This window comes from Anser anser, assembly GCF_964211835.1.
Source record: "Anser anser genome assembly, chromosome: 4".
Lineage (NCBI taxonomy): Eukaryota > Metazoa > Chordata > Aves > Anseriformes > Anatidae > Anser > Anser anser.
The window spans coordinates 76842445-76907675 of record NC_139724.1 but is presented as its reverse complement, the minus strand read 5'-3'; the positions used below and the strand labels follow the sequence as shown (position 1 = coordinate 76907675).

At 53.1% G+C, this 65231-nt stretch overlaps 1 protein-coding gene across 2 annotated transcripts; it reads left to right on the top strand.

Annotated features, from left to right (window-relative positions):
- The first annotated feature begins 4546 nt into the window (after nt 1-4546).
- Nucleotides 4547-30315, top strand: ADAM33 (ADAM metallopeptidase domain 33). Of its 2 annotated transcripts, XM_083835006.1 has the most exons (24): nt 4548-4809; nt 7371-7453; nt 13306-13382; nt 15558-15633; nt 16271-16347; nt 16539-16725; nt 17059-17124; nt 17233-17304; nt 17790-17956; nt 18069-18153; nt 18734-18876; nt 20032-20209; nt 20412-20501; nt 20865-21060; nt 22129-22237; nt 22742-22946; nt 23684-23761; nt 24651-24759; nt 25180-25330; nt 25986-26076; nt 26838-27083; nt 27421-27584; nt 28126-28143; nt 29191-30315. In XM_083835006.1, exons 1-24 carry the CDS (start codon nt 4686-4688, stop codon nt 29240-29242), a joined length of 2844 nt encoding a protein of 947 aa, XP_083691132.1. In that variant the 5' UTR covers nt 4548-4685; the 3' UTR covers nt 29243-30315. The 2 variants fall into 2 exon arrangements, with proteins under 2 accessions (XP_083691133.1, XP_083691132.1); XM_083835007.1 differs by lacking the exon at nt 28126-28143 and having other exon boundaries at nt 4547-4809.
- The last annotated feature ends 34916 nt before the right edge of the window (nt 30316-65231 follow it).

Sequence of the window (65231 nt, the reverse complement as noted above, 5' to 3'; positions counted from 1 at the left end):
GGGAGGAGCTGCAGTTTCTCAGAACTTACAAAAATGAGGTCAGTGGACAGGTTTACAGGAGCAGCGGCAGGTCTCCTGCCCGGTCACGTCCTTGAACGGTGTGGTCATCCATCCTTCTCATGGTTTCTTCATGACGGATGCTAGCGAAGATGACTCACATCCATTCCACTTTACAATTCCTTGTCCTCGGGTCAGATAAAGCTCACGCTGGGTGAAAAGCATCTAGTGTTTACAGTTCTCTGGAAAGAGACTGTTGACGTTTGGAGTCATGGGTTTGAAAATGGGACAACTTCTTTCCAGAAACTCAGGAAATTATGCTTGTCTTGCCCTGATTCATCTCGTCTTAATCCACAACCAGACAGAGGCTTTTAGGGTAAGTTCTGCAAATCTGGTGGAGTTTAAAGAGGGTGGAACTGTATTTTTTTATTAATTTTTTTTAGGATGCTAGAGGTGCAAGCTTTTGTTCTTAGTTAACCAGAAATGTTCTTTGATCAGTGTTTGCCGTGCCCACCCCACACAACGGTTATTGTGTAGGTGCCAAACACATGTCTGAGTCTCACCGAAAGGCCTGCTGTCAGAGCTGCCGTCTCAAAGATGGAAGAAAAAGCGGTCTTTTGAGCTAAATCCAGAAACCGAAAGCAACTTTGATCTAATTCAGTTATCATCCAATTCTACCTTGTTTGTCACTGAGTTAATATAATGGCTGGCGTTTGGCTTTGCACTGCCTGTTGATGTACTCTCAGCAAGCTGAACTTGAGGTGGTTGGGGCAAGGAAGCAGTGGAGTGAGGGCTGTAGAAAGCAACCTTGTGCTTTGAAAGGTGCCTTTTTCAAGTAAGAGGCCCATTCGTGCTTCTGAAATGCTTTCCATTTCCTCTTGTGTGATCATTTCCACTAGTTCTACCTTTTGTGCTCTAAATACCATCCTTACAATATTTATATATATATATTAGTTATTTATATTTATATATATATATTACAGTTATTTATATTTATATTTATATCTATATTTATGTTAAATCCTCTGTTTTTTGGTGGGTGCTTTGGAGTCCTTCCTGCAGAGAACCACTTTCAGGTTAGATGTCTGCCTCGTCAGGCAGCTTCAAGGGAATGGGTGAGGAACTTGAGCTGATTCTCTTAGGGACACGTTCTCTCTCCTCACTGATAAACGGAAGGATTTACATCACCCTTACGATCGGTTCCCACGGCAAAGGAAAGTTGAAGTGTGTGACTTCTTCGGGAAGTCCTGCACCGAACGTGGTTGTGTTACCGTTCGCCTGTCTGGCTATGGCCGGGTCTGGAGTGCCCAGCTCCTGGAGGGAGGCTCCTGGCTTCCCAGAGGGGCTTCTGCTGCCTGCAGCCGGGGGTAAATTCAGTAGTGGTTGTGCCACGGGCTGCAGGACAATGCAACGGGAGGACCTGGAAGAGGAAGACGCCGAAGAGAGGTTTGCCCCGTGCAAGCAGGTAAGCTAACTGCTTCCGCCTGCCTGTTAAAGCGTCTGGCTTTATAATTCACTTTTCCTGAAATGAGATTCTAATTAAGAAGGAATAGTGCTTCCTGGCTGGCTGTACAATAGTCCAGATCAAACTATAATCCCGTAAAGGAGACTTTAATATAATTGCTTCCTTCATGCAGCATTTACTGGCTCGCCAGCTGGATGGCTGTGCTTGCAGACAGCCCAGACCCTACCACGAAGTCCTGGGGAGTGCTCGGCCCAGGCTTGAGGAACGAATTCAGCTGAGCTGCTGCAAATGGGATAGACGCGATGCTTTCACACAAGCAAAGCTTGAAAGTCAAGCTTTTATTAATATTTTTCTCCCTACATCAGCAGATAAACTGAATTCTCTGGGCCAAATTAGACCCTGTGGGACGGTGAATGACCTCCGCATGACAAATGAAAGCCCCGTTGATTAATACCCTTCTGGAAGGCACTCAAATTCCACGGTGATGAGGACAGTTGTGAGGGCTCTTGATAGGGAAGAGGGTTTTCTTCTTACACAGACTGACTTCATGCGTGTGCGCATCTGCTGCAACCCTGTTGTGGTCTAGCTACAGCAGAAGCTACTTCAAACTTGATGCAAACATAAAAGGAGAGACTCCGGCTAGTTTGCCAAGGTCTGTGCTGGGTCCTGTGCCCAGGTTCGATTCGATATGTCCCAGCCTTTCCCCTGGGAAGTCTCCGAGGCTCTGAGCCCCGCGGGATGGAGCTGGAGGACACAGCATGCCAGGTATGCTTCGTGGCCTGCATGCCTGCGCACGAGGAGGCGAGTTTCTGTGGTATCCTACAGTCTTATTAACAGGACGTTATGTGAAATTGGGTATAGGGAGCCCCTACAGTCTTATTAATGGGACATTATGTGAAATTGGGTACATGGAACCCTTTTTTTTTTTTTTTTGGCCTATCTATCAGGGCATCGTGTAGAGCCACTTTATGTAGAGCTGCTGAGCTACGGTGCAGCTGTCCTGGCCCTTTGCAGAAGGATCCGTGTCATGCTAACAGCGAGGCATTTGTGCTGACCGAGCAGCGGGGGAACACCAAAGCAGGGTGCCTGGGGTGTTCCTGAGCAGCTCCGTGCCCATGCACCTCGCCGGGCTGGCTGCCTCCTCTGAACCCTATAAATAATGAGAGCCGAGGAGGGCAGGAACGTGCTGAAAATAGATAGCGAGGGCTGTTGTCTGCCTCCAATGCCACGGCTGTGAGGGGTCCCCTGCCCCCACACAACACGTGCTGCTCTTGGCTAGGGCTGGGATACCAAAATTCCCCCCCTCGGCCTCAGCTGCTGGGCTGCGTGACCCAGCTGCGGCCTGGGCGGGTGCCCCTGCTTCTGCAGGCTTTTGGCAGCAGATATCGAGTGGTCGGGGCTGGAGGCAGGGGGAAGGAGGCCGGTTCTGCACAAAAAATCTCTTTACAAGCCCCTTGGGGTGGCCACCAGCCCCTGTGATCCCAAGGCCTGCGCAGGGCCATGGGCCGAGGCTCTCGGCCTGGTGGCAAGCGGAGGTGCTTCTGCTGGGTGAACGGCGGAATGAGGAGAAATGCCAACGTGGTAATGGTGAAGTCACATCCCTCACAGCATTTTGGGGGCAGATGCCTCAGCAGCGAGTCACTCTGGACGTGCCAATGCCCGTCGTATCTGCCAGCAGCAACCGGGGCCTCGTCTGCCATGCTCCAGCCTCACGCCGAGTGCTTCCTTCGGCCTACGGTCCCAGCTCCGTCCCCTCCGCCAGCCCTGGCCACCGGCTGCCCTTTCTTAGAAAGACATCTACAGCTCCACGCTGCCTCTGCCCTCCTGCCTGCGCCCCTGATGCCTTTCTGGTGGCTGAAAGCCTTGGAAAATCTCCTGGTCGCCTGCCAGGCTGCTGATGTACAGCTGCTCTGCCGGGCTGCCAGCGAGCTGCGGGCATGGGAGATGGCAGGGCAGTGCCTCTGGTTCTCAGGGCACTTGCACAGGTTTATTTTTCGGCGTGATTTTGTTTTCTGCGGTGCTTGCCATCCCTCCCGTCCTCCCTCAGAGGGGCTGGGATCTGCACAGCACCAGGGCGAGCTGCAGCAGGAGGTGTTCAGCCTCCAGGAAGCCTTCCCTGGTGCTTCGCAGAGCTCAACCCAGGCAGGGCAGGAGCTGCCTGGGGCAGCGGGTGGACAGAGCGAGGCGTTGCCAAAGGGCACCCACCTGAAAAATGCTGGCATTGGGCTTTTGGGGAGCTGGGGAGGTGCTGCTGAGCCGGGGCAGGCTCCCGGGCAGCGTCCAGCTGCCTGCATCTGCTGGGCGCCTGTGGACAGGACCTCAGCAGGGGCTGGAGTGCCAGGAGGGCTCGGACGGGGCTGCGCTATCTCGACTTGCTGTTTGTGCTGGGAAACCCCAGAAAAGTTCCCTGTCCCTGTTCCCTGTCCCCTCCTCCCCTGTGCTGTCACCTCTGGCAATCAAGCCCAGGGGCCCCGCAGTATTTCGGGTGAGCGTGCCTTGCAGCTGTCCCTGTTTTGCACAGGGAGTCAGCGCTTTAGCAAAGTTTATTAGGCTTAATCAGCATTATTATTAGGGTGTTAACTCTAATGAATCCTTGGCCTGGTTCCCCAGGGGAGGAACTGAAATGGGTGGGGGTGACGGAGGAGCGTTGCGGTTTCGGGGCAGGAAGGGAAGCGAGCAGCACCCGGTCCCGGTGCCGGCATCCCCTCTCGGTGCAAGAAGCAAAACCAACGGCCAGAAGCGTATCGAGGGGCCTCCCCTCCGCCTCGCCACGGGTGGAGGCACCGCTGGCCTGCTCGGGGCTCTTTGCTTTGGTTTTCCCCCCTTCCTCGAGGCTTCTCCTGGGGGAGCACTGGGGGGCTGCCGCCGTGGCTCCGGTGGGACGTCCCGTGCAGCGGGGGGGGGATAGAGTTTGGGATCAGCCTTCGCCGCCCGTCTGGTTTTCATTAGTCAGCCCGGCTCGGCCAAGAACCACAGCAATAAATAAAGGCGAACAATGCCAGCCCCCTCCCTGCAGCCGCCCCCATCTCGCCGCTCGGCCCCAGGATGCAGCCGGGTGTCTGGGAAAGGGGGCTCCGGCCACAGCCGAGCGGGACAGGCCGGGGAGAGTGAATGGGGCTGGCAGGGGGAAGCAGGACGGAGGGGAGGGGACCCGAGAGCATAAGAGGGAAGGCAGGGCCAGCGGCGGAGAGCAGAGGCAGTGACAGCCCCCGGCAGCGCGGGCATGGCGAGGCTGGCCCCCCGCAAGCCCCCTAGGCGCCGGGGCTTCGCCATCCTTTGGGGGGACCACGTCTTCCTCCTGGGGCTGCTGCTTTTCCCCGGGCAGGGGGGTGCTGCTGGGCCACGAGGTAAGGGGATGGGGACGGGGGGGGTGGTGGGTGGTGGGGAGGGAGCAGCGCACCCCAATTTGGGGGTTAGCGGGGTGGGGATGGGGGTACCCCACTTTGCATGGGGTCCGGCGGCGGTGGGCGTGCATGGGGTGGCACGGTTGGGGCTGCCACGGGGCAGCCCACGGGGGTGGCTGTGGGTTGCGATTCCTCCCCTTGACCCCGTAGCCTTGCTTTTGTGCGTATGTGGGGGTCCCCCCCCTGGAGACCCCCTTTCTGCGGGTCCCCCTGGCCCCCTCCCAGCGCCGCCCGGGCCGTGCCGATGCCTCTATATGGTCTGGTTGGGAGCGGAGGGCTGCGAGCAGCCGCGGCCCCCGCAAGAGGAGGGGAGACGACAACGCAGCCCCCCCGGGACACCCCCTCCTCCCCGTCCCAAACTGGGGACCCCTTGGGTCCCCGCAACTCTCCCAGCTCCGGATGGCTGCGACTTGAAGCAGAACCCGGCTTGTGCCGCTGAGGCGTGTTTTGGGGTAAAACTCGGCCTTTTCCGCTGTTGTGAGCAAATCCGTTATTTTCCCCCGAAGCTTTCTATCATTTTTTAAACGGGTGCTTGCTGAAAGCCTGTCTTTGCCGGTTTGGGTTCAGCCTCCTGTTGCCTCCATTCTCCATCCCTATTTTCTTCCACCCGCCCCCCCAGGAAGCAGGGGCTTTCCTCAACACCCGATTTTTACGATTATTTTTCTCGGTCGAGCTTTGCTGGATTCTGTAGTCCTGCAGCAAACAAGTTTTCCAGCAGCTCCGAGCGAGCCGTGCTGCCGGGAGAGGAGCGGGGCGGGCGGTGGGAGCCAGAAATCCCTGTTTTGGTAAACTTTGGGCAAATCCCCGCTCCGAGCAGCGGACGGCACCGTTCGGCTGCAGCCCAGGCTGTGCACCGAAAGCATCCCGAGCACCCATGCTCCCGACGTGGTGTTCCCAAAAGGGCCGGGAATGAGCGTGTTTTCCAGGAAAAAAAAAATAAAATAGCAGGGGGTGGGAACTCCCCCCCCCCTCTGTTCTTCGTTTGGCTTTCTTTGAATTTAGAGTTCTAAGGCCCTATCTCAGGCTCTGGGGCTCTGCTATTCCCGGCAAAATCCCTAGTCAAAACAGCGAGCGGCTGAAGTTAATAACCGAGGGGCTTTACGACGTGGCCCAGCCCCAAACCCCGCAGCACGGCCGCCCCTCGCCGCACGGATGCTCCCCCGACAGCGTGGGAGCAGGACGGGCCCTGCCTCAGCCCCTTGCCGGCGTCGGGACTTTTTTCAGATATTTTCCCAAGCAGCCAAAAAAACCTGAATTTGGCCTCCCGGCCCCATCGCCGGGGGCTCCCTCCTCTTTGCCCCAAGGAAACGTGGTTGTTTATTTTTATTTTTTCCTCTTTCATCGTAACGGGGAAGCAGCAGACTCGCACTGTGCCTCAGTTTCCCCATTTGCACGGCCACGGGGTTGGAGGCCCCGTTATCCTTTTTGGAGGAGGTGAGGAGAAGGGAGCTGGGAATGTGCCACCACCTTATCTGTAGTTATTCCTGGAATCTGATTAAATGCTATATACATAATGAGAGCCGATTAAATGCCACTGTGTGATATCTCCAGGCAAGTCCAGCCAGGCTGGGCAGCTTTAAGTGCTCGCTCTGCAGTTCCCAACCTACAACTTCATCTTTTCTTTCCCCCCTCTTTCTATTTTTTTTCTCCAATAACATCATCTTTCTTCAATCCAAATCTCCCCAGATAGTTGCAGGGGGAACCAAAACAAGCGTAGAAAATTATAAAGCCACGGGCCCTGTTATTCCACTCCCTTAGTAAATAACTTTGCCCTTGGCTGGGGAAGGTTACAAGATCCAAGCTTTCACTGACAACATTTGGCTTGGCAAGGTGGCCTGGTGCTTGACATTTTTGCTAGACCTCATCCCCTCTCAGCAGTGTCTTCAGCAGCAGATATTTTTTCTTTTTTCCCTTGTTGTTTTCCAGGCTTAAGCCATCAGTAGCTGCTCGTTCTGCTGCAATCAAATACAGCCACATTGTTTATGAAAAAAATAAATCTTAGAAAGCCTGCCTGGCTCCAGTCGAGCCAAGGAATGGCTCGTGCTGCTCTGCCCAGGGGAGCTGGGGTGGTTCGGGCAAACCCGTGCTCTGCTGCAGCTCCTTCAGCAGCTGTGGGATTGAGCAGAAGACAATGGCTCGATTTCTGGGTGACCGAACCAAATCTCCTCATCCGGATCAGTGGAGTAAAAGCACAAGGGGATGTTAAAAAAGAAAAATCCATTTGTGGGATTTTGGGAGCCGGGGGGGAGGCACCGGTTTGGGGCTGGGAGAGCGGGGATGCTCCAGGAGCCAGGCTGGGGCATCGGTGCGGGTGCTGGCGTGGGGACGGGGTGATGCTGCAGCCTTGTGCCGATGCCCAAGCCCCAGAAACCCCAAAGAGGCGTCCCTGGCTGTCCCCGCAGCCCCTCTTCTCTTTGTATGGCTGCTGAGAAGCTCCCGATGTGGGGACTTGCCGTGGGATCCCTCGCTCCATTCACGCGCTCACCAGCTCTTCTCTCCCCCAGGCCCGGCGTCCCATGGGGAGCGGGTGACCCCGCACTGGCTCCTGGGGGGCCGCACCCGGCGAGCTGTCAGCCTGGACGAGCAGGTGAGGACCGAGACGGCTCCTGTCCCCAGCACCGTGCTGTCGGAGCAGGATCGGGTCCTGTGGGGCTGGGGCTTCGTGGTGTGGGGACACCGAGTTGATAGGGCCCAGGGGCATGGTGGTTCTCCTGGGGGTTCTTCTGGTGATGGGCAGGGAAATCGGAGGGATTAATGGTGAATTAGTTAAGTGTGGTCTTAAATACGGGGAGGATGGATCCCAGGGTGTGGGGGCAGGCAGGAACCCTGTCCCCAAGGGTCCCCCGCTGCCCCAGCAGGGTGCCCAGCCCCACGTCCCGGCGGCTGCTGAAGCTCCCCCAGGAGGAGCCCCCCAAGCTCTGGGCAGCCTGTGCCAGGGCTCCGGCACCCGCCCGGCCCAGCAGTGCTGCCTGAGGGGCAGGGGGAGCCGCCGGGGCTCCGCGCTGGGCCCGCGGCCTCCGGGCCTGGCCCTGAAAATGGCACGGCTCTGGTGCCTTTGATGGCCGAGAGCTGTGTGGAGGAGAGGACATCTCTTCCTAGGGCTCACTGCTGGCCTCCGTGCCATCTCCTCTGTCCCCACCATGCCTAAATCCCTCTTAGGAGGTGCTTGTGGTGATCCTCACCCAGCAGCTGGCCGTACGGGGCCCTGCTCCGCGTCGGGAAGGATTTAATCCCTTCCCAGCACAGCGAGCACCCGCGGGGGTCACTGCAGGAAACCGCCGTGGTTTGGGGCCACGTGGCCTCGTTGCTGACGAGGTTCGGTGCCGGGAAGTGGCCTGGGGGCGCGGCGGTGAAGCCACCTGAGATGCCTCCACGTGAGACCTCCGGGCCAATGCCTTCTCTGTGGGGATTCGGCAGCACCGGCAGCAGCTGCCCAGAATCGTCTTTCTCCTGGAGCTGAAATAGCCTGCGGTGTGCCCGGCCCCGGCGCCTCGGGGACCTTGTGGTCACCCTGCGGAAACGTCCCCTCCCTCCCCGCTCCACAGCAGCCCCAGCCGTGGGGTTATATTTAGGCTGGACGGAGGGCACCCGGGAGGCGGGCAGTTTATTTATACTCTTCCTAGCATCCCCGCTGCCCAAAATCGCATCGGGCAGCAGGGTGCAGGCGCGTCCCGGTGGCCGTCGGGGTTGGGACGGCCACCGAAAGGCAAAGGGGTGGCTGGGAAGGTCCTGGAGCTTCCTGGCATCCGCTGTGCCTCCGCTGGCTCCAGACGGCCGAAACAAGGAGGCTGCTGTTCGGAGGGGCGGCGAGGAATGGGGGGGGGAGAACTGTGGGAAGCAGACAAAGGGCGAGCGGGCTCCTGCTTCCACATCGAGACCCGAAGCGTCGCGAAGGGTTCACTCCCATCCAACCCTTTGCCCCCCAGCCTGTTGCCGAGTGCTTATTTATAGGATAAATTTAATCCAGCCCCCTCCGTTCCCCACCCCGTGTCTCCTGCCCTCCAGCAAAGACGCTGGAAATGATCGCGGCCACGGCTTCCTGGCGCACAAAGGGGCTGTTTGTCCGCGGCACGCTCCTGCCTGGCCTGAGGCCGCGGGGAGGAAGAGGAGGAGGAGGAGATGCTGAGGGTAGCGTGCAGGAGCGAGGAGGGATTTTATGGCCAGGATCGTGGGCTGGGATGAGTTGCGTTGGGTGGATGTGGGTGGGAAAGCCCGGAGGTGTGAGCGCACGCGGGCTGTGCACACCCTTCAAAGTTGTCCCCAAGGTGTTGGGACGCTGGGCTCGGTCCCTCTGTTGCTCTGCCATTAACCGCATCCGCTGCTCAAGTGGGAAATGACGGCTTGGAGTGGGCAGGATTAGCGGGGTGACATGTGCCACGTCCCCGTGCCATCCCGGGAAGCGCCCTTCGGACACCGTGGTGTCTCCTTGTGGCATCGATGCTCCTCCCGGAGGAACCGGTGGTGAGCGGGGAGCTGCCGGTGGCCCTGGTGGCCCCATCGTGTGCTGGCTGGCACGGCGCTGGACCCAGCCTCCTATTGTTGGGGCTGAAATCCCCGCGGGCTCGCGGCTCCCGGCACACATGGAAGCGATTTCGGAGAGGCCAGGGAGGAGGTCGTGGGGACCCTGATTGCAAACAGCTCCCTCGTCGCCGGCTTGGGGTGGGATCCTGCTCCTCTGCCACCAGCTGTCCCCTGTACCCACTGTCTCACTGGCCAGCAGGACGGCATGTTGCGCTGCCTGGGTCGCTCCCTGCCTGATTTCTTCCCCTCTGCTGTTGCTTTTTGCCACGTGTGGATTTAGCTGCCCGCAGGAGCGGGGCGTCCTGGCGTCCCATGCCTCATTGAGATCTCGGGGTCACCCCCATCAGCAGGTTTTTGCTGCTGTAGCCAGGCTGGGGGTGAAACCACGAGGGCTGAGCTGCATCCAGGCAGACCCCCTGACCTTCCTCCATCTGTCTCCTGGCACCCTGGATAGGAAGACCTACAGAAGGGTGTGTTATGGAGCATCCTCCCACCCACCGCTGGGTCCCTGGAGCAGCCAGCGTCCCCCTGTCCTGCGGGTGGGATCTGTCTGTCCCCTTTTCCACGCTGTTCAGCATCCCAGCGGCTCAGGACCGTCCCCAGGAAGCATTGCCAGGGCCGGGCAGGAGCAGGAAGGGAGGAGCAGGGAGCACCCGAACCCGAACCCTGCCCCGCTGCAGGTGCTGTCACCCGGCTCCGCGGCACGGCTCCTGCAATCTGCTTCCTGCAGGGAAGCCCTTCCCTTTCCCAGCGTGTGGCAGGGCACAGACCGAGCCAGGACGTGGCTTCTGAGCAAAATTTGCTTTGAAACGACCAAAATCCTGCCTCTACATCCAGGGCCTGGATTCTCCTGGTTCCCCAGAACTGTTTGACCCCAGGGTGCTTTTCCAGTGAGCGGCCGGAGCCCGAGGCTCATCCTGGGGTTCTCAGATCTCGATGCTGGTGTGCATTTAGCTGAGGACAAGGTGGTGCGGTCCCTGTGCTCCCACACAGGTTTGGATGATGGGAAGCTCCTGGAACCCAAACTCTGCTGCTCGGCTCCAGCCCCTCCTGAGCCCGGGGAGGGCCTGGCTGGGCCACGATGCTCCAGCTGGGAGCTCAGCTGCAAAAGCCATCACCGCATCCTCTGCGGAGCAGCCGGGAGCGTCCATCCCCTGTGGCGGGGTGGGAAACCCATCTTCCTTCCCCCCTCCTTACGTCCAGGCTTGCATGGGACCTCGGGGCTCGTGGGACCTGCCCGAGCTGGCGGCTGGGCTGAGGTCTGATGTTTCCAGCAGCGCTGGAGGAGGGCGCCTGGCCGAGGACGCGTCCAGGAGCCCCGGGGAGACAAAGATCTTCTTTCCCCTTGAACAACAATGCAATCTCCTTGGCCTCAGCCCCTCTCCAAACACGACTGCGGTTTGTTCTGATCAGCAGATTGGAAAGGAAAACCGGAGCCGAGCTCTGCCCCGCGGGCTCCTCGCCAGGGCAGATTCATCCCGGCTGCTCTGCGCAGCCCCCGCTGGGACCGGCTTTGCTGCGATGTGCTGGAGAGGGGCCACGGCTGCCACGGCTCCTGCAGCCCCTGGAGGGTCCGGGGCATCCTTTGGGGCTGGTGGAGAAAGGCAGCGGCGTTTGGGTCAGGACGGAGCTGGGATGGTGATGGCGATTGGGACGGTACTGGAGCCAGGATGGTGCTGGAGCCAGGATGGTGCTGCAGCCCAGGGCAGCGCTGATCCTGCCCCTTGCCAGCCGCAGCCAGCAGGTCTCAGGGACCCAACTTCTGTCACTTATGCTCAGGGCAAAATTATCAACGCTTAATTAATGCAATTAACATCATAACCATTCCTGGCCTCAGAGCTGGGTTATCAGGCTCCTGCCTGCCGTGGGAGTTGCGCGCTCGCTCCTCTTCCATCCTTTCCATCCTGCTGTTTATTTCTGCAGGGTTTTGGGCCCCCCAGATTCAGCTCCTGCTGCCTCCCCACGTAATCCCCAACCCCGGGGGAAACTGAGGCACAGGGAGGGGAAGACCTTGGGATGCAGCCCCGTGTAGGGTCCAAGCACCGACCCCGTTAGGAGCAATTTATTTTCCAGCCTTCGGTGGTGCAACAAAGCGTGTACGGGGGGCTGCGAGCATCGGTGCGAGCCTGCTCGCCCTCGTGTCCCTTTAAGACTGTCTGGGAGCGAGCATTTTGCCAGCAGGGCCCCGAAGTCGATGCTGGGAGTAATTGCTGGGGAATTCAAACCGGGGAGGAAGGAGCAGGGCCTGGGGAGGAGGAGGAGGAGGAGGAGGAAGAGATGGGTGCAGGGAGAGGGATCGGGGTGGGAGCTTGAAATACGGGAGGGCCGGGGAGGCGGGGGGGAAAGCAGGGAAATCGCAAGAAAAATGTACAGACCATGTTTGGCCAGGGAGCGATGTTTGTATAAGATCATGTTCTAAAAATACAGCCCGTTCCCACCAGCGGCGGAGCGGAGAGAGGAGCCTTCGGCCCCGGCTTCCTCCTCCTCCTCCTCCTCCTCCCGCGCCGCGCAGGGCCCCTCGCCCACCAGGCCTGGCCTCGCCGCTCCTCGCTGGTTTTGTGCCTTTTTTTTTTTCCTCGAAGCCCTGCGTCTGGTCTCCTTTTTTGGAGCTGGGAAGACGCTGTGCGAGGCGTCGAGGTTGGGGCTTGGCCGTCGTGGGTCCGTCTACGCGTCCCCGTGCTGCCGTGGGATGGGATGGGGCGACCAGCCCCTCGTCGTCCTCGCTCAGTTTGGTGACACGAGCTCAGCCCTGTTTGGGGACAGGAGCACCCGATGGGAGCTGCTTATTCGGGGTGCTCAGCTTGGGGTGGGCCTGCAGGGAAAAAAACACATCCCTGCACCCCGAAATGCTCGGTGCTGTCCCCTAAGAGCATCCCCAGGGCTGCAGGTGTCCCCCTGGTGCCTGGGGAATGGGGTGCATGAGGAGCGATGCACCGCTGGATTTAGGGACAGGCCAGCAGGAGCTTTTCGGCTCCAGTTTATCCCAGTTTGGGAATCACCCAACTTCACCCCCACCCCTTCGCATTCCTGGTGACAAACCCGTGATGCTGCGAGCAGCCCAGGCACTGCCGGGACGGCTCCGTCCTCGCCCATTTGTCTCCCAAGCTGGGAAAACCTCAGCAGCAGCCCTGCTTGGGGAGCAGGAGGGACTGGCATGGGTCGGGAGGGACCCACACAGGTCGGGAGGGACCCAGGGGTCGGGGACAGACCCTGGGGGTGCTGGGTTTGGATGCTTTTAGGGGATGTCTGTGATTTGGGGAGGCGCATCTTGATGCCATCCTTCACCTGCGCCGCAGCTTTGCCCTCTCTCCTGTTTCCCCATAACCAAGTGCCACCCGCAACCGGTGTCACCCGCTGCCACCCCCCCGGTGGTGTGACATCCCAGCCCCACGGCCACCCAAAAAAAACAGGGCACAGAGACTTCGAGCTCTGCCAAGTGGCACCAGGGATGATTTTCACGTCCCTGGAGCTGGGGCAGGGATTTGGGGACAGGGGCGCAGAGCTGGGCTGCAGCGCGTCCCTGCACGTGCGAACCAGCCCCGCTGGTGTGGGTCCGTGCGCACGGTGATGAAACCAGTTCCCGTTTTCAAAGTAAGGGATTGAGTAAAACCTCTGGCATCCTGGGGAAGCTGAGTCAGACGCTTCCTCCTGCCGCCCCCGGGTGTCTGTAGGGCCACGGGTCCCCGTTCCCCGGGCTGTTCCTATTCATCTCCTTGGCACCACGGCGGTGCAGCTGCCAGCACCCCTGGGTCCCAGCTCGAGGACCTCTCATCCCTGCGTCCCTGCTGATGCCCACCCCAGTCCTGCTGCTCCCCGCTCCATTTTGCAGTAGGTCCTACAATAACACAGGCAGGTGCACACCCTCCTGGCAGCACCTAACCCCTTCCTAACCCCGTCCCTCCTTCGCTTTCCCTGCAGGAGCCGGCGCCGGCGCGGGCAGAGGTGGCCGTGATGGCCGAGGGCAGAGAGCTCGTCCTGGTGCTGGAGAGGAACGAGTAAGTGCCGGGGCTGTGGGGAAGGGGTGGTGGGCATCCCTGCCGTGGGACCACCCGGTTTGGGATTACCCGTGGCTTTTCTGCTTCATGGGAAGGGACAGGTCACAGTGGTTTCCTGCCGGCCACGGCCAACGCGGCGCTGCAGGATGCTGGGTTGGGGCTGAAATGCTTTTTTCCTGTGACTCACACCCGTGTCATGGCAGAAATGGGCTGGGCAGTGCCACGGTGCAGGGCGCAGGGTGGGCGAAGGATGGAGACGGTCCTACAGCCCTGCCTGGGGGGGGCTGCGGGGGCTTTGGTGGTAGCTCGGTGGCTGCTGGCATCGAGGGCGTTTGGGAAGCCCTGCTGCTCTTCTGCTGCTCCTGCCTCGGATCAGCCAAGCACGGAGAACCTCAGGGCGGTCCCTGGGGACCTCGTGTCGTTTGTGCTGTTGTGTTTTCGGGTCTCTCCTGGTGCTCGGTGGCTGCGAGGTGTCCGGCTTCTGCTTCTGCTTTTTGCCAGCTGGGGTTGCAAACTAGCTTGCAATGCCTAGCCTGGTTCCTAGCTGCTGCAGCGGGCCCAGAAATGCTTTTATTTATTTTCACGACCCTAATTCTAGCTCTGGAAGAGAGCAGGGAGAGCTGAGCCCCATCAGATGGAGGTGGCACCAAGTTTGCTGTCTTCTGCCAACCAACTGGGCTGCCTCAGCCCTGCCAGCCCGTGGGCCAGCCAGGCTTTGCTAGTCCCCAAATCTTTTTTCCTGCGGTGCTGGGAGAGGTGGTCGGCCTCCAAACCCATCCCTCGCGAATCTCTTTCAACAAGACCTTCCCTTGAGCAGGAGGAGGAGCCGCATCTCCCTGCCTTCCCTTCCCCAGGGCTCCCACCTTGCAGAGGACATCCTGGGGGATAAGACCCATGCTGGGACTTGCTGTGCTCCTGCTGGGGGTCTGCTCAACCCTTCCGGCTCCCCCTGTCCCCAGACACCTCACGGAGGCTTTCGCATCTCCAGCGTCCTCAGCTGACCCGTCCCTGTCCCCGTCCCTGTCCCCGTCGCACCCGTTCCAGGAACCAGTCCGAGTTCCCGTCTGGTTCCCCTGCTAGACTGGAGCTACTGGTGCCAGGCGCCTGCTCGCGGGGACGTGGGTGCCAGGAGCGTGCCCGCAGCAGCATTTTTGGAACCAGAGCGGATACAAAAAAGAATCCAAGAGACAGGGAAGGGGGGGGCCCGATGCCGCTCTGGGGCTGGCTGCTGGCTGCGTTTTCTCCTCCTGCAAGAGCAAAACCACGGGGAAGGGGCCCGGAAATCCAGCCCCAAAGGGTCAGCAGGTGAACCCAGCCCCTTGTGGTCCTCCTGCGGGCGGCAGGGTGCCCATCACCCCGGCGTCTGGGCCGGGTTTTGCTTCTCTGCCATCGGTCTTCCCGTGCGCAGGCGCGTGGGACGCGGGCTGAGCTCTGGCTCTTCTCGCCTGGCGGCAGGAAGCAATTTGTCAGCGCGGGGCCGGGGTGAGAGACGGCTGGCGGCCGCGGGGAGCGGGGCGAAGGCAGGGCCCTGCGGCAGCAGCCTGAGGTTTTTTTTCACCAGCATTTTTGGTTTTGGCGAGGTGCTGGCGCGGTGGCGCGTCGGGAGCAGCTCCCTCGTCGTGCCATGAGTGACGTGCCCGAGGCTGTGTTGGAGACCCCAAACCTGACATGCTCTGGGGCTGGACCCCAATTATGGGGCTGACCCCGTCTTTCCCAGGCTGGGCATTGCCCCTTGGGGAATTTGGCTTGGTGGGGACTTTGGATGCTGCTGCTTCAGTGGGGTGGGGGGCGAAGGGAGACTTAGCAGGGCCAAGGGGCTCTGTTGAAGTCCCACGGGGGGCTTGGTCCTTGTGGGGAAGCTGTCACCCCCCCCAGCTGCTCATCCTCAGGGAGCCAAGCCCCCTGACAGTGGGGGTGGGCAGCCGGGCTCCCTCCATGCCCAGGACCCCGAGCAGGATGGGCAGCCCCATCCTTGCTGAACCTGGGGACTTCAGAAAGGGGCCAGAGGCTGTGATTCGTCCCCCTGCACATCTCGTGGGGCTGGGCAGTGGTGGGAGCTCCCCGTCCCTTTGGTCCCCCTGTGCCAGGCTGTGTCCTTGCTGGCTGTGGGCCCCAAAAGGGCCGGCACATCCCCGGAGCATCGCGGGGTTCCTCATCACTCCTCTCTCCCCGCAGGCTGCTGGCACCGGGTTACACCGAGACACACTACACCACGGACGGGCGGCCGGTGACGGTGGCTCCCAACCACACGGTGGGTGCCAGGGATGGGTGTCACTCATCTCGGAAGAAGGGGGACGATGGTTTTGGGGTGTCCCAGAGCCTCAGCTTCCCCATGAAGAGCCCCGAGCATCCCCAAATGCTCCGGACCTGCACTCTCTGTGCCTCTTTCAAGTCACACAGAGAGCTCAAGCAGCAGCAAAGCCACCCAAAATGTCCCTGTCCCTGTCCCCGTGCAGGTCCCCTGTCCTCATGGCAGTGTTCAGGGACATCCACGTGTCCAGCCTGCTCTGGGAAACTGCTTGGGCTGAAGCCAAATCCCTATGGGGATGGGGCACAGTGTTCTGGCTGGCAGCATCCCCGGTGCAGGAGGATTGGGACAGCACACGGCTCCTGGAGCTCTTGGGACACAGGCACGGGCAGCGCCCGCTGTCCCCAGTGTCCCCTTCCAGCGATGTGTCCCCCACGTGGGGGGACCGTCCATGTCCCAGGCTGGACCTACAGAGCTGTTGGCATCCTGGCTCCATCCATCCCCATGTCCACAAGGATGCTGCTGTCCCACTTGTGAAATTCAAAGCAGGCAGCTTGTTTTGGGATGAATACATGGGATTTATGGCCGGTCGGCTCTGCGTGGTGGTTTCTAACTGAGGTCTCCGTTGCCTCTCTCCCAGGACCACTGCTACTACCACGGGCGCGTGCGGGGCTACAGGAGCTCCTGGGTCGTCCTCAGCACCTGCTCGGGAATGCGGTACGGAGCCTGCAGCGGGGTTTTGGGGCTGCCAGAGGGGCGATGGATGTGCTGCCACCTCCTTCTCCGCGGAGACCCCGCTCTGATGACCCCTCCGAGCATCACGGATGCTCCCGCGAGCCCAGCTCGGTGCTCTGCGGGGCTGATTTTCCATCCCCCCCCCCCCCCATTCTGCTGCTCTCCATATCCAGGGGCCTGATCGTGGTGAGCAGCAACGACAGCTACTACCTGCACCCCCTGGGGACCCCCGAGCCGGGCCAGCACGTCATCCTCCGAGCGGAGCACCTGCCCTTTGCGGGGGGCACCTGCGCCCACGGCGACGACTTCGGGAGCACCGTGGGTGCCATCGCCCGGCTCTTCAGGCCGGCGGAGCGCCGGGTAAAGCCAGCCCCGCGTCCTTCGTGCACCGCTGGGGCTGCCTGCGCCCTCCCTAAATGTCTGCTGCTGCCCCCCCGGGCGGGCGGCTCACGGGGTCTCAGCCTGGGGAGGAGACCCCCAGAGGGAGTCTAGGACGTGGGTTGGGGCTGGTGTTGCGTTGGGTGGGATGGGATATGGGGGGACACGGGGAGGTTGCGCTGTAACAGCCCAAATTGGCCTCAGTTTCCCCTCCCAGCTGTCCGTCCTGGGCGGCTCTGCGGTGTCTGGGGAGCGCACGAGGCCCCCGGGCTGCCCACCCCTTAGCTCCTCCAAGCCTTGCTGTCTGATTTACAGGCGAAGAGAGATGCCTGGAGGACCATGAAGTACATGGAGCTCTTCATCGTTGCTGACAACACGCTGGTGAGTGCCACGGGGGGCCAAAACGTGGCCCCCTGCAGAAAAGCCAGGAACGCTCTCTGTTCCCTGCTCTTGCTCTGCTGACCTTCCTCCATCCCCACCTCTTCGCAGTTCAGGAACCAGAACCTCAACCTGGGCCTCACCAAGCAGCGAATCGTGGAGATCGCAAACTACGTGGACAAGGTAACGCCGGTCCCTTGTCACCACCTCTGCCGTTCCCAGCGCGTGGGAGGCACCTGGGCTCGGGGCCAGCCCGTCGGAGACCCTCAGGGACTGTCCCCGTGTCACTGGTGCTGGGAATTTAGGTGGCAGTCGTGAGCACACGGTGGAAAATGTATTGTCCCCATGGTGGGACATGCCGTGATGGTGGCAGCTGAGGGAGGGTCGCCCCGCTGCAGCATCAGAGCCAGGATCTCAGCTGGCATCCTTGAGCTGGGGCAGGGTTGGTGCCGTGGTTCTCCAAGCTGGTCAATTTTGGCAGCTGGTGGGTGGGATCGTGCCACCCCAACTTGCTCCTGTGCCCACACTGTTGCTGGCGGAGCTCGTGTTTGCAGCTGGGTTTGGGACAAGCGTGTCCCCGAGTCGCCCAGCGGATGGAAAGCAGGGAGGTGACGGCGATGGGAGACACGTGGTGAGAGCTGGTCCCCTGCAGCCCCGTCCCCCTGCAGTTTTACAGGTCGCTGAACATCAAGGTGGCCCTGATCGGCCTGGAGGTGTGGACGGAGCGGGACCAGTGCGCCGTGACCAGCGACGCCAACGCCACGCTCTGGTCCTTCCTGCAGTGGAAGAAGGCGCTGAGGGCACGCAAGAAGCACGACAACGCCCAGCTGCTGACGTGAGCGCCCTCCTGGCCCGGCCCGAGCCCTCCGAAAGGGCTAATTGCTAATTGCTCTGCCTGGAGGAACTAATTACCCTTCCGCTCTCCTTTCCGGTGGGCGTCCGAGCAGCGGGAAGACGTTCAGGGGGACGACCATCGGCATGGCCCCGCTGGAGGGGATGTGCAGCGCGGACAACTCCGGGGGCGTCAGCATGGTAAGGGGGCACGGGGTGACCTGCTGCTCCTCCTGCTTTGGGGACCCCATCCCCACCCCATCTTTTTGGGGTTGGAGGAGCGGGGTTGGTCCTGGGATGCAGCCTGAGGGCAACCGACGATGCTGGTGGCCCGTTCCCCCCTCTCAGATGTTGGCCAAGCCCTCCTGCCCCAACTGCAGTGGGCAGCAGCCTTGGGTTCTCCTGTGTTGCTTTGGCTCCTCACCTCGAGTACCCCCTGCTTGTTCTGGTTTTGCAGGGTCATCTCCCACCCCATAGACCTCTCATGCCTCTCCCTATGGGGTGACGGTGGCCCTGGTGAGCCTGTGGTCCCTGGTTAAGGCCGGCAGCGTGGTGCATGAGGTTTCTGTCTTTTGGGATGTGCCCTCCAAGGCCCCAGCTTTTCAACAGTCGGCTCCAGCCCAAAATCTTTCCCTCGGGGGGCTTTCAGGAGACCAAACCCCACCTCTTCCATGGACCCTCCTTGCGTGGCACCCAGCTGCAGGCCCAGGGCTGCCGTGGTCCCTCGCAGGGACCTTGCGGGCCACCCCTACAAACCGACACAGCCCCTGTCCCCGCGCAGGACCACTCGGAGCACCCCATCGGAGCCGCCGCCACCATGGCCCACGAGATCGGCCACAACTTCGGCATGAGCCACGACAGCCAGGACTGCTGCGTGGAGGCCACCCCGGAGCAGGGCGGCTGCGTCATGGCAGCGGCCACCGGGTAAGAGGTGGCAGGGATGGGGACAGGGACACGGGGACAGGGACGGGGACAGGACACGGCCACGAGCCCCCCAGCAAGCTGCGGATGACATTTGCAGATGGGCAACCTGACCGCATCTCCCTTTCACGTTTTTTACTTCTTTTTTTTTTTTTTTCTGAAATATTTTTTCCCCCACACGTGCAGGAAGTACATCTTTGCCTGTCCCTATTTGCATGTTCATGTACCAGTTTATGGGTATATTTCCTTGCTCGCCCTACCGTAACTTGCAGGGACTTATTGTTTTTTTCCTGCAGCTCTAGAGATTTTCCCCAGACTTCAGAATCTCTTCAGAAAAGGCCACGGTTCATGTCAGAAATGAGATATGCTCATAGGAAAGAAATTGTTTTTCAGCAATATGAGGAAATGAAAACAGCACCGAAAGAGAGAGCTGGAGCTGTGCTCCTCTGCTTCCTCCTTCTCAGGGCATCACCCAAAAAAAAACACCCTCAAAACATGTGCAAAATTCTGGAAGAGCCGTTCTCGGAGCTTCTGTAGGAAACCACCGGTTCCTGTCCAGCTCCTTAAGGGAAGGGCCAGCTGGGTGTTAGAGAACTGACCATACAAGTAGTAGCTTCTGGTTTTATTCTATTTATTTTTGCTGCTCAGGCCTTGCGAATGATTCCTTTTCGTTCCTTTTTTTTTTCTTTTTTTTCTTTTTAAATTTATTTTTTCCTGGGCACATGGGCACTGCACGCAGAGACCCACCTTGTGGTTAGGGTCAGGGGTTCCGCGGTGTGCCCCGTGCAGAGGACCCAGGGCCTCCTATCTCTAGGAGGTTTCTTGCTGGAGATCCATTGCTCCAGGGGCAGCATCGTGCATCTCTGCTTGCCCAGTCCAACCCACTCCGGAAAATATTTGGGTCCAGCTGTCCAAACATTTGGGTCCTGGGCTGTCAGTGTCCGGTGCTCTGCTTTTGGGGCGCTCAGCGGTGCGGGTTGGGGTGGGAGATGGAGGTGTTGGTGCACCTGGCTGTCAGTGGTGCTGCTGCTGCTGCTCCTGGAAGGGTTTGTGCCAGTTCGCCCGTGTCCTTATTTCCCAGCTCTGACTGTGGTTTTCCACCTTCTCCTGGCCCCGACCGCCCCGGTTCCCACCCCTCCCCATCTGTCCCCTGCGCAGCCACCCCTTCCCACGCGTCTTCAGCTCCTGCAGCAAGAGGCAGCTGGAGAACTACTTCCAGAAGGGAGGCGGCATGTGTCTCTTCAACCTGCCCGACACCAAGGACCTGGTGGTGGGCCGCAAGTGTGGCAACGGCTTTCTGGAGGACGGAGAGGACTGCGACTGCGGGGAGGTGGAGGTACGGGGACGGGTGCCGCACCGATTTTCTCCGCGTGGCACGGAGAGGGGTCTTCCCAAGGGGGTTGGGTTTGCTGGTCCCAAAGGGGCTACGTCCCAGGGGTGGTGCTGTGAGGGGTGGAGAAGGGGCCGAGAGCAGCGATGGGGGAGGGAAGGGGTGGACTCGCTGCCCGTGGTGATGCTGTCTCTGTCTCCCCGCGCAGGAGTGCACCAACCCCTGCTGCAACGCGCACAACTGCACGCTGAAGATGGGGGCCCAGTGTGCCCACGGTGACTGCTGCCAGAACTGCAGGGTAACCCCCTCGTTTCATCACCTCCTTGATCCCCCCCCCCCCCCCGCCGGACCACGCAGTGAAATGTGGCCCCCGTGGGACCCATGCTCTGCGTGTCCCCAGGATCAACTCTCCTGGTGCCAAACGGGGAGGGTTGTGCCTAAATGTGCATAAACTCCTGTCCTCAGGGGAGTCTCTGATGGCTGCTTTGTGGCTGGGTTCCGGCCACAAAATCTGTCTTTGTACCTTGATAGCCCCTCGCAGTCCCAGAGGGGACATTACAGATGGTTTCTGGCCCCACGCTGTGCCAGGAGGCAGCGTCTGTCCCAGTTAGTCCTATTTACTTCTTGTGGGTGCTGATGTTTCTCTCTCCTCCCGCGGCAGCTGAAGGTGGCTGGGACGACCTGCAGGGAAGCAGCGGGATCCTGTGACCTCCCCGAATACTGCACGGGTGCCTCACCCTACTGCCCGGCCAACGTGTACCTGCTGGACGGCTCGTCCTGCGCCTACGGCGAGGCGTACTGCAACAACGGCATGTGCATGACCCACCACCAGCAGTGTGTCCAGCTCTGGGGGCCAGGTGAGCCCCAGTCCTACCTCCACGGGCATCCTCATGGCCCCTTGATGGAGCAGGAGCCCCGCTGGGGGTCAGCGTTGTATCTGTACGAGGGGTGCCCGAGCCCCCTGCCCTCCTGTGGGGCCGGAGTGTAGTGAGCAGAGGGTGTTTGCTGTCTCCATTAGGGTTGGGGGCAGCATCCACAGGGCAGACATGTGGGGTTGGGGGTGCTGTGCATGCACACTCGTAGGTGCCTGCTCCTGCGCTGTGCACAGCCCATCAGGCCATTGCGGGTGGTCCCCACACTGCATTCAGCCCATACATTTCATACAGCCCTCATGCTGGGTTTGGTCCCCATGCTGCACATCTCCGTACGCTGCAAAGTCACCTCCACGGTGCACTGCAGCCCATGCTAGAGCTTCAGGACTGCCTCCAGCTTCAGTGCTGCGTGTGGTGCTGTGTATGGCCCCCTGTGCTTTAGTTTTAGCCTATATGTTGTGTATGGCCCCCACTACAGACCCTATGGCCCATAGGTGCTGTGTCTGGCAGGATGTGCATCGCCTCCACACTGCTCGTGGCCAGATGCTTTGGGATTTCGCTCGCTCCGTGTGGCCACAGGCTGCATACAGTCCTCAGGCTGCTTATAGCTCATATAGACATATCCTGTGCACGGTCCCCGTGCTGCATATGGCCCCATGCCACATACAACTGCACCCTGACCCTGTGCACACTGCGGTGCCCACCCCAGACACCCCATTTACACCCACACCCCCCAACTCCCAGCCCAGGCAGCTCCCAGCTCCCTGTCCCCGTTTGCACGGTGGCGCTGCCACCCCCAGGGCCAGGAGAGCTGCAGCAGGAACAGAGGGGACAAAATACCCCCCCAGGGCCACCATCCTCTGCAGGACCCCAGCACAAAGGGGGGGTTCATCCCTCCTGTGCTGTCCCTCACCCAGCACCCCCAGCAGTCTCTCTAGGAGAATTCCCCAGTGCGTTTTCTCCGCAAACATCCAGCTGGTCCCAGTCCTGGGGTTTCTCCCTGCTGGCTGCTTTCCCCATCCTGCTGCCTACAAGACCTTCCCCCTACCACAGGTGCCTGGCCAGCCCCGGACGCCTGTTTCCAGGACGTGAACATGGCTGGCAACACCTACGGCAACTGCGGCAAGGACAGCCAAGGGCGCTACGTCAAGTGTGACAAGAGGTGGGTACCCCATCCATCACCCGCAGATCCCATCGCCCACCCCGAAGTGGGGCTGGCAGGGCTGCATCCCCACCTCCAACATCACCTCCAATGTCTCTGGTTTGGGCCTCAGAAGCCACCAGGTCCTTGCTGGGCTTGGTCCCCATCACTGCTGGGAGGTCGTCGCACCGTGTGCCACCTTCCTGCCCAGCCTGAGGGGAAAACCAAGGAGAGCATCTGCAGGAGAGGTCATTTAAGGAGTGTGTGCGCTCCAGCATCCCCTGTTAGAGCAGTGATCTTAGAGGGGAACTGCCTGTTCCCTCCAGCACCTCTCTGTCCATCTCTCTCCCCGCCATCTCTGCTGTCCATGATTTATCTAAGCCCTTTCTGAGCCTGCTGAGCCTCTCCCATGACCATGAATTCGGAGGGAGGTGAGCTAGCAGGCAGGAGGGCAATGGGGCAGCAAGGATAGGGCAGCCGGTCCCCACTCCTCCTGCCTTCATCTCGGCTGTGCCCTGCTCCTAGGGATGCCATGTGCGGCAAGATCCAGTGCCAGAGCTCGGCGAAGAAGCCCCAGGGGACCAACACCGTCTCCATCGACACCACCATCCGCTTCAACGGGCGGGAGGTGAAGTGCCGGGGCACCTACGTGTACACCACGAAGGACGACGAGGAAGACCTCTCTGACCCCGGGCTGGTGATGACAGGGACGAAATGTGGGGATGGGATGGTGAGTACCTCTTCCTAGGGCTGGGGTCTCCTAAAGGGGATCAGCTCCTTGGCTCTTGTCCCATTGTGGATGCTCTCCACGTGGTAGCCAGGACACTGTACCTGATTTCCCCCACATTTCCAGATATTTCCCTGATGACATCTTAGCTGTGGCATTTGTAGGAATGCCCCAGGAAAGCTGTGAGGAATGGAGGTATCTATTTGGATAGATACAAATAGATGCTGCTAACTGAGCGTGTCTCCTTCACAGCCCCTGCATCTCCAAGTGCTTCTCAGAGGGTCAGTTCAGCTGGGGATGGGCCGGGAGCAGGGATGCGTGCCAGACCGGGCTGGCTGGGCAGATACAGCCTCTGCTGTTTGGCATTTTCCTAGCGAAATTTTCTTCCCAGTTTGGGTTGGAAGCCAAAATGCTGATGTTTTCATGAGAAAGGATGGACGTTTTTGAAAACCTGCTTTTTGGGGTGGATGGGAAATGCCTTCTCCAGAAGGTGGGTGTCAGGGGAGGGAGGTGGGTGGCAGGTGGATGGTCCCCACTGAGCAGTACGGGACAGAAGAGGGCAGAGGATTTCTGGGCTGTGCTGAAAACCAGGGAGAAATGCATTGCCCTGGGACAATGTGACTTATCCAACTTGCTTTTTCCAGCGTTCAGTGCCCTTCCAGAATCCTATCTGTGAAGCCAAACATTGCTGTCTTGTCTCTCAGGCCTTTCCTAACCTTTTCTTCTTGTCTCTCTTTTAGGTTTGCAAAGACCGCCGGTGCCAGAATGCCTCCCTTTTTGAGCTGGAGAAGTGTGTTTCCCAATGCAATGGCCATGGGGTGAGTTTCTAAGACCTACAGCAGGCTGCCGAGATGAGCTCAGATCCTTAAGCAAAACCAAGCTATGTCCCCCAGGGATGAGCCTTGCAACACAGCGGGGCATCTGCTTTTCGTAATGCTCACATTCACGCTAGCTGCAGGTGAGACTGAGCTGAGGTCTTTGCTTATCTGTGTCCAAGTTAGAGGGAGAAGAGCATTCTTGATGTAACGACCATCTGCAAAATTTGGATCAGGGTCCGGCTTGAACTGGAGAGCGTTCAGAGCTCAGAGCAGGTGCCTGTTCCCTCTGAGAACAAAGCAATGGACAGAAACACAACTGGGACTGCAGAAATGCAGGGAAGTGGTTCAGCGAATAGCAAAAGCCACTATTGTCCAATGCTTAAAGGCTACAAAGATTTGATCCCTGCAGATGAGGACTCCCTAGGCCATGGCTTTGTCAGATAAGGAGACAACAAACAGCGCTGCTGGGTTATGCAGAAAAAGGTGATAGGTACGACACCCAGCGCTCAGCATTGTTAAGGCTTGGAGTCTCGGCTTCAGAAATGCTGTGGGTTAGTGGGACATACCCCGAGGGGAAGATGTTTAGCAAACTTCTAGCCCTAACACAAAGTATTAAGGCCATTGGTGCGAAAACTGAAGCTGTAAGATGCCTGTCTGCAAGGTTTCTGCAAAGAGCAGGGATAAAAACATGCCAGCAAGAAAACATCTCCGTACATTGCAATCGCAGATTTGAGTCCAACATAGCCACGATCCAAGTGATGTCCCAGGGGGGAATATTAACAGGGGCTAAGCTCCTTCAGCCCAGACTCCTGCCATCTGATCTCACCCCCGTTGGACCATCATTTCCATGTGTCCCTGGTGGTCTCCAGCCCTCCTTCTCTCCCTGCAGGTCTGCAACAGCAACAAGAACTGCCACTGCAACGCCGGCTGGGCTCCCCCATACTGTGAGAAGCCAGGCTTGGGCGGCAGCGTGGACAGCGGCCCTGTGCAGCACGACAGTGAGTCCTAGAGATATAAAATCAAAGAGCCATTAAGATTGGAAGAGACCTTCAAATCATCTGGTCCTGACACCTCGTGGTGCTGCTGGGGCTGGGGCGATGCCACGCGACGGGGAGATGGGGTGATGAAGCTGGCGACGGCTCAGTTCCCAAATGCGCTGCCTTGGGATTGTTCAGGCAGGCTCCGTGGCTGCTTGGTGGCCATCCATTTTTATCAGAGGCCAGCAGATGTACTGCTCCATTTTCTGGAGGTGTGGTGATGCAGCAATGGTGTCTCGAGCCTGGGTGGCTGGGAGTGGGCAGAAGGGTTCAGTGTTTGCATCGAGCAGAGCCATGCTCTGGATTTAGCCCCAGCCAAAGCAAACCTGGAGGCTGCCAGCCCTTCCAGCCCCGTTCTCATCCTTGTGCTTTCCCTAACAGATCATGAAGCCATCTTAATAACTCTTCTGCTCATCTTCCTGCTCATCCTCCCGGCCCTGGTGATGGGCATCTACTTCTGGTACCGGCGGGAGAACTCGCTCCTGAATAAATGGATCAAGGAGATGAGGAGGAGGGGCCAGGAGACGTACCGGTGGGTGATACATCCTAACATCTCTCTCTTGAGGACCCAGTGGGACCCTGAAACCTTATTTTCTTGCCCCTGGCAGCAGCCAGCCTGGTAGGAACAGTTGTGGGGGAGCAGGGGGAGCACAGGACCTGCTTCAGAGTGGTATGAAACCTGCTTTGCAATACAAAGAGCTCCTCCTGGGGACAACCCGAGGCTTTCAGATCTCTCCTGAGCAGAGGCAGGAATGATCCCTTGGACAGGGTGGCCCTAGATAGCGATGATGAAGGTGGCCTGGTACCGAGCAGCCTCCGTGCCATCTGCTCCTAGCAGGCTGCAAGAGCTGGAAGGGCTCTAAACGAGCACAGAATTTAAATATTCATTATTTCCTCTCCCAGCCTAGGCACACCCCCCTACCCTAGAGTTCCTGCAAGCATTTGAGATAAAAAACCCAGAGCCAGACAAGCACCTTCTTTTATATTGCTATTGACTTCAGAAATGCCACCATCCCCTCATTATTTCAGGACTGACTTTTGTCCCTGCTCACCCAGCCCTGCAGGATATTTCCCTGTCTGTTTGTGGAGACAGGACCTCGCTGACGTGCAGCATTTTGGGAGGCAGCTGTTGCAAGGATGGTTGCTTTATTTTGCCCTCTGTGATTTACTTTTTTGATCCCGGGCAGGAACAAAGCCTTTGGTCGGAAGGCAACCAGTGGCCACTCCAAAGCTGCTTTCACCTTGCGGGACATTTCCACCTCCAGCTACACTAACAAAGTAAGTAATGACTCAACTTCCATTTCTTTTCCTCCCTGATCGTGTTACTTGTGGCTGATCACATCTCCCTTTAGTAACAGGGCCAGCTCCATGCTGGTTTTGCATGTTATTTTGGGGTGAGCCCTAGGGCAGTAGTAAGCATCCCTGCTAAAAGTGAGTCTTTTGAGCTCTGCTTACCTAAAAAACCTTCGGTGACTGCTAGGAGTCTCTGCAGGGAATTTGCCCTATCCCCATGGCAAAGCCTGGCAGGGGCTCTGCAGTCCTGCTGGTGGCTTTTGCATCTCTAGTGTCCTTGGGGTGGGTAAGCCTGAGGCAGAATTTACAAAGAAAGAGTGATGGTGGTTTTGAGCCTGGCCACAGGACGTGAAAGCAGGGCAGAATGGTTGATATCTCTCATCTCTAATTCGTTCTGGTAGAAACCTGAGATTAATTCCCCAGATCTGGCCCCGCTCCAGGTCTCCTGAGTACCTTTCTTCTCCCTGCGTGCTCTCTTGTGGTTAGCGAGGAGCAAATGTGCTCAGCTTTTGTGTGGGATGGTGAAAGGTTTGTGCCAGAGAGTGGAATAAAAACTCTATTCTTGTCAAGGGTATTTATATAGGATATAGGGCAAATAGGGTATATATAGGTAATATATTTGTATAGGGTATAGACAGGGAGTGCTGTGACTCCCTAGCACCCAGACCTTGCGGGAGCATCTGCTTTTCAGCACCCAGAAAAATGCACCTGAGGGTTTCCTCCATGACCTTTTCTCATCCCCGCAGGCATCGCGTGCTGCGTTCCCTCCCAAACCCAGCGCTCACCATCCCGGCCCCCAGCCCGTCAACATCGTCCACCCGCTTCGTCCCCCGCCTCACTCCATCCCCCCGCGCCCGAGGGACCCCAAGCCTGCCAGGCCACCTCTGCCAGCCAGCAAATCGCCCATGATCCCCACCAAAACGGTCGTCTCCCAAGCTAAACTGCCTCCTCCGAAGAAACCTCTTCCCTGCAGCCCCGTGAGGACCCCGCTGGTGAGTGTGGCTGAGTTTCCTGTTGTATTCATAGAAATTCCTCATTTTTGGCTGCCTGGGGCTCTGTTGGGTTGGGAACTATTAAGGAGCTGTCATGCCACCCTAAGAAACGAATCTGTTGCAATGGTGAAGAAAGCTCAGCAGATGATGGGAATATTTTAGGGTAGTTTGGGTACGGTTGTTGTATGCCTTGAAGCCTCTCAGCTCTACAGCAAGACAGAGCGGGTTGTAGGATGCCACTGGAAGCTCCTCTAAGGATCTTGTCTCTCCCCTTGTGCTTTGGAGGGTTGTAGGATGCCAGTGTAGGCTCCTCTAAGGGTCTTCTCTGTGATCCCAGGTCGGCCCAAAGCACCAGCCGCCTCGTCGGCCGCTGCCTGGAAGTCCTCTTCTGGCCAAAGAGCTGCCTCCTGCACACGGACAGACCCTGCTGGTCATGGTCCCTCCTACCAACTTCAAGGCATCGGGTACAAGCACCACGAGCCACCCTACGAGGCCGTTCAAGTAAGTTGAGAGAAGAGGAGCTGAGCTACCTCCCTCCACAGCTGGGGTCCTGCAGGCAGCCACAGCAGGGGTCCCGTGGGACACCCCAAATGTCAGCGTGGTGTGCTATGGGCTTCTCCTTGTGCCCTCATCTGTAGTATGACCTAGGGTGTGCGGCTCTATGCCTGGCCCGAACCTGCAGGGTCTGGTCAATGGCGGCCAATGGTGACCAAGGTTGGGATTTTGGGTCCTTACGCCGTTGGGTTTTTGTAGGGTTTGGATTAATTAAGGGAGATGCCAGCCTTTAGTGGGTGCCCCATCCCTGGAAGTGTTCAAGGCCAGGCTGGATGGGGCTTTGAGCAACCTGAGATGTCCCTGCCCATGTCAGGGGGGTTGGAATTAGATGATCTTTAAGGTCCCTTCCAACCCAACCCATTCTGTGATATATGAGTGCGTGTGGCTCCTCGTCCTCAAGCACAGAGGGGGCTGCTGGTTTGCTGCTGGGAGACAGGGGAGTACAGGGACGGACAGTGATGCTCTCTTTCAACTTTCTTCCCTACAGGCCGATGCCACCTCAAAGGTGAGTCACAGACACCTCCCAGTTTGGAGCTGGGAGATTCAGTCTCGGTCCTTTATGGTATCATAGCTAAAGAAATTCTTTCAGCTCATGCTAAATTCTCAGGAAAATGGGTCAGTGGATGTTTTTGCCTCCCCTCCTGCTAGCCAGGCTTGTGGGCCTTATCCAACCATGGAGGGAAGGCACCACGCTGAACTGAAGCTGACCCTCATCCCCAGATGGTCTAATTACTGCTCTGCCTTTCTTAAGCTATTTTAGATTCCTATGCCTTTGTAGTTGCCACCACAAGGAGGCTGAGTATGCCCCAAAATTTCTTGGTGTAACTCAGTCCCTGCAATTTGTCCCTTCTGCCCATTCTCTGGTCTGAAACAAGAAAAATTTGGCACATCCCTGCAACCAGACCTGGCTCCGTCCCCAGATAAGGTGGCTCTGGCCTTGCTGCCCACTGGGAGCAGTCCCCGGCCGTACTATTCTTAAATGGTGTCAGAAAGTGTTGACTATGAGGACCAGATGTGCTGGGGAGCTGGATGTGCCCACGTCCTGGTCCTGATTCAGTACTGGTCACCACCAATATGTAAGGGAGGGAAACACTCTCCTTCCTGGTTGGGTGAGGGGACAAATTTAATGAGTTGATGAGGGTTCATACTGGGATGGCTGGTTTGGGGCCGTCTCTGGTAGTGAACAAACCACTCCGGTTGTTCTCAGGAATGGGAGAGCAGCAGCCCCTGGAGGATATCTCTCCCACACAGGTGGGCGCCCAGTTCTCACCACTGGTTACCGCCTGGTGCCACCACGTGCTTTGGTGGACTCTGTCTCCTGTCAGTGTTTTAAGTATACACCAAAAGAGAACACCCAGTGACCCAGGCTGGGACGATATTTGTGAGGGAGGATGTGGGGTGACCGTGGCAGTTGCAGGTCCCTCTGATCTCGCAGACAGCAGCAGCTCTGCTTTCCTGAGCTGAGGAAGGCTGGCTGTGATGGGGGTGGCGGATGCGTGGTCTCTCTGCACCCTAATGAGTCGTCTCCTTTCCCTTTTTTTTCTTGCTCTAGGCCTGTCCCAGCCATCAAAGTCCAATCCACCTCCTTCCACTCGAAGAAGTGACAAACCAAGGACACCTTAAGCCCATCCTCCCTGAGCTGGCTCTCCTGATTTGCACTGCTGCTGGTGACAGGGGACTTTTATTCCTCTCTTGTTTTATTTGGTTTTTGGTTTTTTTTTTTTTGATACCAGAGGACTATTTTTATAAGACAGAACAAGTACTCAGCACACAAACTGTGGTGGCAGGGGGAGGAGAGGGGAAAATTGGCACCGTGATACAACTAAGGGTTGTGGTGGGCTGGTGGGACCTCCACCACAGCTCTGGGGATCGCCTCCTTGCCAGGTTCCCCCCCAGCTTTAATTCTTCCTGACATTGCACATGGGCTGGTCGGGGTGCCCTGAGGTCCATCCAACACCGAAGCAAGATGCTGACGACGGTGGCAGCAAAAGCTGTGTAATATCTTCCTAGCTACCTCCTCCTTCTCCTCTGGGCCTGGTGACATCCCCTGCCACCCGCTGCCACCAGAGTTCAATGCTGGGCATTGTCTCCGGGGAGACTTTTGCCATCAGAGAAGAGTGGTTTCCAGTTCGGACCGTGCCATACAGTGCTGGGGCATGGCCACGAAGGCTCCACGTTCTCCGGCTCCTCCAGGCCCCCTCCAGGAAAACCCAGTGATGATCCCGGGGCCGTACCTGGAAGGAGAAATGGTTTTCATGCCTGCGGCGCTGGTGGCAGCTGGCTACCATGGTGCTTTCAAGGGGCTCAGGAGCCCTTCAAAAACGTTGCAGGCCCAGAAGTGGCTTTGTGAGCTGCTATCACTGCTGTCCCCACGGGGACGGAGCCACGAGCCAGGAACGAGAGCAGGAAGGCCTCCTGCCCATGTCGCTTGCCCAAAGGCCTCGGCCGAGCCGTTGCATTTCTCTGTGCCTCAGTTCCCCCCGTCGGTAAAATGGGGGGGTAATGTACCTACCTCACAGGGGTGTTGTGAGGTTTAGCAAACTGGTGTCTCGACAGGGCTTTACAATCCTCATACGAAAGGTGCTGTTGACCCGCACAGGACTGCTCCGTGCCGCTTCCCCGTGACTTGACGCGCGGCTGTCAGGGTGTGAAACGAGAACGATGCCTTTGTACAGCGCCCCGGCTCCTCCGCCTGGTTTCTGCCTCAGACCTTCCCCGAGCTCGGGGTCTGTCCCCAGCCGGCACAAACGGGCACCCCTGGAGCCCCTCTGTCCGTCCTTAAACCCGGGATCAGGGGGTCCAGCCGTGTGCGACACATCAGCTACCCGGGCTTAGATCCCGTCAGACCCAGGTCAAGGCTTTCTGAGATGTGGCTGACCAATGTCAAGGTTACTTGGGGTGTAGGCTCAGCGGCAACCCTCAGGAAACCCTTCTGGTGTTTCATTAACCCCAATACTACAAAACGGGCTGCTAATTGCAGGCTGTGGTTAAGTCCACTTTAGCCTAAGCTGTCCATGCTCATGTTTGTGTTTTTTATTTTATTTTATTTTATTTTATTTTATTTTATTTTATTTTATTTTATTTTATTTTATTTTATTTTATTTTATTTTATTTTATTTTATTTTATTTATTTAAATTTATTTTATTTATTTATGTTATTTTATTATTTTATTTTTATTTTATTGTTTTATTTTAAAATTATTTTATTCTATTTCATTATTTATTTATTTTATATTATTTTTATTTTATTTAAATTTATTTTATTTATTTATGTTATTTTATTATTTTATTTTTATTTTATTGTTTTATTTTAAAATTATTTTATTTCATTATTTATTTATTTTATTGTTTTATTTTATTTTTAAATTATTTTATTTTATTTCATTATTTTATTTCATTTATTTTATTTTATTTTATTTTATTTTATTTTATTTTATTTTATTTCATTTTATTTTATTTTATTTTATTTTATTTTATTTTATTTCATTTTATTTTATTTTATTGTTTTTATTATTTTTATTGTTTTTATTTTTATTTTTATTTTTGAAGTATTCGCTCTTGCTCATGGCTCTGCCCTGAGGCATCTCCAGTACCTCCACATCTTTCTTGGTGGGTAGATACCCAGGCAGGCTGTAGGCTCCAGCAGCTCCCGTAACTGATAACAAGTCACGACATCACAGGGTTGTTTAGTCTGAAAGGGACCTCCTGAGGTCATTCTCAGCCCTCCTCCAGAGGTTAAATGACCAGGTCCCTAAACCTGCCCAGGGTCCCGTTCTTTTCTGTGAAATCCCAAGCACTTCTGGCATGGTCAGACTGGCAGGAGACCCTACAGAAGTGCTGGAGAGGGGAGACCCTCGTCTCTGCCTGTCCTCCTGCCTGGTGTAGGTGTCAGCAGAGGGTTAAACACTTGGAGAAGGTTTGGGGAGGGGCTGGAAAACATTTCCTGAAGACTCGAGCATTTAGGTTAATGCGAAGTGAGGGATGCCAATGCTGCTGTCAAAACCCACCTTACTTCGGGGTGGGCACTTTGTGGCTTGAGTCCTGGTGGGAGTCGCTCCTGCGGGGGGGGTTGGGGTGCTGAGCCGACACCAGATGGCAGCAGATGACCAGAAATCCGTGCTCAGCCTTCCCCTGGGGCTCTGCGGGATGTTCCAGGGACCAGAGCCTGGAGAGCAGCTTTTCTCCTTGCATCTTCCCTCCCCAGCCATCCTCTGCGATCCCATTGAAAGCATGTGCTGGGCCTCTGGTGGCTTGCTGAGCCCGAAGTCCATCCAAATGGGGACTTTCCCCTTAATTTTCGCTACAAGTTTGGGTACATTCAGAAAGCGACAGCAAAACGAGAGCTGAAAAACCACAGCCCTTCTCTGTGCCACTTCCTGATGAAGCTCTTCATCTGCCTGGGAAGGGGAAGGGTCCCACAACGGTGGTCCTGGCTCAGCCATTTCATTGAAAACAGAGGCGATGAGACCAGCACCACGGTCCCATCTGCTCCGTAAATGTCTTTTGGCCTCTCTAAGCTCTGGAGGGCTCAGTTTGGGGCAGGGGATCAGACCTGTATCACCTTGGGGGGCTGGAGGCTCATCCCAGGTTTGCTGCTGGATTATCCAACTAATATGTGATGTCTGTCCCTGTGTGCACTTCGAGGTGGAGCCCAGCACCGCAGAGAACAAGCTGCTTTAGCATCTTTTGGTGGCCTGCCAATTCATCCTGCATTGGCCTGGATATCTCTTGGGGGTGTCCACAAACCGCTGCCCTTGCTGGGAGGCTGAGCCTCACTCTTTCCCCGCTGGTCGGGAAGAACCTGGGGCTGTGGTTTTGGAAACGTGTGCTGAAACCCACCACCTCCAGGGAGCTCTTTGCTCTGACCTGGTATAGCTGCCCTTACATTCTTCAGCCTGCCAGTGACGGAGAGCCTGGGGAGCATCTTTCTGCACCTTCTTCCCGGTGATGCAAATGTTTTCCCCAGTTTCCATCTGATTTTTGGCTCTCCCTCTCCCTCCTTTACTGAGATGCTCCAGGTCCTGTGCAAATGAAATGGGGGAGAAGCTGATCTGAAATACCTTGGGTGGGCCATCCCCAGGGGTGTCTCCATCCTTCTCTGCACTGCTGCTCTTCTCCTGCTGCATCTCCTCTCCATTAACATTCTCGTCAAGGCTCCTGGGGTCCCTGCATGTCAAGCACTTTGCAAACAGTGAAACCGAGAGCTCGTGATCCAGCCTGCTACGAAATTAGTAGGGGCCTCTGGGCTTTCTGGATGCTTTCACTCCTAGCGGGGCTGATTAGGGGGTGTAGGAGTGTGCGTGGGGGTGTTTAAACATCTCCCAGGCTTCCATCTAACGCCGTGTCCTCCTTCGAACTAAAGATCCAGGTGGCACGACAGGCGCAGCCTGAGCCTGGGGACAGGTCCTGCTGAGCCGGTGGGGCTCCTCTGGCCCCGTTCTGCTCCCGGGGGTGACCGAGGAGATGTGACATTGTAGGAAAACAGCTCAGGGGGCTACAGCTGGCTTCTTATCCCCTGTGACAACTCCAGGCAGACCCGGCCAGGACACCAGGGCTGCTTTAGGTCCCGTCTTTGAGGCGGGATGGTTGTGGCTTGCTGGGAGGTGGGCACCATGGCTCCGTGGATGCCTCACTGCAGGATAGCTGCAGGCTCAGTGGGACGTGCTGCTTTCCCTGCAGAGCCGAACCGAGCTCAGGTCGCAGAGGGACTCAGCACTGTGCCCTCCTGCCCACTTCGGGGCTCGCTGTCACCCACCGTGCTTGTGGTGAAGCTGACACGGGCTCCTTGCCCTGGAGCAAGTCTTGGCATCTCCCCATGCCTCAATTCCCCTTGGTTTGGTGGAAAGCAGCCGCCTTCTGCTGTCCCACCCACGCCTTGGCTTCCCCGTTTGCCCTGTGGTATGGGACCCACACCAAGAGGAGACCAGATCTGGACCCACAGCAGCTCCAGGGGCTTCTGGCCTTCTTGGGCTCTCCAAGGGATGCAGGTGGACATGGGAGAAGGTCAAAGCAACAGGGGAGCAGCAGGGAGTCCCCGTGTCTGAAAGGTTTCCAGCGAGCTGCAGAAACTGGGCGACTTTTCTGGAGTGCACTGAGAAGCCACCGCGGGACAAGAAGTGTCCCTGGCTCCCTGGAGCCTGAATTTCAGCATGCACCACGCTCGTAGGTACCTCTGGGTGTGCCCCGTCCCTGTCCCCATCCCCTGGGGCACAGCACAGTGACATCGCCAACGTGAAAACAGTTTCCTTTTGTTTTTCTCATGCAATGCTGCGTCCTGGAGGGGAGAGATGAGGGGGGACAGGGACCGAGCTGGGACCAGGCAGCCACCAGCAGGCAACTCACAGAGCTGCAAGAGCCTTTTGTTTTCCCTTGATTTGGGAAAAACATCCCCCCCCACCCCCCCTAAAAAAAAAAAAAAAAAAGGAAAAAGTGAAGAAAAAAGGCAGTGAGGCGGTTAATGAAGAGGCTCCTGCAGCCAAGGACGTTGAACCATTCATCATTTTCCAGCACCTTTTCTTTCCTTTTACTTTTTTTGTCTTTGGCAGAAGGCGATCGCTCTCCCCGCCCGCTCCTGCCGTTCGTGGGGCTGATAGATCTCTCCTTGGAGCCAAGAATGGTCCCATTAAAAATGAAAGTACGAAGCACAGCTTGATTTTAATTCCCTGCGTCAACATTTCTATATATGCAGGGGGAAATAAATTTATAACGTTACACACACACACGCTGAAGGCTGGGGTCCTGTTGAGTGCTGTCACTGAAGTGTTGCCTAAAGCTGATGCCGTATCACTCTAATTTCCAAGGATTTTTTTAAAGAAGCGTCTTTCAAGTCCCGGCACTAAGAAGTACAAAGCCAGCTCGGAGATGGAGCACTTCTGTGTCAGCAGCGTCAAAGCAGGATGCGGCTCCCCCGTGCCAACTTTCCTTTCTGTTTTAAATCATTTCTCAGGGAAATAAATGAAGAAATCAGTGCAAGTTTAGGCAGCGTTTGGAGCTGAGGAGGAACCCTGTCCTGTGGCTTCCCAGTGATGTGGCATCTGGATGCAAAGAAACTGCTCCTGCCGTCCCCTGGGGTTTGAAGAATTTAGGTGAGCGAGGGGGTGCTGTACCTGGGTACCAGAAAATGTGTTCAAGGAGCTTTCTTTAGTCCCAGATGCTCAGCTGAGGTGACCAAAGTGTTTCAAAGAAATAAAATTAAGAATTTGGAGGTTGTGGAATTGGAGGGGAAAACAACACCACGTGGCCTCAAACCCACCGCACGAGAGCCGGGTGTCCTGCTCCTGCCACCAGATGAGGTCCATAAACAAAGGAGCTGGTTAACGAAAGCTCCCCACATTGCTGCCTTGAGAAATGCACCTCAGGGTGCTTTCACAGCCCGCTTCACAACGTGACCAGAGATGACATGCTATGAGATGCTTGCAGAGGACAGCGATGACCGACCAGGGGCTGAATCATGCTGACGGTGCCCAGGAGGATGGATGGGCTTGTGGCCATCCCACAGCCACAGAGCACTGGGTGGTGAACAGGGAGAGCTGGTGGGACACTTGTCTGGGGACAGAGGGCTCCTTATTGCTATTTCTGCTGCTTCTTTCATTCCCCAAGGTCCCGAGGCCAGTGTTTCATCGTGTCATTAAAGGACACAGCAGTCTTCATCGTGTCGTTAAATTCCCCTACCTGCAAAACCAAGTGGCCATCAGCAAACTCTCTGCTGGGCTGATGGTATGACCTATGCATGAATTTTATGGGACCATGACGAGGCCAAATTTGTGCCAGAAGGCACCAACAACTCAGCAGTGTGAGTTCAATCCAGAATTCATTTCACTGGTACAGACACAGCTTTTGGGACTGAGCTGGAAAGGAACCATCTCCGTGGCTCTCCGCAACCAAGGATGGTCCTTTCTTGCTCACCCTGCTTCTGGCTGTGGTTGGTAGAGAAGGAGTAAAGACAGAAGGCTTTAGGACGTCTTGGATAACACTGATGCAAAACGACTGCCCTAGAGGTACCTTTAAATGTCTAGATGAGGAGTTAGGCACCAACACCCACTTTCTCCATGAAAAGCCAGCTATTCCTGCAATCACTGCTGTATGAGGAACAAGAAAGTGCTCCCACCCTTGCAAGATCCCTTTCATTTATGAGCAGCCACCTTCCCATTCCCAGCTGGATCGACACCATGCAGCCTTCAGACTGATTTTCTAGAAAGGTGTGAATTTACCCGCTGGTTTCACAGCAAAATCCTGCTAACACCAGTCGTCCTGCTGCAAGTGCTGTGGCCGTGTAGCCCCATGGATGGCACAGAGGGTCTCCAGCACACAGCAGCTGCTCCCCCATGGTGACCCCATTAAAACTGCTCCTGCTATCCTAAAGCTTTCAACCCCAAAATGTGAGCGTTGGGGCAGGACCTAAGCTGTGGCTGTGCGCCAGGAACCCCTGCAGGACCCCAGGTACAGGCGTTATCCAGGGAAACTGCAACACGAGGCACCTGGCTTCTGCTGGGCTAAAGCAGCACCCAAACACCAAATAATCCTCGAGGTGCCCAAGGGACAGGGTCCAGCCTGACGAGCTGCTCTGCTGGCTGTGCTTAGTGAATCCAAACTGAGCCATGGCTTGGATAAACAGCTTCATTTTCCCCTTGGCATAAAAGCAACAGCTAGGTTTTTTCAACCATTTTCCTTCTCCTTCATTTTGTTGGGCTTGGTCCCCCTGCCTGCCCTTTCCATGACTGCAAGACCGACTTTAGTCATTCTTTCAGTTTCAAACCATTCTTGGCATGATTTTTTTCATCATGCTGTCTTCTCAGCAGAGGTTTTCCTAGGAGGGTTTTGCGTGTGTGAGGCTTTTGTCTGGCAAGCATCTCAGGACCGAGTCGAGGTTTTAGTGTCCGTTCCCGTGGCCTGCCTCTGTGGAGCTCTGCAGTTGGGCACTTCATTAGCAGCAGTCATGCAGCTTGGTCTTTGCATGTTTTTCGGTTTTATACCAGCAGTGAAAATAACTCAGTTCTCTTTGATGGAGCTCTTTTTTATTTTTTTTTATTATTATTTTTATTTCTTCTCCTTTAGAGCAGAAGCAGAAGAAAATCAATTTAAACAAGATGCAGAAAGGTTTCAAAACACAGTCTTAATCAAGTCAGCTTTGCCTCCAATCTTCATCTGGCTCAGCTCTGAACCCCCCCCCCCAAACCTGGCAGCTAATGACAAAAGGAAATCAGCGATGACACACTTTGAAATACTTGGCATTGAGTGACATGCACAACAGTTTAAAAAAAAACAACAACAACAACAAAAAACCACACAAAACAATTGGCTGGAGAAAATTCTCCATTAAACTTCAGAAAACACATTGTTTTCTGGTATGGGAAATAGCTTTTCTCATGTGTCTTGTTAGAGAACAGGCCCTTGAACATAGCCAAATCGAGCCCTGCTGTATTTTCAGCAGGAGGTCAGGACCCTCCGTGGGGCTTGCAGAGCGGACACCAGGCCATCCCCAGCATCCAGATGATGCTGTCCCTTTCCGATGTCCTGCAGTGCACTGGGAATATCCTGTGGTTGGCCTTGAGGATGGGAGAACGCAACTAAATGTGGCGTTACTGCCCTTTTGGGCGCCCATCAGCCCTGTGCTGCGTCTCCACCATCATTCAGACAAAAGCTGGGGTAAGAAGAGCTTTGTGACCTGCTGGCCCCTTGGCCGTGGAGTGGTCTCAGCAGCATCACATTCAGTCCAGACACTGCCACCTGGACCTTGATAACGTGCAGAGAGCTCCTTGGAGGGGTTCCAGGCAGTGACTGCGATGTTGGCCTCTCCCTGAGACCCCAGGAATGGCCCCGGGGTTGCTGAAAACCACCCCAGGGTGAAAGCTGCCCCTGATGGGGATCCTGGGGGGCTGCTGACCTCAGGGTGGGACAAGGCCCTCTCTGGGTTTGCAGAAGAAGAATCTCATCCACTCCCAAAAATCCCAGAGGGGCTGGTTGGAAAGGACCTCCACTGAGCTCCAAAGGGCTCAGAAACTTTTTTATTACCAGGAAAATTCAGGGGCTGACTGCACTTAGTCAGCCCCTCTAGGTCAGCTCTAACCTCAGTGCCACATGCTAAAATGGGGCTGTTCCAGCTCTGCTGGTGGTGATTCACATTTTTACCATCACAGAGCTGCTTTGACCGGACCCCAATACCTTGAAGATCTAGCCCACTGCTAGCTGTGCCCCATCCACCTCCAAAATAAGATCACCCTTCCCCTCCTTACAGCTACAAGGGGAGTTCTTGCATCTAGGGCCCCGCTTGCAAAGAGGAGGGCCGAGCAGGCTTTGTGCAAGCACTGATGCTAGGTGGACTCTGTCCTTTCTCCTTGATCCCTAATGACCAGAAAAACTCAGCCCGGCGTGAAAGCAGGAAAGGGATGATTTGCAGCAGAATACCAATTTCGATGATTATACGCTGCGCCGACACACCATCAGAACGAGGGGGGCAGCTGATGGGCTCGGCAGCGCCGGGCGCTTAACGTGCTGCCTTGTTTTGCCTTGCTGTCATCTCGTGGCATTAATGGCTTCTCTGTTAGATTGCATGACCCCAAAGGACACCCAGCTCCCTCCTTCTTTCCTCTGCCTTCCTTCGCTCCCCGCGCGCGCGTCCGTGCACCTTTAATGGCAGGCTTTGTTTTAATGGGATCTCAATGACACGTCTGCAAGGACGGAGAAACCGCAAGCACCCCGTGAATTATTTTGGCTCTCCCTTGATAAGCTGGTGACCTGTTCCAGCGATGAAGCCGGGGGGCTATTGATTCGGCTCAGGGCGATTGTGCAGGTTTTTGCTGAATTGGCTCGGCACCTTGGCCGGAGATTGCACCTATTTTCCCGACAGGAGCGAATAGCTGCTGTGCTGCTCTCTCTGCCTGCCTCCCAGCGGGACTGAGAGATGAAGAACTGCTCCGGGAAGGGTTAGGGTGTCGGATAAATACTGCAGGGCTTCCCAGTTGTAGGCCTTAATCCATCACCATCACCAGTGGGATCAGAGATGGTTCCTGGGTTGGGGGAGCCAAGGTCTGTGTCCCCAGGAGCAGAAATACGTCCTAGCTGAGCCCTGTTGTCCACATAGGAACAATACCTGAGCATGCACTGTGCCACCTTTCTTTCCAAGCAGAGAAAAGCCTCGTGCATGGTTCAGAGGTGAATTCCGAATGGTTTCAGAGGGGAACCCTGCACGAATACAGCCGCAGGAGGAGCAGGGGAAGGCCCCAGTTAGGGGCAGGGGCAACCAGGCAGCTCCAGCAGAACGGACCCTGCAGGCTCACAGCTCCTCTCATGCTTGTGTCTACCTCCTAAGAGGTCAGGGAAAATGACAGGGTTTGTCACGGTCACTCTGAAACTCCTGGTCTTTGGGTCCTCTCCCTGGTGCTCTGCTGAGATCCCCGTACCTGGAGTGGTACCGGGCAGCACATGGATGTGCTCCAGGACCAGTCTGGGTGGGTGGTTTATGAACCAGGGCAGAGCCACTGCTGTGTGAGAATCAAGGGACTCTGTGCAAATCACGAAGCTGGACCCTGGTTCCAACACCAGCTCAGGGTAATGTGGCCCTTGTCTGCTCCCTGCTGGCCTCCTGGTCTCTCCTGGGACCACTCATCTGGGTTTTACACGTACGGCATCACTGATGTGTCCTCTGTGTGCTGCTCCAAGAGGCTCTGCAGATGTCTTCCACACCCTTCAGCATCTCAAGATGCCTACATTCAGGCAGCTGGAGAGGGTCTTTGGTCTCCATTGCCTGTGACTGTAGGAGCACAGACACCTACACTTAGGTACTGAGATCTGTGTGTTTCCATCCATCAGCTAATCCTGCCTAGGGATTCAATATATTGTTAATAATGTGTCTAGCAGGGGAGGAGGAAATGTCTCAATTTTCAGGCTTATTCAGCCTTGAAAATACCGTTGGTGCATTTCTGGGGAACGGCAGTGGCGTAGCTGCTTGCAGGGTGTCTCGGGATAAGTGGGTGCTTCGGGTTAGCTGGGAGGGGGCTGGCTGGGCATCGTGGCTGGGGTGAAGCACAGATGTGACCTTACAGGTGATGTGGGGACAGCAAGGCAAGGAGACGGAGATCCCGCAGCAGAACTTGGCCTTGGGTGAGCCAACAAAAGTGGTCCCCCACCCTTGCAAGAGGAATTATTTGGTGGTGAATAGTTGCATACCCCTCTTCTCCGGCTTCGGGAGCTCAGTCAATAACAACAGCCCGCTGTGTTCCTCCCTCCCATCACGTGGGGCTCCTTCCTTTCTCTTTTGTCTTCAACTTCCAGATTCCTCTGAAGCCTCTGAAAGCAAAGATTCCTGCTCTCTGTCCTTATCTACAAGGTGAAAGGAGGGCGAAATTGTCTTCTGCCTCCGGGAAGATAAGTCACGTTGGACTCTTCCTCTTTAGAAAACTCTCTAATGCCATTTATCAATTAATTACTGGGTTGCATTTATGCCCATTAATTCCCCTTGCTGTCTTTCATTTTTGGAAAGGTCTGTGCAACTCAGGATCTAATTGTCCTGGTCTTTCATTGCTTTCTTTCTCATTTTCAAGTTAAGTGGATGCCAGAGCCTTCTAAGGCTGCTCTTGTGTTTCCCTTGCAGATGTCTCTGGCCCCCCTTCTCCTCCACCCTGGTCGTGCTCAAAGAGGATTTGGCTGGGTTTGGGGGGAGTGGATTAAACTGTGTGGCCCAAGCTTTGAATCCTAATTCTGCTCCTGAAACAATCTTTGCTGGAGCCAGGGAAACATTTTCACATGGAACTTTTTACACTGAAAGGTATACTTTCAGGTCACCTGCAACATGCTGAGGTTTCATATCAATCTTGGTTCATTGTTTGGGTCCGAATAACCAGAACAGACCATTTTGAAAAGAAAAGCTTCTATTTAACTATTTTTTTTTTCTTCTCTCCAAACAGTTTAACATCTCCCTTTGAAACAATATTTCACTTGCTTCACTTCGACTTAAAACACAGAAGTATTTATTTTAAACGGAAAAAAGTTCCGAGGTAAACAAAATGGACTTATTTTGTTCAAATGATTTACCAGAGAGAAATTGAAAAGTATACCTTTCAGATAGGTCCAAAAAACGTATTTCTTCAGCTCAATCACTTAATCGTAGAGCTTTTCATGCCCCCCCGCCCCACAGTCACCATCCCTGATGCCATGGGGATGAGGAGAAACACTGCCATTTAAACCCTGTTTTGGCAGGGAAGGATTTTCTCATCTTTCTGGCATTAACCAGCTGTTCGAGACATGAGCAGGGTCAGTCCCCCGGGGCAATGTGCAAATTCAGCAAGAGCTCAGATTTTCAGGCTCTTTTTCCCAAGGTACCCAATGGGTTTTGGATGACATTGTATTGAAAGCCAATTAGAAGAAAATCGTTTGTAAAAGCCCTGACTTTGAATGGAAAGAAGAGGGATGTGAATTTGCTAATGCACCTGTTGGATCCTACTGAGATACAGATGGGTCTGGTGGGCACTGATGTGCATGTGCCACATTCCAGATGGAGATGATATATAATGCATGGAGAGGGCTTTCTTTTAAGGTGTTTTCACCCAAAACCATGTGTGGATAGTTCCTTTTTCCCAAGTGGGTCAAGGAGCTCTGAGACCTTTTAAATGGGCACGGCAGGTTTGTCTGGGCTGTAGGTACAGCAATGGCTGTGAAACCAGTAGCCTAAAGCAGGGGACATTTGGGGCTGAACCCCTGCCAGCAGGAGGATGGTTGGGCAGATATCCATGCTGCATCCCATGGGGGCTGTCACACCAGCTAAGGTTACAGGTTTGGAGATGGCTGGGACCTCGAGGCAGATGTCCCTGGTCTCCTTGCTGTTGTTACTGATAAGAAATGCCTCCAAAAGGAGAGGATCCAAGCTCAGGAGGTGTGAATCCAAATGCATTTCTCAAACCAAGTGTCTGGAGCTGGGAAACTATTGCAAGCCCTCATATTAAATGAAGAGATATACGTCTTAAGGTCCCAAGTGTCTTTAGGTTAAATAATGATCTGCCAGCACTACCCCTGCCCTTTCTGGGTGAATTTAGGAACGTCTTTTTCCCTGCCCATGACTCAGTTTCTCTGCTGAGGGAATGGTGATGGGGCTAAAGTTATTTTTCTTGCTTCATGAAGGTACTGGCACCTCTCAGTCTTTACAGGTGCTAAGGATCAGCAAAAGCTGTGTTAGCCCTGGGTCAAATGGGACAGATACTTAACAATAGACTCTTGTGTGGAGTGAAGTGGTTCAGCAGAGGTGGGACGTCCTGCTGAGGTGGAAGAGGGCTGGAAAAGTGGGAGAACAGAGGTAACAGGGGGAAATGCACCCCAACACGGGCTGCTGAGCTTGTCGTCCTCAAAATCAGGTTGAATTGTGCCCAGGTCTGATATAAACTCTTACCCTGGCCATGAGCTTCGCTCAAGAAGAGGCACAAAAACATCCTGGCAAAGTGGGGCTGCAGACAGGCTTTGAGCTAACTGTCAGTCTAATCAGTGGGTCTCATTCCCCATTTTCTACTGAGCTTTGGCTGCACTTGAAAGCAGCTGCCGTCGACCGCGGCTTTGTGCCTGCTGCCTCCGTGTGCAGCCCTCAAGCAGTGGCAACCCGGGGCGAGAAGCAGCTAACCTCCCTGTTTTTTTGGTGGCTGATGACAAAAATGTGCTGTTTGAAAGCCTTCCCGGATCCTTGGAGGAGGAGGAGGAGGTGGTGGTGGGAGCAGACAACGCGGTGCTCATTGCTTGGGGCTGATCTCCTGCCCACAGAAGGCAGCGATAATTCTTCAGGGACCGAATTGGAGGAGGAAGACTTCCAGGTATCATTAACCCCAGAGATTCTGCATCCCGTGGCCAAAGCCACCACCCTGGGGCTATCTCTGCTGCAATTCCCATTTGCTCCTAGCTCAAAAAAAATGGATTTTTCATCACCCGTCCGTTCTTTAAATCCTTCAGCCCGGCAGGATGAGTTATCACAGGGCAGTGCATCCCTCTCCCAGGCTCACCCTTCCGCCGTGGGAGGATTTATTCGCCCTCATCCCAGCTGGGCTGTCTCAAGCCATCACCACGGCACTTCCAGGCTCCACGCCAGCTTTGTGCCTGGTGCTGGCTCCTCCCGACGTGGGAACACGCTGCTCGATGGATGGAGACCCTCAGAGGACCAAGGGCAAGGCCATCCCATAAACATCACCCTACAGTTATTTTTCATTACAAAGAGGTTGATATGGGAGGGAACTAAAGCTGCTTCTTGCCCCTGTGCCTCCTTGCTAAGGGACATTCAGCCTCTTGGTGCATTTTTCTTCTGCCCACAACAGATAGAGCTGGCTCTCACCCTGAAAAAATGAAGTTTCTTCTCATTCTGCAGGATATCTGAAAAGGGGTGGGATGCAGCTTAGAGAGGACCAAGTTCTGGAGGAAGTATCCTGGGAAATATTTTCGAGTTTCCTTTTAGTTCCTACCTCCCTCAGGTACCACCATGGCAGAAGAAGGGAGAGAGGCCAAGCTGCTGCCTGAGGGATGAGAAGGTGAACCTGTTTATGGCCATGTGGGATGCATTTGGTTTAATGGATTTTACCAAAGTCCTGGCCTTTTTGAGGCACATGAAAAAAAGACAAGAAAAAAATAAAACACACCTGCAGTTTTCAGCCATTTGTCTTTGTGAATCCCTAATATATTTCAATAAAAGGGCCATGTTTGGATGCTCCTGCACAGCTGGAGGGTGTCCTCTCTTCTCAAAGAGTGCAAAAAGGGATGCAATGAGGCACACAAGCTCCCTTTATACCTAGGCTGCCTGCAGGCTCGGGGCACAAATGCTGGTGTGCTGGACCAGTCTGGGGCTGGGACTGGGAACGTGGGGCCTCCTGGGAAGCTGTGAACCTCCCGAGCACCACCACCATGCTCAACCCATCTGTAAGAAGTCATTATAACCCAGCTTGATGGGTGGCATCCCCTCCGTTTCAGGCAGATGACACTTGTTCTCCATTGATGCCTGCCTTAAATAACTCGCAGGGCGGTTCTGCAATTTCGGCAAAGGAGGAATCTGTATGTGTGAACGGGGGGAGATGGAGCGAATGTGTAATTGGGCTTAATCTTTCCACACTCAAGGAAGCAACAAAACATCTCTCTTCGTCTATTTAGTCAAAACACGGCAACATCATTGCTCTACTGCTCAGGAACAATAAAGATGCAAATAATGTCAACATCTCCCAGGCTTTTGCCAGGACGTTTACTGGGGAGAATATTATTGCATTCTGATTGCTTTGTATGAAATCCGCTATCACTGCCTGTGCGTGGCTTTGCTTCTTGAGGACGCTGAACTAAATTGGAATGAAAATGAGACCCATCACGTCTGCTGCTTGGTGCTCTGACTTACGATTTAGCTCTGGAGGCAGGGCTGAGGTCTGTGGCAGTGGGCAGAGGGCAGGAGTGCATGTGTGGTTTGTGGTGCGAGGCTTGTGCGTGTGTGCCTGGGGGTGGAAGGGCATCTGGTGTGTGTGCTGGCATGTGGATGTATGGTGCACAGTGAAGAGAAGGCAGCTCTGGACATTTAGAGTCTCCTTCAGATCCTTTCTTGGCTGTACCATGGCTAAGCTGAACACATCCTGGTTTGTGGGGTAACCTGGGAAGGTCACAGGATCACCAGGATTACCCAGAGCTGTGTCCAGACAGCTTTTGAATATCTCCAGGGAAGGAGACTCCACAACCTCTCTGGGCACCCTGTGCCACATCACCTTCAGAACTGAGGGCATACTAAGGCAGGTCTACACTTCAAACAGGGGTATTTTATGGGGAAGGGTAAAGTCTATCCAGTCCTGAGTGTTGGAGGAGCTTGGCAGCAGCGAGAGGAGAGAGGAAGGCATCTTGGTCTCAGAAAGAGGGATGGAGCAAGTTATCAGCATTTCTGAGCTGCATTCATGTTTTCCTTTCACTAGAAGTTGGGGGAACTTTTGGGGCCTAATTTTGCTTTGGGCACTAGGGCATCCCTGGGACATTGTGGTTTGGGACTTGTTGGAAAAGAGGTGGGCTGGTCTGAGTTGAAATGGCTGGGTGTCCCAGCCAACTTCTCTCTGCATGAATATCTAAGGGAAATGAGCTCCTTTACTGGTCAGGGCAGGAAAAATACCTGACGAATACAGAAACAGAGCTGTGGGTTAAGGAACACGGGCATGAGAAGGTGGGTTGGGTTGGGTGGGGATGCACGAGGTGGTCACTGAGTGAGGTCAGCAAGGTGGAGCAGGAAGGCCAGAGGACCTTTGAACAAGAAAAAAAATGGAGATTTTACAAACTCAGTGCTGAATGAAGGAGTTTAGGGATGGGGAAAGACTGCCCTGAGGGTGAGGATGACTTACTAAGCCAGGCTGCCTTGCCAGCTCCAGCAGCGATGCCTCCTGCTGATGGAGGGGCCTGGTGGCCTCCCTGTCCGGGAAGGACCCAGGAGCCAGCGGAGGTTTCTGTCAGCTCTGTGACTGTCAGCTCCTTCCCCAAAAGAATTTGTTACCCATCAACAACCGCCACGAACTGCTCGTCACCTGTGATGCCGAGGGCTGCATCATATGACTTTAATTACTGCTGATAGGAGGCAGTGACAGATATTTATCCAAAAAAAGAATCAATTGCTGCTGAATGAAATATTTAGCTGAAAGGTGAATGGCATCTCTGATTGAGGAGTTGAAAAATTCAAGAAAAGAGGTGAAATGATGCACATTAACCAGATATCTGGTGCACGCATGAGGTTCATTTTCTAATATCTAACGTAGGATGTTTTCCCCGTGTCAGTGCGCTGCTCTAGCTGTGCAGAGGAATGATTTCCCAGTAGCATGGGCTGGTTAACAAAATTCTGGCTTCCAAACACTCTTCCCCCCCCCCCCCCCCCCCCCCGCCCCGAATAATACTGATAGACTTAAGTAGACTTAAACTTTATATAGAAGGACTTGATTTCTTGCCAAGAAATTTAGAAACAAGACAAGATGTGCTCCTCAGTTTGTCTTGAGTTGAATTCTTGATTTAACTTGTTGAAAAGTTTTTTTTTTTGGAAAGTGGAAGGCATAAGACTCATATTTAAAACACAGGAGTTTTCCCGGATATTTCATTAATTCCCAGCATGAGAATAAGGAAAGATGAAGTAGGAAAGCTTTCTCTAGAAAACAAACTGAAGTGAGATGTTCATTTTCAAACACTGACGTATTTGGATCTGAAATCCTGTTCATCTCTACCAAACACACAGATCCTGTGTCTGCCCCTTTCCCCCTTCCTTCCATTTGTGTTCCCCTTTACCTCTTTCTGGCAAGGAATCCTATTGTAAATATTTTACTCAGCTGTATCTCAAACCAGTGAGTTTCAAAGGGACTTCTTGATTTGTTTGGCTTCTTTTTCTTTAGCCCTGCAAGGAATAAAGGTTGTGCTGTGGCATGTGCCTACACTGTTGAAAGACAGAGGTCTTTAAAATCTGAATGAAAATAAAACCAAACAATGTAGGTGTCTATGCCTATTTTGTAAATAGGTTTAGGCTCTTTACAACTTTTTTTTTTCTTTTTTTTTTTTTTTCTCACAGATGAAACCTTCTGAGATGGTCTTTGGAAAAAAAAAAATCACAGGCTGAGCAAACCACTTCCCTTCCAATATCGCAGGAGTGATGTCTTCAAAGATGTTTGACAAATCACCTAAATGACACCTCTTGTCCTTGTGCTTGCGCTGCTGCCTTTAGTCAGGGCAGGGTTTTATCTACCTTTTACAGGGTTCGTGTGGCTTTCAGTGCATTTAACTCCTGGGGCACCCAAGAGCATCTCTAGTAGCACTGGATGCCATGGGTGGGAGTTAGCTCACAGCGCTCAGCCTAGTTGTACGAACATTTCTACTGCAATGTCCTCAGGTGTCCTGCCTGGTCTGCAGCTCCCATAGGTAGGTACCCAAATGTGCAACAAGTATTTAAGCAGCTATTAAACCACTGGAGGTCCACAGAGCCACTCATTCCCCTGAAATTTGACTTCTCTTTCAGGTCAATGGAGTGGTACTTGAGGATCCCTTGACTGTGTTGACTGGGTCTCCAAAGTCTACAGAGGTACTCATACACTTGGTGCATGCGTGGACACCGACATGGGGACATCTAAATAGGGGTACTGAAATTAATGAATTAAATTCCACTTACAAGGAGTGGAGAGTGAGCTGGACTTGACCATCGACACTCAGATCCGAAGCTATAACTTGGCAAACCCTTTGCGAGGCAGGAGATGAAGAAACACCCAACCCATCATCTCCACCTTCCACTGCAGGCCAGGATGACTAACGGAGCTGGGAGTCCTCCAGAAAGCTTGAACAAAAACAAGGCCTTGCAACATGCTTGAAAACAATCGAATTATTGTGCTTTAAAGAATTACTGCCCAGTAGTAGTACTGTAGATCCTGGCACTTTTAATTTAGGATGTGCTGGTTTCAGCCACTGGGGAGCCGTGGTAGTTTGCTCCTGTTGAGTCATGGACCTGGATAGATCTCTGTATCTACAGAAAGGATCCTGAATTAGTTCAAGATCCATTGGGGTGGAGAACCAGTTCCTTCAGTTTCAGTGGAGTTTTCGAGCATAAATCATTTACTTAAGTTATTTAAGGAATCACTTGGTGGGAACACGGGTAGCTAACTCTGCATCATCCTGCATCGTTCAAGGCAACGAGGGTCATGGCTGTAGATGTCAAATCAGGCTCAGGGACACCTAGCGTCAGCTCCAGTGTGGTCTCCACTCAGGAAGCAGGTGCCTGATGTTATGGGGTCTGAAATACCCAGTACTTCAGCTTATGCAGAGCACTATCAAACAGGAATGTTTTCTTTCTGTCCTTCACCACCCTCACTTTCCCAATCTTTTTGGGTTCCCCCACCCCCAGCCAGCTGCTCCCTTTCACCACAAATCTTTCCCCTCTTTGCACAGGCAGTGTCAGCACAAATGCCCACACTGCTGTGGCTACTTGCCCCGAGCAATACTTGAGCAAAACATCCTGAAATGGATGTTCTTATCTGGCGTCTATTGTGTGCAGAAGGGAATGGATTCCTTGCTGCTAATTGCCAATGCTCTCTGCAATTTGTTGCACATTATTCCTTTTTCCTCCTCTAATTAATGATTGCTTTGTGTTCGCTCTGCTTGTTTTGTGGCTCTCACTCTTTCCCCAGCTCATCTCTTTGCTATGTTTTTCCTCTGAGGCTGCTTCCTCCCAGCCCTCCACCACCTCAAAACAGCTGTTTGCTCTCCTGGGGGCACCCTTTCCAGCTAAACCACTACTGTTTCCAGCACACCAAGGTTTTTATCACATCTACTTATCTTTTTTTCTTTTTTTTTTCTTTCTTTTCTGTTGTAGTCCTCTTGATTGCTTTCTCCCCAACTGTTCCTTAAATGCTCCTTGCATTTCTGCTTTCAGAGTGTGCAGAAATCGTCCAATCTACTCTCATTTGGACTTGGGTTTGCATTTCTAGAAATTGTCCTGAGTGTTCTGGGTTATTCTGTTTTTTTCAGAGACTTCTAGCTGATGCTGTTTCAGATTAGGGATGGGGCTGGCAGTCCTGAGGTACCTTGGATGTGAAATGAGGGGTTATCCAAGAAGCCCAGGACATGCCATCCTCCTCCAAATCTGTCGCCGTGACTAGCTGAATTTGGAGTCCATGACTCAAGAAGCACATTGTCCAACTGGAAAACATTCAGAAAGTGCCACCAGACAGCTCTAAGTTGCAGTGAACCTGCTTTCCCTTGCAGGTTTGCAATGCACTGGGGGGACTGCAGACTGCTTTGATGCCTCCATCCAGCGCTTGGAAGTGGTTTTGGTCCAGCAATGCTGAGATCTTTGTACAACACCTTGCTTGTCCTGTGGGAGCCGTACAGGGAGAGACATGGGTTACATGTCAACATGGATTTCACTGTGTCCATCACTGGAGCCAATTGCAGTACAGCTCTGAGGCAGAAACGAAGCAGATTTGGCAAGCACAGCAGCTTTCTCAGGTTATTAATGCTTAGCAGTGCTCAAACTAATCTGTGATTTGGGTCAGACCTTGCTGAATGCAGACGCCATGAGCTCAGCTTTGCCTCAGGAAAGAAAGCTTCAGGTCCATCAGTGGTGGCAGGGAGCCCTGGGCAGAGGACTTCCACCTCCTGACCTCCTTGTCTTCCTTCGGCTGTGGCTCTGCTGGACCTGCAGATCCCTCCCCAGCTCTTGCTGCCGGGGGCAGATTTCTCACACTTGGCTCCTCGCCTTCCTCCACCTCCTTCCCCAGGGACTGAGCCTGTCTGCTGCTGCCTACATTTCACATTTCTCAGCTCAGGGCAAACCAGTCCCTTGTCACGTTCAGCGCAAAAGAAAACTGTCTACACCAGGCCAGTCTGAAAGACTGCTCAGCCACACAACCCACCCTGGGCCTGGTTGGTAGCAGATGTCTAAGGCAAGGGACAGGAACAGTGTAAGCACGCAGTGAGACTCCAGCCAGTCTGCAGTCACGAGGAATTTCCTGTAAATCAGGACTTTCCTGAACCAGAATGTGGCCTTGAGGTTTACCTGGTGGGGATTTCTTCCATGAATACGTCTCCAAATCTGTCAGCAGGCACAAGGGGAGCTGCACATTCTCCCAAAACACTGCAGGAAACAGAAGCTATGGTGTGCAGCCCTGGCATCAGCAGACAAGCAGCCTGGTCTGACCTGCATCCACCCTCCCTACACCTGGTAGAATCAGAAGATGTGGAGGTTTGGTTGGTTTGATGATCAGCTGGAGATGTACATGCGAGGATGTGAATGCCCCGTGCATAAGGCTTGATTTGCTTTCTGGGTGTACGGCTTTCACTGTGACATGTTCATGACACTACTGCAGAGCCCTGGATGTGTGGTCACACCACAAAATTTTGGCTAAGCCAAGTCTGGTTTCTCTATATTCCCAACACCTTCTCTCTGAGACAATTTTTGACTTTGCAGGGGCACAACTTGGCCCCTGTGGATGGGCTCTGAATCTGGAAAGGACAACTGTGAAGGCTGCCCATGCAAGAGTAGATGCAATGGTTAAGACACACACTGAGCTGCTCTGTTCTGAAGATTCCAGATGCTCAGCCGGTCCCCAGGAGGTGCAGGAGGAGTCTCTGCCTTGTTTCCTAGGAAGTCAGATATCTCCCCAAGGTTTTATTCACCATCTAGTGCTGACGGGGCACAGAATCCAAGAATCCTGCTTTCTTACCTGTCAGTCTAAGCACCCCAATTCTCAATTCTTCCATATGTAGGTGTGCTTGTCCTTATGCAGCTTCCAAATCTGTATCTTGACCCTGGTGGTTGGAGACGGGAAATGTGAGGACCTGGTGACACCTGGGGTGGGGACACAGGGGTGTCTCCTTGGTTGCTCAGCCACACAGAGCACGTGCCACTTGGAAAGGCAGTGATATTCATTCCTGGGGGCTGCGCTGTGAATTCAGCTTCAACAAGAACTACCAAGGCTTCGTGAGTCAGGACCCCCGCTGCTGTAGTCCTCCTCTCTACTTGAACTGCTTGAGATTTGCTTGAGAAGGGTTCAGATGATGGCAAATGGCAGGTTTCTGAAATTTTAGCTGGCCAAACAGTCATCCTCATCCCCCTCTGCTGCAGGGCTGGTGTGGCTGTGGCAGGGAAGGAGAGGTGCTCAGGGAGCCACGCTTTAACCCCTTGTTCTCTTCCCTTCACAGCCTCTCTATAAATCTGATATTCTCCCCCAGCAGCTCCAGGCCTGCTGTGTTTGGGGAGGAGGAATGCTATTTCTTGCCAAAGAACATGACCACCCAGGGATGGACTTTCACCGGTGGCTTCTGCTCTGCACTTGCTAATGCAGGCCATTAGGTGCCCTGCCATGCTGTGGCAGTAATGGACTGTGGCAATCTCAGCATTTCCCTGGGTAAATGTTTAGCATTCCCCATCTGCTCCTTTAAAATAATGCAATTTAGCCTAATTTTTGGTGTCAAGGCATTTGGTTAGGGAAATTATATTCTGTCACCAAGGTGTCAGGCTTGTCTGGGTTTTAATAAAATTATGACACCCTGTGCAAGATGGTAAATGAGCAGCTCCCGTGTTCGAGCCCTGCTTCAGACCAGTGGTTTTTTCCTGCGGTCCCGGAGTAAACACTAGATGACAGTCCTGCAGGAGCAAAGCAAATGCGTTGTGACTAAGAATCACCTGCCACACGGCTGGGAACAGTGGGACACAAATAGGTTCCGGCACTGGCAGCAGGTCCCGCTTGAAAAAGTTTCTGGGATCGAGCGGCTGGGCTGCTTTGGAGGTGATTTTGTTCTTAACCCTTTCCAGGGAAGAGGGAAAAAATCACAGGGATGTCTGAGCTCGGGGCGGAAGGAAAGGCAGTGGGATGCACAGAGAGCTGGTGAAGATGGAAAATAGAGAGGGGGTGGGATAGAGCTGCTCTGCCGAAGCCCCAGTGTGAGGCAGGGGAGGAACTGGGGAGACCTGGAAATGACCAAACTCTTGGTTTCTAGTGGTGATAAGAAAAAAAATGCTTTGGGAACTCTAAGGGCATTTTGTCAGAACTCTTCTTTGGGCCTTAAAACTCCAATTAAAAATAAGGGGCTGGAAAGAGCCCCTCTCTTGTAAGGACATAGAATCATAGAATATCCCTAAGCCCATAGAAAATCCTAAACTCAGTGAAGGTGGAGCACGTGGGTTTTTTATTCCTGGGTTTCAGCCATGGGAAGGAGAGCTCCTGCAAGGCCAGTGTCTCCATGCAGGGGGAAAATTACACTTTATTTATTTATTTTGTGAAAAGGGAAGGAATTTCCTGCACTAATGCCAGGAGTGGAAGTCACACCTGACTCATATTTTGACTGGCAACTCAGATGCAAGCCTGGAGGAAAACAGAAACCCCGTCTGTAAATACGGAGCCATAACCAACCTGGGGGTTCAGCCCTGTCCCCTCTGGCTCTAGGGGCAGGCCCGTGGCTGAGCACGGTGTCTGCGCACATCTGCTGCCCCCGCCGATGACCCTTTTTTACATAAAACAAACTGTGTCAATGAGGAACACATGTTAAGTAAAACCCTATCACCCAAATGGAGATTTAATGCATGTTTTGATCCAGGGCCAGCTCGCTGCTGGCTGGGAGCTGGCATCGTCCCTCCGGCCTCCTGCTGCTGGGTGCTTTACACCAGAGAAGGAGCTGGCCCTCAATTACATTTCACCTCGGAGCTGATGATTTTCACCTTCCAGAGTGGATGAGATGCTTTTCCCTCTGGGAAATCCCCAGCCATCAGCACTGCATGGGTTTGGCTCTGTGGTAGCCTGGCCAAAAGGACTGATAGCACTGGGCAGAGGTTTTGGGCTACCCCATTTTGGGTCCGAGCCCTGAGCTTGCCCTGCACCCATCCCATAGCTGAGGCTGCCAGGATTGCACTTTAACTCCTAAATCTCACCCGGGACTCCCACGTTTGTGGGAAGGGCTGAAATTTCCATCCCATAATTGCCATTTCCTGGTATTTGCCTCTGAACATGGGTCCCATCACCAGTCAGCTCTTTTCCCCTAAATATCTCACTGATAAGATGCATCACTTCTTTCGGGGGATCCTGAGATAACCCCCGAAAGTAAGCTGGAAAGGATCTCAGAGACCCCCAAGAAATGACTCTGCAGGTTTTAGGAAGTCTCTTCCTATTTTTTTTTCTTTTTTTTTTTTTTTCCCCTGTCCTTTCTTTTCCTTATGACTATTTCAATATGGACCCCTTGAGGAAAAGTGGAATAAAGCATATGTATGTTACAGGGACTTGTTGCATTGCCAGTGCTTAGCTTGCTCAATTAACTGGAAAATTCAGAATTCACATGCAATTTCACCACTGAGGGGGAAAAAACATTCCTGCCAAGAGAGCAATACTGGTTTAATATTAGTTCTAAAATAACGTTGGTAAACAAATAGATGGTGCATCTGCAAAGGGCAGGGTGACACTTCTTAGAGAGGGGAAATCTTCCATTACAAACGTTTCAGTTTCCAGAGAGGAAAGGCATTCTTATTCAGAAACATTTCAACTGAACTTTCTTATCTGCAAATACCAACTTTCAGATGAGGTCTTTATCGCAGTTTCGTCGCTGCCCCATGATTTCCAGCACCCAATGTCCAAATTGCTGGAGTCTTGGCTCTGCGATGTCTAGCCCACCTTCTTACAGTTTCTGAGCTGGAAACACAAACCTAAATTCACAAAGTGAAGGATTTTATTATTATTATTATTATTATTATTATTGTTATTATTATTATTATTATTTTTACAGCTGCTGGTAACTCACAGAATTCATAGGCCATTATAAAATACCTGTGCGCGGTCCTTATCTTTGACCCTATCCCCAGCTCCAAGAGCAGACGGTGTGAGCTCCCACATGCCCGTGGGTCATCAGCATCCCCAAGCCACTTTTTTTCAGCAAAACACTTCAACTGCAGTGAATCAATATTTTATGAGGGCTGATTTCACAAAAAAATAAAATAAAATAAAATAATAAAAAAAAATCCTGCAGTCCTGCTGTCACAGATCTTGTTGGAAACCTCCGGACTTCACAGTGGATAAATCTGAAATCACTGTTGCTGACATCGAGGGAGTGACATGCTGGTTAGGGAGATCAGACCTGTCCCTTCTGGGGGCTTTGTCTCTGCACAGTGTCACCCCAATTTCCCAGAGCTTTGCAGAAAGGCTGCTTCTGCTGCTACATCAGAAGAGAAGCATGTTTATAAACCCTTAATCATTTTTGATGGCAAAAGCACTCCAGGAGAGGTTCAGCCCAAGTCAGACCCTGGGTGCAGAGACTCCTCTGTACTTGCAGGTGTCTCCTAGGAGCAAGACATGGGAGAATCACAAAATCAGAGGATATCCAAGTTGGAAGGGACCCACAAGGATAATGGAGTCCGAATCCTGAATAGGAGCTCATGATATTCGTTGGTGGAGGCAGTAAATACAGACCAAAGAGCTCTGAAGCGGACACTGGCTCAGCTGAATTGCCTTCCAAGCTCCAGTGTATATTTCTTAAGGGCTTGACTCAGTTTCTTAAAGCCAGCTGTCTAGTGGCATTTGATGTCCAGGGGTGTCCGAGGTACCTGTGTGGGACCTTGCAGACCACAGGAGACCCCTACCCTTGTAGCACGGTGGCCCTATAGGTAACCTACAGAATATTTCATGTCGTAAGAGTCTCCCCCTACGACGCTGTGTGCGGTGGCAGCAGGCGTGGCGGTGCTGGGATCAGACCAAGGGGAAGACACCGCAGGGAAATCTGCTGCTCTCTGGCATTTCCACCCAGCGCCTTGATTCGGATGAACGGAGGAAGACACCAAAGGACTGCAGGGCCCTGATGTGTAACCACCATGAGGGACCTTTTTGCATCAAGGAGCAGCTGTGTGCAGCAGCTGTGCGGTGACAAAAGGCCATTTCAGTTCATAGATGTTTGCATCTAAATGAAAATCCTGCTATGTTTGTGGGGTAGCAAGGGGACGGTGCCTCCCCTGGCTCAGGGCTTGGGGCAGCCTGGACCCCTGGTCTTTCCACACAGCCTGTCCAGGTAAATTGGGTCAGAATGGGACTGTGGACCATGGGCAATACGCACAGCTGTGATACAGCCATGCCCCACACCATATTCCCCATCATTTGTCTTCCCATTTGTCCTCCTGCTTTGGGGAGCTTCTCAAACTCAGAGCTGAGACTAAGCTAGGGGAAAATGCCAAGGAGGGATTTGGCATTAAGACACATGCCAGGCCATAGCTGATTCGAGCCATTGAGTCTGGCCCCATCACTGTCTTATGTAAATGCTTGGCTGAGGATAGGTCCAGGTGGTCACACATGGCAGAGCTCATTGAAGCGCTGCAATGCCAACGACAGAATTAAGATTGAGAGGGATACTGCCTGAAAAGCTTTTGGCACGCTTTGGAAATACAAGAAGAGAAACTGAAAGGGTTCAGCAGGGATGTAGGATCGTACAAGGGCAGAATATTTGCTGGGTGGGAGAAAACCCCCATAAAAATCCCTCACTTCAGTAACTCACCTGTAACATCCATTTAACATTTCCAGTACGGTGAGCTCAAAATCAGACACGGCTCAAAAAAAGTAGTGTCTTTCCGGTGGAAATTGTTTGAATTTCCTTTGGCTCCATCATTCCCAGAGGTGGCGCAGGGGCTGCACAGTCCTAAGGGGCAGAAACTCCATTTCAAGCCTGGGTGTGAGCAGCAGCTTGGCAGCTTGAGGGCTTTGCACTGCTGTCTTCCATGACTCTGCAAGGGCACCATGCACTGCCAGATGAACCTTCATCTCCTTCCCTGCCCAGACCTGTATTCCCGGCTGTTCTGCCTTGTCCACTCATGGCTTCCTATCAGTGCTCCACCAGTTTCACTGTCCTTGAAGAACTAGAGCAAAGGAGGTATATGAGCCTGTTGTTCTCAGAAAATAATGTCTTTGGTCCCAAAGGCTCTTCTACATGTCCTTGGTTTCCCCAGCTGTGTTATGGGGTTCCCAATGGCCTCCAGCTGCCCTCTCTTACCAGTATCAAGTGTCCAGGTGACATCTCCGACCTACCTGTCCAAGGTCTCCTTGGTAAACACAAGAACAAAGCTGGAACTCGAGCTCTGCGGGAGCTGGTTGGTCTATCTTCATTGTCAGTTTGTTTAATAGGTGCCTTGTGTTTGGGCTGTGAAGCAATTCTTTACACAACCTCTTTTCCCACTCTGTGAAAGCAGCCCAGCCTTTCGATCATTCCCCTATCCATGGCCACGGTTTGGTGAGGAAGCTTTGAATTATTTTCTTGCACACGAGAAGACAAAGATAAGACAGTCGAATATTTGGCTTAGCAAACACACGTTACCTCGGCAGGAAAATTAGCTCTGCAGACGTGACACAGGACTACTCTAATAATCCATTGCTAATTCATCAGCATGGTTTCACCTCCACAGGAATAATCAGCAGACTCTAGAAAGGAGTTTATTAGTCAATCAGTCCCAGTGATTATATTTATCTTCTGAGCACACATACATGCATGAGGTTGTTTTTTTTTTTTTTTCACTGGACTCCTTCAGCCCCTGCTGATAATGGATGAAAATGAGAAAAGATAACGTTGGCACAAAGATGTGACCAGGTTTGGTGAGACGGGGTCAGGCTGATGGAGAGATGTGTCAGATCTTTTGTAGGGCAGTGTTTGGCCCTGGGGTCTGCAGGTCTGAGAGGCCGGAGTGGTGTGGGGCCCACTTGGGTCCATCATTCTCCTGATAAACCCTTACTCTGATAACATTTTCTCCCCTTGGGGATCCTAAGAGCCTTTTGGTGGCACCAAAAGGCTTTCCTATCATGGCCCACAATGATTCAGTCATCAAGTCCCAGCCGTGCCCGTCAGTTAACCAAGGGGCCTGGCATGGCTTCATGGGGTAGGATGTGTGAGCTTACAGGATACATGCAGGAAGAGAGGAGCCTGGAAGAAACCACCCAATTAAGAAAACTTAAAGCCGAGGAGTATTTTAGGAAAAAAAAATATAAAAAATCTCATGTGATATACCCAATTAAGAAAATATAAAGATGAGTATTTTAGAAAAAATATTGAAAATCTCAGCTGAAATAAATAAAAGTAACTATAGAGTTAGTCCATGCTGCAAGAACAATATCTATTTACAGAGCAAAGGAAGTGGGCCGTGATCAGTGTCTGTACCATTAGTTGTTTTTAATTGCCTCTGATGTGCAAGACCCTTTGGAGATAGCTGACACCCGGAGAACACGATTGCATGATACATGTGCTGGTGGGAAATAGCAGCAGAAAAGTTAACCCATAAAAACTTGAAATATTCTAGCAATCTAGCAGTCAGGACTGGCCCGTGCAAGGCCAGGACAACCTTTGGTGTGGGCTTGTTGGGCGAGGGTGGCTGGAAATGGTCAGAGCTGAGCAAAGCTGAGTCTTTTTGGGACTCACTCACACGCTGAGGAGCTGGAAGGAGGGGATGAGACAATGTCGCCTGGGAGGAACATATGTATGGATGAATCCCCTTAGATAGCAGGCACAATCTTTCAGCCCTATGGAGCAATTTGTGTTCCCAGGTTGAGAACTAGAGTGTTTTTAAGATCCTGCTGCATCCTGGAGCATATTTACTCAGCCAGATGTCAGTAGTGATGAGTGCTCTGTGCTGGGGGGAGAGGGGAGAAAGGTCTCGTCCTTGTGTCTTCTCCTTAGGTACTGGGTGAGGCTAGGTGGGTCTGCACAGAAATCTTCCAGGTGGTTTAGAAATGTTCCATATGGACCGTGCCTGGGCTCAGTAAGCCTGTTTCCAGCTCAGATCTTGGATTGGTTTTGTCACTGTCTGCACCCAGACTTGCAGACATATCCACAACCGGAGAGGGAATGAGCTGGGAAGCTGTTTCTTTCTTCTAACCCATTCAACCCCCTGTGTAACTGATGGGTCTTGGACACGTCATGGCCTGAAAAATAGCAGCTCCTGGTCCCTGCTTTTGTCACTATTCCCAGCAGTCAGCTTGCACAAGTGATGATGTAGTCCAGGAACTTCCCAGCAAAGCCAAATAACGGATATGACCATTTTGGGTGAGAATCTTGCCTCCCTTAAACTTTCGTTGGCCAAAAAGACTTCAAGGATTTGTTCTGCCTCCACACCAGGTCAACAGAACACACCAGGACAGGGGACTTGAAACTAAAAAGTGCCATCCTTGCCCAAGTATGATATGGATAGCTTTGTTCTAAATTTCACGCACTGATACTACTGATACTTTTGAATGCAAAAAGCCTCATGGATCTCCCTTAGAAGTAACATCAGGGGGAAAAAAAGAAGAGAGAAAAAAAAAGAAAAAAAAAAGCAACATTATAAAATAACACATGGTAAAGCAAAATAATAATAAAAAACAACAACAACAACAAAACGAAAACATAACTGTGCAAATAAATACCCTTTGCAATCTGGATGTTTTATGGCTTGGGAAACATTCTGAATATATAATCCAAGCAGTTATATTGCCAAGGAAATGTCACATAAAAACAGAAGAATCATAGCTTAGATCGGGGAGATAAAAAAGGACAACACAGTCTAATCAGATGTGACAGATGCAGCCCAATTCAACACAACAACCAGAGCCAGTGGGGATTTGCTCGCAGAATACACCCCTTGCTCCCTCCCAGCCTCCCCATCTCGTTCCAATATCCAGACCTGTGTTCATCTGAAGAGAAAATAAATTGCTTTTAAGAAGCTCTCTGGAGATGCCCAATGTGTTAAAGGGAAGGCAGACCACAGTGAGCTGATGTGGGCTCAGGATGGCCTTCCAAAAACGCCCCCACCTGGATTTTGCTTTTTGCTGCTTTATATAGCGGGAGGGGTTGGAGGAACACCGGTCTGCTTGGGATTGCTCCTGAGGCAAGGAGGCTGGACATGGGCAGCCACAGGGCTGCCAGATTTCATCACGACCATGTCCTAAGCAGTGAGGGCCGATGTGAGGACCTCCAGCTCTTCCTGCACGTGTGGCTGGGGACAGGCTATGAGTTGAGCAGGGCTCACTCCAGCTTTGGGTTGATGCAGAGACCATTTCCAGGCCTTGGGTTTCAATTTGTCTTATCTAACCATAACTGTTTGTACATGGATCTGATACAGGATGGCCCTCTAGACTCGTTGGTTAGCCCATAGAGAGTTATTGTCATGAGATTTATCTGTCCTTACACAATTCCTGGCGTATTTCTTAGACCAGCTCGATGAAAAACATTCTGGATGGGAACTGTGCCCCCTGCAGCCAGTTCCTCTGCCCACTGCAGAGGGTTTATTGGAGGACCCTAATTCTTAATTACTTGGGAACTTGTGTCAGGACCTTCTTCCTGGTAGTGCTGGACACTGCTGGTCTTCACCAGCAAGAAAGAAGTATCAAAGGTGGAATGGGACCAGGCAGGTCCAAGGAGGTGGGAAGCAGGGGAGCAGCACGGTTTTGCCAGATTAGCTGGAGTGAAGCTGAGCTTGGGCAAAGGAACAATGCAAAATCCAGATGGGCAAAGCCAGATGCTGTCCTTTGCCCTTCTCGTAGGCTGGATACCACTCTGGGTGTGCTGGGAGAGGTTAAAAAAGGCAGCACAGACAGGAGAAGGATGGCAAAAAGTGGACTGAATATGTGGAGAAGAATGGGGCCAGACCCTGTGGGGACAAAAATCATCCCTGGTCCCACCACCTTAGTCCTGACCCAAGCAGTTCACATCACCATGTGCTGGAACCCTCTCCAGGGCCTGCCGAGGTCTCTCACCACCCTTTTCCCCTGCGGAGAGGAGCTGCTGGTATGGGGACCCAGAGCTGGGTCTGTTCATTCCTTTCCTGCTCAACCCTTTTATCCCCAGCCTCCTGGAGAGAAAGGTGCTATTTCTGGCCTCAGTGCTGGGAGGAAACAGCCACGGGGGATGCTCTGGATGTTAGGTGTCTTATTCCCTCCTCTCCCTGCCCCCCCCCCCCCTCTTTGTTCCAATTAAATATTTTAAGCTTCTGTGGAAATTATCATTGCTTATTTCATTGATTTTAAGGGCTGCTGTATTTTCTTTCTTTCTTTCTCTCCCCATCTTTTTCTCTTTTTTTTTTTCTTTTTTTCTTTCTTTCCTTTCTCTCTTTCTCTCTCTCTTTTTTTTTTTTTTTTTTTTTTAAACTACATTTTCATCACTTTCCCTCACTAGTGCTGCTATCATATCTAATCACGGACACAGGAGGACACCTTCTCCCTGCACACTGCTGTGCTGAGCCCTGTGAAGTCTCCTGCCTTGTCCTCCTTGCTGGCAGGAAGAGGAGAGGGTCCTGGCAAACCCCCTACCCTTGGGAAAGCACAAAGGGATTTAGGACAGGCAGCTTAAAGGACTGCATGTCCACCACCCAGTGTTCCTCATAGGGACTGCAGGGCAAGAAAAACTACTTGTCTTCTCCTCGCTGGGCTCCCCAGGTGGCACTGCCTGCTGCTGAGCTTGCCAGGGACCAGGGAAGGCTTACAAACTCTCCCCAGAAGGAAAAAAAGGATGAACATGCTACACCAGCTAACAAGCAGCCCAGGACCAGAGGGATTTGCTCAGTGCATCCCCAGCCTGCAAAAGAAAAGGAAGGGACCCCAGGAAGCTGTTGCATCTTCTTGCCCTCTGGGCACTTCTGCAGCTCGTTCCTTCCCTGGGTTCTTCAGTGAGGGTGGAAACTGCCCCGCAGCTCTCACGTCGGCTTTGGAGAGGCCTCATTAGGTCGGGAAGATGTTGTCCTCCTCCTATTTAATGGGACGGCGGTAGGTTCTGGTAAAAGAACAAAACTCACCTAGGACTGTTTTTAAAGTCTTTTTGGGCGATGAACAGTCCAGCACGGCCATCGAGAAGTTGTTCCATTTTTATTTACCTTTCCTAGTAGAAGAGCAAGTGGACGTAATTTCATGTTTGATTTTGTCTCTTCTTAGCTTCTAGCCTCAGGATCTTGTTATCTCTTTGTCTGACAGCCTGACAAGTGATGCCAGATTTCTGCACTTAATGAGGGGACTGGCAGACTGTGCTCCAGCCACCCCTTGGCCTTCCTCTTTCATAACAAAACAACTCGAAATCCCAGGTCCTCTCAGGTTAACTCAGACTTTCCAATCATTCATCTCTCTCCGCTCTCGCTTTAAAAGGTAAACACCAGAACAAGATGCAGTCCCAGCCACGGTGACCCTACTGCTATGCACAGATGTGATGCTTTGACCTCTCTCCACAAAATCCCTGGTCTCTGCACCCAAAAACCATGCCACCTCCAGCACCACACTGTGAGCCTCTGTGCTGATTATATTTGGGTGGTGTTAGCGTGCTCACTGATTGCTTTTCTTCTTCTCCCCGTGCCAGCAATCAGGGTGGTGTTTTTTTTTTTCTGACTGCACCAGGGATGCCCTGGGGTTTCCAAGTGGGTCACCGTTAGGCACGATCCCTCAAGCGCCGCATCTTCCTTGCAAATATTTCCCATCCCCTGGCACAAGCTGAGGTCAGCCAAGGGCTTTGAATCCCCTTCACATGTGCCACGTTCATTTTAGCTCATCCTGCCCATCCATCAAAGCACTGTGGGGTAGAAAATCTGATACCTTGCAGGAGTACGTGAAATAAGCAGCATTGCTTTTAGGAACTACAGAGGTAACGGAGTCTTCCCAAGCCCTATCCTATCTTGCTTGTGCCAGAAAGCTGCTGAAGGGGATGAGTCCCTACTGGCTGGCTTTAATTTGTTTGCCAAGTGCCTCACCACCCAGGCTTTTTCATGCAATTACCAAAACAGAGCATAGTCTGGAGGAAAAAATTCCTGACAAGTAGGGCTGGCATCTCCAACCTCTCCCTGCAGTCCTTCCCAAATGACCACCCAGAAAGAGACACCAGTAGCTTTTACACCTGAAGAAACCACCACTGGAAATGGATTGAACACAGCACAGCAAAGGCCAGGGTATCTGTGAGCAGGGAGGCAGATGAGCAGACCCAGAAAAGGTGCATGGGAAGGGGGAAGGAAAACCCAAGTCAGAAAACAGAGAGGTGGGGAATGGCATTTGGCTAAAACGGTTCTGGTGTTATACAAAAGCACAGAAACGGGAAAGAATTCGCACTGGGGAAAGATGCAGAGGGCACTGATCCAAAGGTGGCATTTCTACATCCTGCCAAAGGAAAGAACCAGAGCTCAGAAATTCAGAAGGGTTCCCCCAATCCAGGCAGGCAATCCCTGATTAAATCCTTAATTCTCAAGCTTTGTAACAGTCCCTCAACTGGCAATACTTTATCACAAATATTGCTGCATTCGACACACATTAAAAGTCCCAGTTTGAGGAGCAATGTGATTAGGCTATTTTTTTTTCCTTCCCTCTCTAACACTAATTTGTAAAAACTCTTGCAATTGTGGAAGAAAGCTGAAAAGTGAGACCTCAAGCACCTTGAGCATGAGCAGACTGATAAGAAGCACGCACTTGGATTTTGCAAAGAAAGATATAACCCAAATCTGGCAATGCAGGGTGGTGGTAGTGGAGGTAGATTTGTGCATTTTTACTGCCAATGGCACTTTTTCCCCAGCACATGGTCTGCTTGGTTCATTTTTGTCTAGAAGTCACATGCACTCAGGTCCTCTGCTTCACTTCATATACGTTGGTTTAGAAGTAAGGGATTTGAAGCAGTATTTCATCTCGTTTGCGCAGTTAGAAGAGGACATATGTTGTAATGGCTTATTTCTGTAATTAGAGAAACACTTTAATGATAGCAGAAACAGTGCTTGGGGAATTGGCTGAAAGTAATTGCCATGAAATCCTAAAGACCAACAAAGCCTGTGCCTTGGTAGCACCCACCACCAGGGATTTCAGGGAACAATTCAGAGAAAAAAAAAAAAAAAGGAAACAAGCCTGGGAAGTTTTCTGACCTGGCTGTGATGTAAAGCCAGGTGTTGCCCCTTGCCACAGTAATGCAGCAGCAAGCACTAAGCTCTTAAGTACCCATTGCAGAGCCTGCTGTGCTCCCCCCCCCTGCAAAAGCCTTTTGTGGCACAGTGTGAAGACAGTTTAGGTCTTTGTGTAAAACCTGCCCACCAACACAATTAAATCAAAAAATGCTGGTCATTTTTTGGTTTTCACAGGCAGGAAAATGGCCAGAAATATCACAGCAAAAAGCTTTTTTTTTTTTTTTGGCCTGAAAAGGAAGTGGCCTGGGAGACAGAGGGAGGGACACCTGCAAAATTAAGCTGTTAATCTTCCTGTGGAGGACCAAAAATGGGTGGGAATATTTACCACCGAAGGTCTTTTTGGTGGAAAGGGAAGTGATAGGAAAAGAGAAAAAAAGAAAACAGACAGGACATTTTGCTGGTGCATCTCCCTGTCTATGGCATCGATAGTAACAGCCAGAAAGAAAGAAAAGAGAGAAATTAAACAAATACTACAAAATAACACTGTCTGCCGAATGCACAAACTTTGTTTGAGACAGAAAGAGGAGAAGGGTGAATTGCACATGACAGAAGTTGTCACGTTGGGTAGGATTCATTTGTCCACCCTTAGATTAATACGACCTACTTTCAGACGTCTACCTGCAATAGGATGCACTGCAGCCTAGAAAGAGATTTGAGACCAATGGCTACCTGTTGCAAATATCTAAAGTTATAAGGGCTGTGAAGCAGAAATAGAGGTGATTGCAGAACATGAACAGATCAGCATTTCACATCATTATACCTGGAGAAGTCTATTTTCAGTTGGGGCCATCCCATTTCCATGTGCTTTCTTTTTGTCCCCATGAGCAGTGATGGAGCTGCTTTCTCTCCAACACCAGCCTCGCCTCTCCCTGCTAAATGCTATTTTGGTGCCAAATGGGCCAAGAAGAACCCCAGGGATTTTTTATGGCTTTTCCCAGCCCCGTTCCCATGAGCAATGTCTGCCCCAGACCTGGATACAGGCAGCCACACCAGGACGAGCCGAGCGTGGCCAAGTCTCACCTGCAGCCTCTACAGCTGCTCTTGGGGACTCCATAAAATCAAACAGTGGAGAAACAGGCCCAGGAGAGACTGGATAAGATGAATTGGGCCCTCGGTGCTTTGTACGTAACTCTGACACTTTAAGAAACCCTCCAGGAGCTGCAGCTTCGTCCTTTCAGCGGGTCCTGGGCTGCGGCTGGGAGCTGCTAACTCATGATGACAACAACTGTCAGCTCCTATTAAGATTAAGATAAAGGCTTTATCAGGCAAATTGGTGTGGATGCTGCCACCCTAATGTTGTTTTAAGTGACTGTGTACCCAGTACAGGGAGATTTGTGAAAGGCAGGGGCTATTTGTCCAAAGCTGAGCCACTGGGATTCGGACCCTGGCTGTTAATCCTCTTCTCACAAAGAAACCTCTCCTCTGTAGGAATCATGTCCTGCTTCTCAACAGTGTGCATGATTATTCCATTTCCTTTCAGTGGACAGCATGTTTCAACACTTATTAAATTGCCGTTTCTCTCAGCAGGGTCTGGGAGCCTGTTCTATTGCATCCCAAGAAGCACAAATCTCCCCCTGCGTTGGTGATAGCTGGTATCTGATCAATAGCAATGCAATCTTCTCTGCTGAGTTTTAAAGACGTTTGGTTGGGCTAAAAAATCAGTAAGAGTCATTTGATTCCCTTAGAGGGATGCCCTCTTACACCACCTGAGGATCTGGTCTCCATATCCTCTTTGCTTTACACAATTCAGACCTTTCAGACATTCATTTAATAGCAGTGAGGGAGCAGGATTTTGAAATGGCTGGGTTGGGATATCTTTTGTCATGGCTGTTTTTGTAAGTGCTTCATAGGAAAAAGCACCACTGAATTAGCTGTAATGTGTGATACCAGGAAAAAGCTTTCTTCTGAATAGCATCCAAAATCCTCAGCTATCTCTCCAGGCCTATAGAGCTGCCTTGCAACAATGAGTCCTCTGTAGGTGGGTTGGCTGGGTGTTTTTGGCACAAGAGGAGCTCGCTGCTGGCTTCTCTGACAGCAGCAAGTGTCCTGGGTCAGGCCAAATAGCTTGCACACCACTGTCTCACTGGATGGCCAAAAATGTGGCCTAGAAAAGCTTGTAGGACAGGGTCGACCCAAAGTCATATGCCCCCAAAGGCTCTCCCAACCTCCAACAATTTGCAAGTTAGAGAATTAGCTGAGTTTAGTGATGTTCACTGTGCAGACAGCCCAGGTTGCTGTAAGAACCCAAAGCAGGCAATGCTTGCTGGAGCTTTCTGCTTTTTTTTTTTTTACCTGGGTTGCTCTCTGGGAGCTTGCCTTTCAAAGGAAGAAGAAGGGGTGGCAGGTGCTGAGACGTCTGCAGCATCCTTCTTAATTCTGCTTCAGTCGCTTGTGGGAATATTTGGTGCTCATGCAGAGGGCACAGAGCACAGCTGACCCGTGAAACTAATGGGACTCCTTCAGGAGCTGCCCCAAGCTGTGTCCCAAAGCCAGGCAGCCTGCAGACAGACATGGTAAAGACCTTGGAAAAATGAATGGCTTAGAGGGAACCACCTTCCCTAACCCATTGCAAAGGTGGGTGAGTCCAAGCTGATCTGAAGGGCTCCTCCAGGGAAAGAGAGGTTGTGGTGAACCCCTCCTGGGAGGCTGAATGTATAAGGGGTTTGGGGCTTGGGCCCATGTGGTTAGGGATGTGGAGAGGGTGCCTTGTGAATCAAACTTCTGCCCCCGAATCCAGGGACTGACAACTGAAAACCCATCTCGTGCATCACTGCCATTTCCCTTCCCCAGTTCACTGCCATAGCAGTGGCCTCATCCTGCTCCCATCCCAGGGCCACCATAGCCTGACCCACAGCTCCTTGCTCTGGGTTGTCTCCTGCTGTCCTTAGCTGAGAGCTTTATCACAGCTGAGTAAGACAGAGAATTACTCGTGGCAAGCCATCACCGGCGACTTCATTCTGTGCACCCACCTTTATTTTGCTGCTGAAAGCTCTTGCTCTGCTGAAGATGGGAAGGGCAGCTGGATTGTTTCTGGCAGGAGCAGTTTTTCTCTCTCTGTTCCCATTACAAATGCCCTGTTTCCTGGCTCCTGGCCATCTAGGAGAGTTATTCTGGCTCTCAGCCCCTGCGCGGGACGTGCCCACGGCAGGGAGAGCCAGGCTGCTGAACTAGATAGAGCTGGAAATCCTCATGCAGGTGGATGTTTCCATTAGAAATCCTGCCCGTTTCTCCACTTTGCAGGATAAATATTGGTG

Bases quoted from the DNA above. Each gene is read 5' to 3' on its own strand.
- ADAM33 (XM_083835006.1), top strand. From the start codon at position 4,686: ATGGCGAGGCTGGCCCCCCGCAAGCCCCCTAGGCGCCGGGGCTTCGCC. The intron at 16,348-16,538 runs GTACGGAGCCTG...CTCCATATCCAG, and splicing joins AGCACCTGCTCGGGAATGCG to GGGCCTGATCGTGGTGAGCA. The intron at 23,762-24,650 runs GTGAGTTTCTAA...CTCTCCCTGCAG, and splicing joins CCCAATGCAATGGCCATGGG to GTCTGCAACAGCAACAAGAA.